Raw genomic sequence first — 72,089 nt, 5'->3', positions numbered from 1 at the left:
ACACAAAGCGCGGTAGGGACCAGCCTGAGTCATCCAAGGGCAGCCGTCCGTTCTGCGCCTTACACAACGTACACAGCCACAACACCAACGATTGCCAAGAGCTCAGAGCCATGCGCGACGGACGCTTCGTTCGATGCCCCGAGCGCAACGACCGAGGCTACGGCCGAGGAGGAGGATGCAGTGGAGGATGCTGGGACGACCGGGGCCCATGCCAGGAGTGGCGCGACCATCCTCGTGAGGACCGCTCGCAGGATCAACCTCACGAAGGTGCCTAGACAGATCAGCCTCGCTAGGACCGTCCTCAGGGCAATGATGGGCTTCCTCCACTACCGCCAGCAAGAAGGAACGACGACCACCACCAAGACGAGGGGGATGGGGGCTTCCAGGAGCCGCGTGCCATCGCCTGCATCTTTGGGCGGAGCTCAAGCTCTGATGTCTGCTACACAACCTTCTTCTTGTAGACGTTGTTGGGCCTCCAAGTGTAGAGGTTTGTAGGACAGTAGCAAATTTCCCACAATTGGATGACCTAAGGTTTATCAATCCGTAGGAGGCGTAGGATGAAGATGGTCTCTCTCAAGCAACCCTGCAACCAAATAACAAAGAGTCTCTTGTGTCCCCAACACACCCAATACAATGGTAAATTGTATAGGTGCACTAGTTCGGCGAAGAGATGGTGATACAAGTGGTATATGGATAGTAGATATGGGTATTTTTAATCTGAAAATATAAAAACATCAAGGTATCTAATGATAAAAGTGAGCACAAATGGTGTTGCAATGCTAGGAAACAAGGCCTAGGGTTCATACTTTCACTAGTGCAAGTTCTCTCAACAATAATAACATAATTGGATTACCTAACTATCCCTCAACATGCAACAAAGAGTCACTCCAAAGTCACTAATAGCGGAGAACAAACGAAGAGATTATGGTAGGGTACGAAACCACCTCAAAGTTATTCTTTCCAATCAATCTGTTGGGCTATTCCTATTAGTGTCACAAACAGCCCTAGAGTTCGTACTAGAATAACACCTCAAGACACAAATCAACCAAAACCCTAATGTCACCTAGATACTCCAATGTCACCTCAAGTATCCGTGGGTATGATTATATGATATGCATCACACAATCGCAGATTCATCTATTCAACCAACACAAAGTACTTCAAAGAGTGCCCCAAAGATTCTACCGGAGAGTCAAGATGAAAATGTGTGCCAACCCCTATGCATAGGTTCATGGGCGGAACCCACAAGTTGATCACGAAAACATACATCAAGTGGATCAATAGAATACCCCATTGTCACCACGGGTATCCCACGCAAGACATACATCAAGTGTTCTCAAATCCTTAAAGACTCAATCCGATAAGATAACTTCAAAGGGAAAACTCAATCCATTACAAGAGAGTAGAGGGGGAGAAACATCATAAGATCCAACTATAATAGCAAAGCTCACGATACATTAAGATCGTATCACCTCAAGAACATGAGAGAGAGAGAGATCAAACACATAGCTGCTGGTACATACCCTCAGCCCCGAGGGAGAACTACTCCCTCCTCGTCATGGAGAGCACCTGGATGATGAAGATGGCCACCGGAGAGAGGTTGCCCCCTCCGGCAGGGTGCCGGAGCGGGTCTAGATTGGTTTTCCATGGCTACAAAGGCTTCTAGCGGCGGAACACCCGATCTATTGTGCTCCCGGATGTTTTTAGGGTATATGGAGATATATAGGCGGAAGAAGTACGTCAGGGGAGCCACGAGGGGGGGCCCACAAGGGTGGAGGGTGCGCCCAGGGGGGTGGGCACGCCCCCTGCCTCGTGGCCTCCTCGCTGCTTCCCTTACGTGGACTCCAAGTCTCCCGGGTTGCTTTTCTTCCAATGATAAGTTCTGTGAAGTTTCAGGTCAATTGGACTCCATTTGATTTTCCTTTTCTGCGATACTCTAAAACAACGAAAAAACAGAAACCGGCACTGGGCTCTAGGTTAATAGGTTAGTCCCAAAAATAATATAAAAGTGTATAATAAAGCCATAACATCCAAGGTTGATAATATAATAGCATGGAACAATCAAAAATTATAGATACATTGGAGACATATCAACATCCCCAAGCTTAATTCCCGCTCGTCCTCGAGTAGATAAATGATAAAAACAGAATTTTTGATGTGGAATGATACCTAACATATTCGTCATGTATTTCTCTTTAGTGTAGCAAGAATATTCAGATCCATAAGATTCAAGACAAAAGTTTAATATTGACATAAAATAATAATACTTCAAGCATACTAACTAAGCAATTATGTCTTCTCAAAATAACATGGCCAAAGAAAGCTATCCCTACAAAATCATATAGTCTGTCTATGCTCCATCTTCACCACACAAAATATTTAAATCATGCACAACCCCGATGACAAGCCAAGCAATTGTTTCATACTTTTGATGTTCTCAAACTTTTTCAATCTTCACGCAATATATGAGCGTGAGCCATGGACATAGCACTCTAGGTGGAATAGAATGGTGGTTGTGGAGAAGACAAAAAGGAGAAGATAGTCTCACATCAACTAGGCGTATCAACGGGCTATGGAGATGCCCATCAATAGATATCAATGTGAGTGAGTAGGGATTGCCATGGAACGGATGCACTAGAGGTATAAGTGTATGAAAGCTCAAAAAGAAACTAAGTGGGTGTGCATCCAACTTGCTTGCTCACGAAGACCTAGGGCATTTTGAGGAAGCCCATCATTGGAATATACAAGCCAAGTTCTATAATGAAAGATTCCCACCAGTATATGAAAGTAACAACATAGGAGACTCTCTATCATGAAGATCATGGTGCTACTTTGAAGCACAAGTGTGGTAAAAGGATAGTAGCATTGCCCCTTCTCTCTTTCTCTCTCATTTTTTATTTTTTTTATTTGGGCCTTTTTTATGGCCTCTTTTTTTTCTTTTTTTATTTGGGCTTCTTTGGCCTCTTTTGTTTATTTATTTTCGTTTGGAGTCTCATCCCGACTTATGGGCGAATCATAGTCTCCATCATCCTTTCCTGACTGGGACAATGCTCTAATAATGATGATCATCACACTTTTATTTACTTACAACTCAAGAATTACAACTCGATACTTAGAACAAGATATGACTCTATATGAATGCCTCCGGCGGTGTACCCGGATGTGCAATGACTCATGAGTGACATGTATGAAAGAATTATGAACGGTAGCTTTGCCACAAATACGATGTCAACTACATGATCATGCAAAGCAATATGACAATGATGAAGCGTGTCATAATACACGGAACGGTGGAAAGTTGCATGGCAATATATCTCGGAATGGCTATGGAAATGCCATGATAGGTAGGTATGGTGGCTGTTTTGAGGAAGGTATATGGTGGGTTTATGGTACCGGCGAAAGTTGCGTGGTACTAGAGAGGCTAGCAATGGTGGAAGGGTGAGAGTGCGTATAATCCATGGACTCAACATTAGTCATAAAGAACTTACATACTTATTACAAAAATCTATTAGTTATCGAAACAAAGTATTACGAACATGCTCGTAGGGGGATAGATTGGTAGGAAAAGACCATCGCTCGTCCCCGACAACCACTCATAAGGAAGGCAATCAATAAATAAATCATGCTCCGACTTCATCAAATAACGGTTCACCATACGTGCATGCTACGGGAATCACAAACTTTAATACAAGTATTTCTCAAATTCACAACTACTCAACTAGCATGACTCTAATATTACCATCCTCATATCTCAAAACAATCATCAAGTATCAAACTTCCCATAGTATTCAATGCACTTTATATGAAAGTTTTTATTATATCCCTCTTGGATGCCCATCATATTATGACTAGTTTCATAACCAAAGCAAACTACCATGTTGTTCTAACGACTCTAAAAATAATATAAGTGAAGCACGAGAGTTCATCTATTTCTTCAAAATAAAACCACCACCGTGCTCTAAAAAGATATAAGTGAAGCACTAGAGCAACAACAAACTACTCCGAAAGATATAAGTGAAGATCAATGAGTAGTCGAATAATCATGCAACTAAGTGAAAACTCTCTAACATTTAAGAATTTAAGATCTTGGTATTTTATTCAAACAGCAAGCAAAACTAAATAAAATAAATTGACGCTGCAAGCAAAACACATATCATGTGGTAAATAAAAATATAGCTACAAGTAAAGTTACCGATGAACGAAGACGAAAGAGGGGATGCCTTCCGGGGCATCCCCAAGCTTAGGCTCTTGGTTGTCCTTGAACATTACCTTGGGGTTCCTTGGGCATCCCCAAGCTTTGGCTCTTTCCACTCCTTATTCCATAGTCCATCGAATCTTTACCCAAAACATGAAAACTTCACAACAAAAAACTAACAGAAAACTCTTAAAAGCTCCGTTAGTATAAGAAAATAAATCACTTCAAGGTACTGTAATGAACTCATTATTTATTTATATTAGTGTAATATCTACTTTATTCCAACTTCTCTATGGTTCATACCCTCCGATACTACTCATAGATTCATCAAAATAAGCAAACAACACATAGAAAACAGAATCTGTCAAAAACAGAACAGTCTGTAGTAATCTGGATCAAACGTATACTTCTGGAACCCCAAAAATTCTAAAATAAATAGCTGGACCTGAGTAATGTATATATTTATCATATGCAAAAATATTAACTGAATAGCACTTTCCAAATAAAAATGGCAGCAATTCTCATGAGCGCTAAAGTTTCTATTTTTTACAGCAAGATCAACAAGACTTTCCCCAAGTCTTCCCAACGGTTCTACTTGGCACAAAGACTAATTAAAACATAAAAAAATCAATCATAACAGAGGCTAAATAAATTATTTATTACTAAACAGGAGCAAAAAGCAAGGAACAAAAATAAAGTTGGGTTGCCTCCCAACAAGCGCTATCGTTTAACGCCCCTAGCTAGGCATGATGATTTCAATGATGCTCACATAAAAGATAAGAATTGTAACATAAAGAGAGCATCATGAAGAATATGACTAGCACATTTAAGTCTAACCCACTTCCTATGCATAGGGATTTTGTGAGCAAACAACTTATGGGAACAAGAATCAACTTGCATAGGAAAGCAAAACAAGCATAACTTCAAAACTTTAAGCACATAGAGAGGAAACTTGATATTATTGCAATTCCTACAAGCATTAGTTCCTCCCTCATAATAATTTTCAGTAGCATCATGAATAAATTCAACAATATAACCAGCACCTAAAGCATTCTTTTCATGATCTACAAGCATAGAAATTTTATTACTCTCCACATAAGCAAAATTCTTCTCATGAATAGTAGTGGGGGCAAACTCAACAAAGTAACTATCATGGGATTGGAAATTGAAATAAAGATGACAAGTTTCATTGTTATCATTATTCTTTAAAGCATAAGTGTCATCACAATAGTCATCATAGATAGGAGGCCTGCTTTTATCATAATAAATTTGTTCATCAAAACTTGGAGGACAAAAAATATCATCTTCATCAAACATAGCTTCCCCAAGCTTGTGGCTTTGCATATCATTAGCATTCAAATATTTAGTGCCAAACATTTTAATGCATTCCTCTTCTAACACTTTGGCACAATTTTCCTTTCCATCATACTCACGAAAGATATTAAAAAGATGAAGCGTATGAGGCAAACTCAATTCCATTTTTTTGTAGTTTTCTTTTATAAAATAAACTAGTGCTAAAACACGAAACTAAAATACTCGATTGCAAGATCTAAAGATATACCTTCAAGCACTCACCTCCCCGGCAACGGCGCCAGAAAAGAGCTTGATGTCTACTACACAAACTTCTTCTTGTAGACGTTGTTGGGCCTCCAAGTGCAGAGGTTTGTAGGACAGTAGCAAATTTCCCTCAAGTGGATGACCTAAGGTTTATCAATCCGTAGGAGGCGTAGGATGAAGATGGTCTCTCTCAAGCAACCCTGCAACCAAATAACAAAGAGTCTCTTGTGTCCCCAACACACCCAATACAATGGTAAATTGTATAGGTGCACTAGTTCGGCGAAGAGATGGTGATACAAGTGGTATATGGATAGTAGATATGGGTATTTGTAATCTAAAAATATAAAAACAACAAGGTAACTAATGATAAAAGTGAGCACAAACGGTATTGGAATGCTAGGAAACAAGGCCTAGGGTTCATACTTTCACTAGTGCAAGTTCTCTCAACAATAATAAAATAATTGGATTACATAACTATCCCTCAACATGCAACAAAGAGTCACTCCAAAGTCACTAATAGAGGAGAACAAACGAAGAGATTATGGTAGGGTACGAAACCACCTCAAAGTTATTCTTTCCAATCAATCTGTTGGTCTATTCCTATAAGTGTCACAAACAGCCCTAGAGTTCGTACTAGAATAACACCTCAAGACAAAAATCAACCAAAACCCTAATGTCACCTAGATACTCCAATGTCACCTCAAGTATCCGTGGGTATGATTATACGATATGCATCACACAATCTCAGATTCATCTATTCAACCAACACAAAGTACTTCAAAGAGTGCCCCAAAGATTCTACCGGGGAGTCAAGATGAAAATGTGTGCCAACCCCTATGCATAGGTTCATGGGCGGAACCCACAAGTTTATCACCAAAACATACATCAAGTGGATCAATAGAATACCCCATTGTCACCACGGGTATCCCACGCAAGACATACATCAAGTGTTCTCAAATCCTTAAAGACTCAATCTGATAAGATAACTTCAAAGGGAAAACTCAGTCCATTACAAGAGAGTAGAGAGGGAGAAACATCATATGATCCAACTATAATAGCAAAGCTCGCAATACATCAAGATCGTATCACCTCAAGAACACGAGAGAGAGAGAGATCAAACACATAGCTACTGGTACATACCCTCAGCCCCGAGGGAGAAATACTCCCTCCTCGTCATGGAGAGCACCTGGATGATGAAGATGGCCACCGGAGAGAGATTGCCCCCTCCGGCACGGTGCTGGAACGGGTCTAGATTGATTTTCGGTGGCTACAGAGGCTTCTGGCGGCGGAACTCCCGATCTATTGTGCTCCTGGATGTTTTTAGGGTATATGGAGATATATAGGCGGAGGAAGTACGTCAGGGGAGCCACGAGGGGCCCACAAGGGTGGAGGGCGCGCCCAGGGGGGTGGGCGCGCCCCCTGTCTCGTGGCCTCCTCGATGCTTCCCTTACATGGACTCCAAGTCTCCCGGGTTACTTTCCTTCCAAAAATAAGTTCCGTGAAGTTTCAGGTCAATTGGACTCCATTTGATTTTCCTTTTCTGCGATACTCTAAAACAAAGAAAAAACAGAAACTGGCACTGGGCTCTAGGTTAAGAGGTTAGTCCCAAAAAATATATAAAAGTGTATAATAAAGCCATATAAAACATCCAAGGTTGATAATATAATAGCATGGAACAATCAAAAATTATAGATACGTTGGAGACGTATCAGCATCCCCAAGCTTAATTCCTGCTCGTCCTCGAGTAGGTAACTGATAAAAACATAATTTTTGATGTGGAATGCTACCTAACATATTCATCATGTATTTCTCTTTACTGTAGCAAGAATATTCAGATCCATAAGATTCAAGACAAAGGTTTAATATTGACATAAAAATAATAATACTTCAAGCATACTAACTAAGCAATTATGTCTTCTCAAAATAACATGGCCAAAGAAAGCTATCCCTACAAAATCATATAGTATGGCTATGCTCCATCTTCACCACACAAAATATTTAAATCATGCACAACTCCGATGACAAGCCAAGCAATTGTTTCATACTTTTGATGTTCCCAAACTTTTTCAATTTTCACGCAATATATGAGCGTGAGCCATGGACATATCACTCTAGGTGGAATAGAATGGTGGTTGTGGAGAAGACAGAAAGGAGAAGATAGTCTCACATCAACTAGGCGTATCAACGGGCTATGGAGATGCCCATCAATAGATATCAATGTGAGTGAGTAGGGATTGCCATGCAATGGATGCACTAGAGGTATAAGTGTATGAAAGCTCAAAAAGAAACTAAGTGGGTGTGCATCCAACTTGCTTGCTCACGAAGACCTAAGGCATTTTGAGGAAGCCCATCATTGGAATATACAAGCCAAGTTCTATAATGAAAGATTCCCACCAGTATATGATAGTAACAACATAGGAGACTCTCTATCATAAAGATCATGGTGCTACTTTGAAGCACAAGTGTGGTAAAAGGATAGTAGCATTGCCCCTTCTCTCTTTTTCTCTCATTTTTTTATTTTTTTATTTGGGCCTTTTTTATGGCCTCTTTTTTTCTTTTTTTATTTGGGCTTCTTTGGCCTCTTTTATTTATTTCTTTTCGTCTGGAGTCTCATCCCGATTTACGGGGGAATCATAGTCTCCATCATCCTTTCCTCACTGGGACAATGCTCTAATAATGATGATCATCACACTTTTATTTACTTACAACTCAAGTATTACAACTCGATACTCAGAACAAGATATGACTCTATATGAATGCCTCCGGCGGTGTACCGGGATGTGCAATGACTCATGAGTGACACGTATGAAAGAATTATGAGCGGTAGCTTTGCCACAAATATGATGTCAACTACATGATCATGCAAAGCAATATGACAATGATGAAGCATGTCATAATAAACGGAATGGTGGAAAGTTGCATGGCAATATATCTCGGAATGGCTATGGAAATGCCATGATATGTAGGTATGGTGGCTGTTTTGAGGAAGGTATATGGTGGGTTTATGGTACCAGCGAAAGTTGCGCGGTACTAGAGAGGCTAGCAATGATGGAAGGGTGAGAGTGCGTATAATCCATGGACTCAACATTAGTCATAAAGAACTCACATACTTATTGCAAAAATCTATTAGTTATCGAAACAAAGTATTACGCGCATGCTCCTAGGGGGATAGATTGGTAGGAAAATACCATCGCTCGTCCCCGACCGCTACTCATAAAGAAGGCAATCAATAAATAAATCATGCTCCGACTTAATCAAATAACGGTTCACCATACGTGCATGCTACGGGAATCACAAACTTTAACACAAGTATTTCTCAAATTCACAACTACTCAACTAGCATGACTCTAATATTACCATCCTCATATCTCAAAACAATCATCAAATATCAAACTTCCCATAGTATTCAATGCACTTTATATGAAAGTTTTCATTATATCCCTCTTGGATGCCCATCATATTAGGACTAGTTTCATAACCAAAGAAAACTACCATGCTGTTCTAAAGACTCTCAAAATAATATAAGTGAAGCACGAGAGTTCATCTATTTCTTCAAAATAAAACCACCACCGTGCTGTAAAAAGATATAAGTGAAGCGCTAGAGCAACAACAAACTACTTCGAAAGATATAAGTGAAGATCAATGAGTAGTCGAATAATCATGCAACTAAGTGAAAACTCTCTAACATTTAAGAATTTAAGATCTTGGCATTTTATTCAAACAACAAGCAAAACTAAATAAAATAAATTGACACTCCAAGCAAAACACATATCATGTGGTAAATAAAAATATAGCTCCAAGTATAGATACCAATGAACGAAGACGAAAGAGGGGATGCCTTCCGGGGCATCCCCAAGCATAGGCTCTTTGTTGTCCTTGAATATTAACTTGGGGTGCCTTGGTAATCCCCAAGCTTAGGCTCTTTCCACTCCTTATTCCATAGTCCATTGAATCTTTACCCAAAACTTGAAAACTTCACAACACAAAACTAACAGAAAACTCGTAAGCTCCGTTAGTATAAGAAAATAAATCACTTCAAGGTACTGTAATGAACTCATTCTTTATTTATATTAGTGTAATATCTACTTTATTCCAACTTCTCTATGGTTCATGCCCTCCAATACTACTCATAGATTCATCAAAATAAGCAAACAACACATAGAAAACAGAATCTGTCAAAAACAGAACAGTCTGTAGTAATCTGGATCAAACGTATACTTCTGGAACCCCAAAAATTCTAAAATAAATTGCTGGACCTAAGGAATGTATATATTGATCATCTGCAAAAAAATTAACTAAATAGCACTTTCCAAATAAAAATGGCAGCAATTCTCATGAGCGCTAAAGTTTCTGTTTTTTACAGCAAGATCAACAAGACTTTCCCCAAGTCTTCCCAACGGTTCTACTTGGCACAAACACTAATTAAAACATAAAAACTCAATCATAACAGAGGATAAAAAAATTATTTATTACTAAACAGGAGCAAAAATCAAGGAACAAAAATAAAGTTGGGTTGCCTCCCAACAAGCGCTATCGTTTAACGCCCCAAGCTAGGCATGACGATTTCAATGATGCTCACATAAAAGATAAGAATTGTAACATAAAGAGAGCGTCATGAATAATATGACTAGCACATTTAAGTCTAACCCACTTCCTATGCATAGGGATTTTTTGAGCAAATAACTTATGGGAACAAGAATCAACTTGCATAGGAAAGCAAAACAAGCATAACTTCAAAACGTTAAGCACATAGAGAGGAAACTTGATATTATTGCAATTCCTACAAGCATAAGTTCCTCCCTCATAATAATTTTCAGTAGCATCATGAATTAATTCAACAATATAACCAGCACCTAAAGCATTCTTTTCATGATCTACAAGCATAGAAATTTTATTACTCTCCACATAAGCAAAATTCTTCTCATGAATAGTAGTGGGAGCAAACTCAACAAAGTAACTATCATGGGATTGAAAATTGAAATCAAGACGACAAGTTTCATTGTTATCATTATTCTTTAAAGCATACATATCATCACAATAGTCATCATAGATAGGAGGCATGCTTTCATCATAATAAATTTTCTCATCAAAACTTGGAGGACAAAAAATATCATCTTCATCATACATAGCTTCCCCAAGCTTGTGGCTTTGCATATCATTAGCATCATATATAGTCAAGGAATTCATACTAACAACATTACAATCATGCTCATCATTCAAATATTTAGTGCCAAACATTTTAATGCATTCCTCTTCTAACAGTTTGGCACAATTTCCTTTCCATCATACTCATGAAAGATATTAAAAAGATGAAGCGTATGAGGCAAACTCAATTCCATTTTTTGTAGTTTTCTTTTATAAACTAAACTAGTGCTAAAAAAAGAAACTAAAAGAGTCGATTGCAAGATCTAAAGTTATACCTTCAAGCACTCACCTCCCCAGCAACGGCACCAGAAAAGAGCTTGATGTCTACTACACAACCTTCTTCTTATAGACATTGTTGGGCCTCCAAGTGAAGAGGTTTGTAGGACAGTAGCAAATTTCCCTCAAGTGGATGATCTAAGGTTTATCAATCCGTAGGAGGTGTAGGATGAAGATGGTCTCTCTCAAGCAACCCTGCAACCAAATAACAAAGAGTCTCTTGTGTCCCCAACACACCCAATACAATGGTAAATTGTATAGGTGCACTAGTTCGGCGAAGAGATGGTGATACAAGTGGTATATGGATAGTAGATATGGGTATTTGTAATATGAAAATATAAAAACAGCAAGGTAACTAATGATAAAAGTGAGCACAAACGGTATTGCAATGCTAGGAAACAAGGCCTAGGGTTCATACTTTCACTAGTGCAAGTTCTCCCAACAATAATAACATAATTGGATTACATAACTATCCCTCAACATGCAACAAAGAGTCACTCCAAAGTCACTAATAGCGGAGAACAAACGAAGATATTATGGTAGGGTATGAAACCACGACAAAGTTATTCTTTCCAATCAATCCGTTGGCTATTCCTATAAGTGTCACAAACAGCCCTAGAGTTCGTACTAGAATAACACGTCAAGACACAAATCAACAAAAACCCTAATGTCACCTAGATACTCCAATGTCACCTCAAGTATCCGTGGGTATGATTATACGATATGCATCACACAATCTCAGATTCATCTATTCAACCAACACAGAGTACTTCAAAGAGTGCCCCAAAGATTCTACCGGGGAGTCAAGACGAAAACGTGTGCCAACCCCTATGCATAGGTTCATGGGCGGAACCCACAAGTTTATCGCCAAAACATACATGAAGTGGATCAATAGAATACCCCATTGTCACCACGGGTATCCCACGCAAGACATACATCAAGTGTTCTCAAATCCTTAAAGACTCAATCCGATAAGATAAATTCAAAGGGAAAACTCAGTCCATTACAAGAGAGTAGAGAGGGAGAAACATCATATGATCCAACTATAATAGCAAAGCTCGCAATACATCAAGATCGTATCACCTCAAGAACACGAGAGAGAGAGAGAGAGATCAAACACATAGCTACTGGTACATACCCTCAGCCCCGAGGGATAAATACTCCCTCCTCGTCATGGAGAGCACCTGGATGATGAAGATGGCCACCGGAGAGAGATTGCCCCCTCCGGCACGGTGCTGGAACGGGTCTAGATTGATTTTCGGTGGCTACAGAGGCTTCTGGCGGCGGAACTCCCAATCTATTGTGCTCCTGGATGTTTTTAGGGTATATGGAGATATATAGGCGGAGGAAGTACGTCAGGGGAGCCACGAGGGGCCGACAAGGGTGGAGGGCGCGCCCAGGGGGGTGGGCGCGCCCCCTGCCTCGTGGCCTCCTCGATGCTTCCCTTACATGGACTCCAAGTCTCCCGGGTTACTTTCCTTCCAAAAATAAGTTCCGTGAAGTTTCAGGTCAATTGAACTCCATTTGATTTTCCTTTTCTGCGATACTCTAAAACAAAGAAAAAACAGAAACTGGCACTGGGCTCTAGGTTAACAGGTTAGTCCCAAAAAAATATAAAAGTGTATAATAAAGCCATATAAAACATCCAAGTTGATAATATAATAGCATGGAACAATCAAAAATTATAGATACGTTGGAGACGTATCAGCATCCCCAAGCTTAATTCCTGCTCGTCCTCGATTAGGTAAATGATAAAAACATAATTTTTGATGTGGAATGCTACCTAACAAATTCATCATGTATTTCTCTTTACTATAGCAAGAATATTCAGATCCATAAGATTCAAGACAAAGGTTTAATATTGACATAAAAATAATAATACTTCAAGCATACTAACTAAGCAATTATGTCTTCTCAAAATAACATGGCCAAAGAAAGCTATCCCTACAAAATCATATAGTCTGGCTATGCTCCATCTTCACCACACAAAATATTTAAATCATGCACAACTCCGATGACAAGCCAAGCAATTGTTTCATACTTTTGATGTTCTCAAACTTTTTCAATTTTCACGCAATATATGAGCGTGAGCCATGGACATAGCACTCTAGGTGGAATAGAATGGTGGTTGTGGAGAAGACAGAAAGGAGAAGATAGTCTCACATCAACTAGGCGTATCGACGGGCTATGGAGATGCCCATCAATAGATATCAATGTGAGTGAGTAGGGATTGGCATGCAACGGATGCACTAGAGGTATAAGTGTATGAAAGCTCAAAAAGAAACTAAGTGGGTGTGCATCCAACTTGCTTGCTCACGAAGACCTAGGGCATTTTGAGGAAGCCCGTCATTGGAATATACAAGCCAAGTTCTGTAATGAAACATTCCCACCAATATATGATAGTAACAACATTGGAGACTCTCTATCATGAAGATCATGGTGCTACTTTGAAGCACAAGTGTGGTAAAAGGATAGTAGCATTGCCCCTTCTCTCTTTTTCTCTCATTTTTTTATTTTTTTATTTGGGCCTTTTTTATGGCCTCTTTTTTTTCTTTTTTTTTATTTGGGCTTCTTTGGCCTCTTTTATTTATTTCTTTTCGTTTGGAGTCTCATCCCGACTTATGGGCGAATCATAGTCTCCATCATCCTTTCCTGACCGGGACAATGCTCTAATAATGATGATCATCACACTTTTATTTACTTACAACTCAAGAATTACAACTCGATTCTTAGAACAAGATATGACTCTATATGAATGCCTCCGGCGGTGTACCTGGATGTGCAATGACTCATGAGTGACATGTATGAAAGAATTATGAACGGTAGCTTTGCCACAAATACGATGTCAACTACATGATCATGCAAAGCAATATGACAATGATGAAGCGTGTCATAAATAAACGGAATGGTGGAAAGTTGCATGGCAATATATCTCGGAATGGATATGGAAATGCCATGATATGTAGGTATGGTGGCTGTTTTGAGGAAGGTATATGGTGGGTTTATGGTACCAGCGAAAGTTGCATGGTACTAGAGAAGCTAGCAATGATGGAAGGGTGAGAGTGCGTATAATCCATGGACTCAACATTAGTCATGAAGAACTCACATACTTATTGCAAAAATCTATTAGTTATCGAAACAAAGTATTACGCACATGCTCCTAGGGGGATAGATTGGTAGGAAAATACCATCGCTCGTCCCCGACCGCTACTCATAAGGAAGGCAATCAATAAATAAATCATGCTCCGACTTAATCAAATAACGGTTCACCATACGTGCATGCTATGGGAATCACAAACTTTAACACAAGTATTTCTCAAATTCACAACTACTCAACTAGCATGACTCTAATATTACCATCCTCATATCTCAAAACAATCATCAAATATCAAACTTCACATAGTATTCAATGCACTTTATATGAAAGTTTTCATTATATCCCTCTTGGATGCCCATCATATTAGGACTAGTTTCATAACCAAACAAAACTACCATGCTGTTATAAAGACTCTCAAAATAATATAAGTGAAGCACGAGAGTTCATCTATTTCTTCAAAATAAAACCACCACCGTGCTCTAAAAAGATATAAGTGAAGCGCTAGAGCAACAACAAACTACTTCGAAAGATATAAGTGAAGATCAATGAGTAGTCGAATAATCATGCAATTAAGTGAAAACTCTCTAACATTTAAGAATTTAAGATCTTGGCATTTTATTCAAACAGCAAGCAAAACTAAATAAAATAAATTGACGCTCCAAGCAAAACACATATCATGTGGTAAATAAAAATATAGCTCCAAGTAAAGATATCGATGAACGAAGACGAAAGAGGGGATGCCTTCCGGGGCATCCCCAAGCATAGGCTCTTTGTTGTCCTTGAATATTAACTTGGGGTGCCTTGGGAGTCCCCAAGCTTAGGCTCTTTCCACTCCTTATTCCATAGTCCATCGAATCTTTACCCAAAACTTGAAAACTTCACAACACAAAACTAACAGAAAACTCGTAAGCTCCGTTAGTATAAGAAAATAAATCACTTCAAGGTACTATAATGAACTCATTCTTTATTTATATTAGTGTAATATCTACTTTATTCCAACTTCTCTATGGTTCATACCCTCCAATACTACTCATAGATTCATCAAAATAAGCAAACAACACATAGAAAACAGAATCTATCAAAAACAGAACAGTCTGTAGTAATCTGGATCAAACGTATACTTCTGGAACCCCAAAAATTCTAAAATAAATTGCTGGACCTAAGGAATGTATATATTGATCATCTGCAAAAAAATTAACTAAATAGCACTTTCCAAATAAAAATGGCAGCAATTCTCATGAGCGCTAAAGTTTCTGTTTTTTACAGCAAGATCAACAAGACTTTCCCCAAGTCTTCCCAACGGTTCTACTTGGCACAAACACTAATTAAAACATAAAAACTCAATCATAACAGAGGATAAATAAATTATTTATTACTAAACAGGAGCAAAAAGCAAGGAACAAAAATAAAGTTGGGTTGCCTCCCAACAAGCGCTATCGTTTAACGCCCCTAGCTAGGCATGACGATTTCAATGATGCTCACATAAAAGATAAGAATTGTAACATAAAGAGAGCGTCATGAAGAATATGACTAGCACATTTAAGTCTAACCCACTTCCTATGCATAGGGATTTTTTGAGCAAACAACTTATGGGAACAAGAATCAACTTGCATAGGAAAGCAAAACAAGCATAACTTCAAAACGTTAAGCACATAGAGAGGAAACTTGATATTATTGCAATTCCTACAAGCATAAGTTCCTCCCTCATAATAATTTTCAGTAGCATCATGAATGAATTCAACAATATAACCAGCACCTAAAGCATTCTTTTCATGATCTACAAGCATAGAAATTTTATTACTCTCCACATAAGCAAAATTCTTCTCATGAATAGTAGTGGGAGCAAACTCAACAAAGTAACTATCATGGGATTGAAAATTGAAATCAAGACGACAAGTTTCATTGTTATCATTATTCTTTAAAGCATACATGTCATCACAATAGTCATCATAGATAGGAGGCATGCTTTCATCATAATAAATTTTCTCATCAAAACTTGGAGGACAAAAAATATCATCTTCATCATACATAGCTTCCCCAAGCTTGTGGCTTTGCATATCATTAGCATCATATATAGTCAAGGAATTCATACTAACAACATTACAATCATGCTCATCATTCAAATATTTAGTGCCAAACATTTTAATGCATTCCTCTTCTAATAGTTTGGCACAATTTTCCTTTCCATCATACTCATGAAAGATATTAAAAAGATGAAGCGTATGAGGCAAAATCAATTCCATTTTTTGTAGTTTTCTTTTATAAACTAAACTAGTGCTAAAAAAAGAAACTAAAAGAGTCGATTACAAGATCTAAAGTTATACCTTCAAGCACTCACCTCCACAGCAACGGCACCAGAAAAGAGAGCTTGATGTCTACTACACAACCTTCTTCTTGTAGACGTTGTTGGGCCTCCAAGTGAAGAGGTTTGTAGGACAGTAGCAAATTTCCCTCAAGTGGATGATCTAAGGTTTATCAATCCGTAGGAGGTGTAGGATGAAGATGGTCTCTCTCAAGCAACCCTGCAACCAAATAACAAAGAGTCTCTTGTGTCCCCAACACACCCAATACAATGGTAAATTGTATAGGTGCACTAGTTCGGCGAAGAGATGGTGATACAAGTGGTATATGGATAGTAGATATGGGTATTTGTAATATGAAAATATAAAAACAGAAAGGTAACTAATGATAAAAGTGAGCACAAACGGTATTGCGATGCTAGGAAACAAGGCCTAGGGTTCATACTTTCACTAGTGCAAGTTCTCCCAACAATAATAACATAATTGGATTACATAACTATCCCTCAACATGCAACAAAGAGTCACTCCAAAGTCACTAATAGCGGAGAACAAATGAAGAGATTATGGTAGGGTATGAAACCACCACAAAGTTATTCTTTCCGATCAATCCGTTGGCTATTCCTATAAGTGTCACAAACAGCCCTAGAGTTCGTACTAGAATAACACGTCAAGAGACAAATCAACCAAAACCCTAATGTCACCTAGATACCCCAATGTCACCTCAAGTATCCGTGGGTATGATTATACGATATGCATCACACAATCTCAGATTCATCTATTCAACCAACACAGAGTACTTCAAAGAGTGCCCCAAAGATTCTACCGGAGAGTCAAGACGAAAACGTGTGCCAACCCCTATGCATAGGTTCATGGGCGGAACCCACAAGTCGACCACCAAAACATACATCAAGTGGATCAATAGAATACCCCATTGTCACCACGGGTATCCCACGCAAGACATACATCAAGTGTTCTCAAATCCTTAAAGACTCAATCCAATAAGGTAACTTCAAAGGGAAAACTCAATCCATTACAAGAGACTAGAGGGGGAGAAACATCATAAGATCCAACTATAATAGCAAAGTTCGCGATACATCAAGATCGTATCGCCTCAAGAACATGAGAGAGAGAGATCAAACACATAGCTACTGGTACATACCCTCAGTCCCGAGGGAGAACTACTCCCTCCTGGTCATGGAGAGCACCTGGATGATGAAGATGGCCACCGGAGAGAGATTGCCCCCTCCGGCAGGGTGCCGGAACGGGTCTAGATTGGTTTTCGGTGCCTACGGAGGCTTCTGGCGGCGGAACTCCCGATCTATTGTGCTCCCGGATGTTTTAGGGTATAAGGAGATATATAGGCGGAAGAAATACGTCAGGGGAGCCACGAGGGTCTCACGAGGGTGGAGGGAGCGCCTAGGGGGGTGGGCGCGCCCCCCTGCCTCGTGGCCTCCTCGCTCCTTCCCTTACGTGGACTCCAAGTCTCCCGGGTTGCTTTCTGTCGGGATAAAACCGGCGGATCTCGGGTAGGGGGTCCCGAACTATGCGTCTAGGATCGATGGTAACAGGAGACAGGGCCCAGGTTCGGGCCCTCTTGATGGAGGTAATACCCTACGTCCTGCTTGATTGATATTGATGATATGAGTATTACAAGAGTTGATCTACCACGAGATTGTAGAGGCTAGCCTATGGTATGATTGTTGTATTTGATCTATCGACTAGCCTGGCCTCGGTTTATATAATGCACTAGAGGCCTAGGATAACAAGAGTCCTAGCCGAATACGCCGGTGGGGAGGAGTCCTTGTCTTGATCACCAAGTCTTGCGGAATCTTCCATGTATGCGGCAGCTGTCTGAACTGGCCCATGAGTATATGGCCATGGGGGTCCTCGGCCCAATCTGATAGATCGGGAGATGATGCGGTGAGTACCCCCTAGTCCAGGACACCGTCAGTAGCCCCCTGAACTGGTCTTCAAGTTAGGGACGCTCCTCGATTCTTCCGAACTATTCTTCACCTCGGGTTTGAAGTTGTTCCCGGGAGGCAGTGTCCTCTTGCGTCCGAGATCTAACGCCGGGCTGCATTCGAGGTATCTTTTGCAGCTGAGCACCAATGCCGGACTGCTTCCGAGCTCTAACGCCAAAATGTATCCGATCTCCAATGCCATACTGTGTCCAAGCTCCAACGCCGGACTATATCCAAGATGTCATAGATCATCTTGGTCCAAAAAAGTTGAAGGAGTTTAGCCGAGCTTAATGCTGGAAATGCCCTCTATGGAGCCAGCCACTAGCACCTGAGCTTTATGCCGGACTGCTTCCGAGGTGGTGCACCACCCCAACTGTGGGCCAATTTTTTGTCAATATTTTTGATTGGTGCAATTTATTCTCTGCCGAGATATATAGCCAGTAACCCTCAACGTGTGTATCGGTTTAAAACCCGAGATGCACTTGAAGGATAATGTAAGACCACGGATCCCAGTAGCCGTTGAGACTCAGGTTGATTTGCAAAATCGGCCCGAGGATCAAGTCCTAGCTCGGCAGAATACTTCAGGATACAAAAAGCGGCGTGCTCAGTCCTCGAGACTCGGGTTGGGTGCGGCCGATCAACCTGAGGATCATAATCTCCTCGGAAACAGTATTGCACTTAAAATATTCTGCATTGGACATGCAATGCAGTAGCCCCTGAGACACTGGTCGGGTGGCAACACTAGATCAGGGGATCGATGTGCCCCTTTAATATTTGTAAATAATAAGCCCGAAGCCCAGTAGCCCCCGAGCCTTAATGCGGGCACGAGTGGCCGAATTGTGGATCGATATCCATAGTAAATCACAAATTATGTGTAATGACTCTATATATCCAAGTACTTTACATCCTTAATGCTCGGATCCGCATTGTACAAAACTTTGTTGACCGACCATCGGCTTCCACCTCCTCGGCTAGTAGCCGAGGAGTGTTTGTCCTACATTATAAAGCCTTTATGAGGGAAAAGATTTACGACAAACAAGGCAATCTGGCCATACGGTTTTATAAACAAAGGTACGTAGAGAGATATGTGATATTACTGTTTAACATTAGAAATGTCTTCCAAAGAAAATAGTCCCGCTATCGGTTCCTTTCTTTGTGTTGTCATGCTAAGCATGATCATGAAACCTCAGCTCTAATGTAAGAGCAAAATATCGAGGATTTAGTTTGGGAGGCCAGTTAATAGCCCCCGATAGTGTTCGGCGACAGTCGAGGTCAAGCCGTAAACACTTCGGCCCGTCATTTAACACCATCATCAGATTGCTGACCAGTTTACGCTTATTGTGACAGTCAGTTTTTGACTTTCTCCACTGAGGTGCTTAACCATGTGAGCTGGAAGCACAATCGCAGTGGTTCTCCCTTTGCACACCTAGCCGAACAAAGTAGAACGTAGGAGGCAAGCTTAGGAGCCGGGCAACCCAACTATTGACCGAAGACACAATTCGAAACCAATGCATATATAGTGAGATCCGAGAATGTTTTTGCTGAATCTATAAAGGTGTCCGGCATTGCACTGTGAGACTTGTGCTGGAAACACACAAATAGTTTAAAAGTGCCAAAAAGCTTGGAAAACCAAAAAACGTCAGTAAAAACATGACATCCGAACAAGATCAAGTGTTCAGTGCCAATCCAAAAATTGGAAGAGAAAGAAAAAATTGTGCTTCTGTCGTGTTTTGACAACGACCAAGAAGAAAACACATTTACATCTCATATATAAATTTTAAGAGCCCCCATGTGACTTGGGTAAGAATTTTATGTATAATGATTGTATGTACCGAAGTACTTATATCATATTTGTGTTCACCCGAACTTTAAACGCGTCTTAACCAACCGTCGGCTTCTCCCTCTTTGGCCAAGGGCCGAAAAGTGTCATGTACTCTGCATGTTGAGAGTATCGACGGTGTTTTTGATGACCAGGCAATCAGGCCATAAGGCTGTAACAGACAAAGCACGCTCAGGGAACTTATGCTATATAACTAACGAAGTGTAAGAAGCATCTTTGAAGAAAATAGTACCCCCATCGATACCTTTCTTCGGTGCTCATTATTACTATGAGACTTGTGCAATAGATTTTTTGTACTCATGAGTTCCGTTGTGTGCCGACCATGATTGAAAACAATAAGAGCGCTAGCTTTCGGCTTCACCCAGTCTGAGGTCAGAGCTCGGATGACCCGATCATGACAATCGCAGAGGTGCTCCCTTTACTCCCTAGCCGAACAATCGGGAACGTAGGGGTAAGCACAGGAGCCAGGCAACCCAGCTTGCAGATCGCTTAGGTCAATATGGTGCATATTGTGGCATAATACACGAACAAGGAACGAAGCCGTACAAGTATAATCATATGCATCAGGAAAAGCTCCATCAAGGGAGCCCCCAAGTAAACGGGGTATTTGAATTTGTGTGTTACAAACAAAGTTTTGACAAGGAGATTCTCTACAAGCAACTTTTTTTCAAAAAGGTATAATGCTTGGTCGAACCGAACAAAAGTTAGAAATTTAAAACTTTGAGCATGAAGGCAACTTAGCTGGTTAATGTGTTCGGTATTGATGACGCGGCCCGAACTTGATGCGGGACAAGGTTCCATCCCCCAAGCCGGTCCCAAGGTGGCGGAGCGAAGAGCTCGGCACTCCGAAGTGGTGACATAGCACGGTCAATGCGGGCTGGCAAAGTGATGCCGAAGTTCTTGGCATGGGGTAATGAAGTGTTGACGAAGCCCCCCATCCAGCCGAGGTGACGTGGTATGTCAGTACACCGAGTTGACGATACTGCCCAACCCGGATCATTTTCCTGTGCACAAAAAATAGTGCAAAACGGAGATAATAGTAATAATAATAATTAAATAAATCCTTGCATAATAAATAATTTATGCAAAGTGAGTAATAAAAGAAATATGTCCTGGCGCTGAAGTGAATGTTGATGCAGGGCGTCAGCGTGATGAGGTAAAGGCGTGGCAAAGCCTGAATTCATAGGTCGGTCCGAGTTCCGGATGCGGCGTTCACCAGAACATGTACAGAAACTGACCGACCCACCATGCGACCATTGTTAATGCGACCATCATTTGATAAACCTGTGTACATATGCTGAACAAACCAGAGTAATAATTCCATGGGAAAAAAGAACCCGAACAAGCAAAAAATACTAGGATTAATAGCACCTGGTTTATTTGTTGTAGCAATCCAAAGAAAGGTGATTCCAAAAATTGGGACTCGATTCGCACACCAATTTCCTGATGGGCGATAAAGCGACGGTATGGCGATACTGGCAAAGGTTGGCTCGCCGAGGCAAAGCCCTCGGTCCAGCTAACGTGACGGAGCTGGTCGGCTAGTGATGCTGAAGTCTCCAGAGTAGGTTGATGAAGAGATGGCGAAGCCCCCGGTCCAGCCGAGATGTTGAAGCCTCGATGTCAGCCGATGAGTCAAAGTAGGTCGGCGTGATGGATACCAACTTGAAGAAGCAATAGTGCGGCCCTTCCGATGCAGGTCGTGATGTGGTCGATGCCGGCTTGATGAAGTGACCATGCGGCGATGCCGGTATGCTCGCTCCGTGTAATCCGTGGGGCGGCGATGTTGGTGATGATTCATCCTTCGCGATGCCGGACTCTTGTTCGGCTTGCCGAGATGATGATCCGAAGAAGTAGAGCTCGGCTCAACAAAGTGACGACGTGTCTAGCGTAGGTCGGCAGCCTTGGAGCAATATTGCCGGACTGGTTTGACACCAGCATGATGATGAAGATGACCTCAGGGGAGGCTTAAAAATTTACGGGCACATGTTTAAAAACAACGCACAATACCCTAGAAGATAATTCCTCTAAAAATGTTGTCCAATTTACGGGCACATGTTTAAAAACAACGCATAAATAAACATGAATTCGGGACGGATCCGTATTCGCGTAGAAAACGGATCCGAAAATTGGTCCACTCATCGGAAGGTTCCCGGAGTTTGAACCATCAGATCGAGCTGAAATTCGGAGAGGTGTTAGATATGGGAATTCCGCAGTAGATGAACGGTTCGATCTTCCAAACGACCTCCCAGCTGGGATCTGGAGACCACGTGCTGAACTCGTCCAGATTCCCGTCCAGATTTGACAAGGCTCCGGTATATCGTAGATTGTCGAAGATTCCTCCATCGGAACTTGACGAAATTTTGCTTGGCTGTTGTAGACATAATTCCGCACTATGCCACCGAAGCAATCGTCAAACCGATGCTCAAGGAGGTGGTGACCGTGAATACAAGTTCGCTGTCCATGAAAACAGCACGGCCGCCCGAGGGCAATGTTGATGTTGAGCCCTGGAGCTCCATGGATGACTCCTCTATTATCATGATAGAGATTGGAGTTGATGTTGAAGAAGGCCCCAGTCCGAACATGACGATCGGAGATGGAGCACGATCCTCGGTCGAGCCAAATTGACCAGTCAAGCCGGCGACGAAGATGCCGGCGTCGCAGTTGACCTACGGGCGAGCCATTGATCCTTTTGCCGATCACACAACGGAACTCTCAATGAAAGCACCAATGTCGGTGTCAAAACCGGCGGATCTCGGGTAGGGGGTCCCGAACTGTGCGTCTAGGATCAATGGTAATAGGAGATAGGGCCCAGGTTCGGGCCCTCTTGATGGAGGTAATACCCTACATCCTGCTTGATTGATATTGATGATATGAGTATTACAAGAGTTGATGTACCACGAGATCGTAGAGGCTAAAACCCTAGAAGCTAGACTATGGTATGATTGTTGTATCTGATCTATCGACTAGCCTGGCCTCGGTTTATATAATGCACCAGAGGCCTAGGATAACAAGAGTCCTAGACGAATACGACAGTGGGGAGGAGTCCTTGTCTTGATCACCAAGTCTTGTGGAATCTTCCATGTATGCGGCAGCTGTCCGAACTGGCCCATGAGTATACGGCCATGTTGGTCCTCGGTCCAATCTAACAGATCGGGAGATGACGCGGTGTGTACCCCCTAGTCCAGGACACCGTCACGTTCCTTCCAAAAATAAGTTCCTTGAAGTTTCAAGTCAATTGGACTCCATTTGATTTTCCTTTTCTGCGATACACTAAAAGAAAGAAAAAACAGAAGCTGGTACTGGGCTCTAGGTTAATAGGTTAGTCCCAAAAATAATATAAAAGTGTATAATAAAGCCATATAAAACATCCAAGGTTGGTAATATAATAGCATGGAACAATCAAAAATTATAGATACGTTGGAGACGTATCAAGCCCCAGCCTCACAGCGTATCTTCAAGCAGTTTTCTCGCGAGGTGAACGCAGTACTTCCCAAGCGTGAGGCTACACGCCCGCTCAGGTGGTCCAAGTGCGCTAGCTATTACCTTCAGCTCAGCAGATCAGCTTAAGTGCGCGGCCATCGCTGGCGCTCTCCCAATGCTTTGTTCACCCGTCATCAACAACGTGCAAGTCACCAAGATCCTCATCGACGGTGCCGCAGGGCTCAACATCCTGTCCGTCGAGACGTTCGACAACCTTCAAGTGCCATACGATCAGCTTCAGCCTACCAAGCCTTTCTCAGGAGTGACCGACGGCTCCACCACGCCGATAGGTCAGGTCCGCCTCCTAGTCACCTTTGGAGAACACAACAACTACCGCACCAAGCTCATCGACTTCGACGTCGCCCACATTCGTCTGCCGTACAATGCCATCCTCAGGTATCCGGCCCTGGACAAGTTCATGGCAGTGACGCACCATGGCTACAACGTCCTCAAGATGCCAGGAAGCAGCGGGATCATCATAGTCCCCTGCGAAGAAAGAGATGCGTTGTGCTCCCTCGAGCGCGCCTTCTAAGCAGCGTCAATCAAAGACACTGGCAACAATGCAGCTCGGTACCCTCCTGAGGTCGTCCCCAAGAAGAAGAAGCAGCTACTCCGTGCCGGACCTCAGGAGGGCAGCGCCACAAATGGCACCTCATCAGGATCAGCGCCCGTACCCAGGGCGCCTTCCTTTGCTGCATAGGAAGGCGTGCCCGGTGCCCTCCTCGGGCAGGGCTCGGGGGATCTCTTTTGGAGGGCCTCAGACCTTGCCAACGTCATGAGGGAGGCACTCGGGCACCACTTGGAGGCGTGTATCGCGGAACGTCTCCCTCAGGAGGACACCGGGCAAGGAGCTCCTGGCGCTCAGGAGTTAATCAACAAGGTATCTCAGGCGCTTCAGGAAGCAAGAGCAATACGCGGCGACCGCCGCCCACCTGGCGTTGCTCCCCACCCAGGCGAGGGTGGTGAGCTGCATGTCTGTGTTGACATACCAGGGCTCAACCGAGCTGCATCTCAGGAGCGCTTCTGGCCTTCACGTGTTGGGCGCTGCGAAGGTCCACCTCACAGCTATGTTCGCATGCCGTTCGGCCTGCCGAGCGTGGCTGTTGCCTTCCAGTGCAACCTGTGGAGCGTCATGGCGGGTCAGGAGGTCAGGCATCACGTAGTCCTGGCGGAGATGGCGACGGTCCTCAAGGAACCGCCTGGACCCCTAGAGCCTCCCGAGGCTCATGGCCCCGGTGGCTCGTGAGGAACAACCCCTTCGCCACGTACCTTCAGCTGCCTGAACACCCCTTCATCAATGGAACCAGGTGACATTTTCCAAGTTTATTTAGCTGGGAGCGCCCAGGGGGCTGCATTATTCCTAGGCCGCGTGGGTCCATCCCTGTGGCCTGTATCCCTTCTTTCTTATGTCTTTAGCTTACCTTGCTGGGGGCGTCCCTCGGGCTGCATCATCCCCAAGCCGCTCGGGCCGGACCCAGTGGCGCGTATCGTTCATGCATTTACCTGAGCTAGTTTGCCTTCGATGCTTAATCTATCTATGATTATCACCTGCATGATTATCGCCCACCGCGGGAGCCGCACGCCGGTCGTCTTTCTTTAGTACCCTTCGCGTGAGAGGGTTAGGCACGGCGTCTGTGCTCGGGTCCGTCCCTGCAGCATCGATAAATCCAACGACTAAGCTCTGTCTGGCGGGCCGGCCCCGTTCACGTCACCTCCTGGGGCCGTTGGTGCTTGGCTTTCTCACACGATAACCTCAGAGATTCATTTGGCACAGGTTGTCTGACCACCTCATAGGACCAACATAGCGAACAAGAATCAAGAACAGGCACAACCCGCCTTGAGGTAGGGCGTCGTGTTTCCCGCTCTGGCTCACGAGTGCCCAGACACACCTCATCTAGCCCTACTGTGCAAGCCACGTGTCAGGGCGGGGCTTTACACGCCCCGGGGGCTCTCCGCAGCAGGGAGTCCCCTCCCATGTACCAGAGGCAGATCCGCAATCACCATGGCGATTGGTGCCCTTCCTCGCGCCAACTTGCAGGAACTTCCTGAAGGCTACAGCAGGCGGTATCGCAGACTCTCTCTCTTTTCCCATGCGATTCGCTTGCGTGTTAAAAGGGGGCACCTGAGCATCGCGACCCAGGAGCTCTTACTATCTCTCCAGCCCTCACCCCTGGCCTTGACCACGACATCGCAACCTGGCATACCAATGGCGGCTGAGCTCGCTCGAGGGCCGGGACCTGAGGACATAGAGCACCAGGAAGAACATGGAGAAGAGGGGGAGGCCCGCACGGGCCTTACCTAGCAACTCATCAGCGGTCGACGCCCAAGTCTGGCATCTCACGAAGGACCAACCATGGATTGCCAAGATAAGTTTCACGCTCGGGTCAACCAACTGCTACAGCGTAGAGTTCTCATTTGTGTTGCCCCGCTGCGGCGACGTAGTCTCCCTCTCTTACCTCTCCGTGGTCGCTTGCACGACAAAGGGGACCTCCTGAGCATCCCGTCTCAGGGGCTCTTACTGGACCTCGGCATCGCGACCTGGCATACCAGCGAAGGCTGAAGCCTTCCTGTGGACCGGGACCTGTCAGCATAGAGCACCACGCCATCGCAAGGTTGGAAAGGGGAAACAGAGCCGGAATGGAGCACACACATGCACATCTTCATAATAAGGATGATATCAACAAAGGACATTACAGACGCCTTACACGCCCTGCGGGGTCTGTTTCGATTCCTCACAAGGAACAAAAGGAATCCCTAGGAGCTCTATCTACACGCGTCGGACGATGCTGATGCTATCATCAACAGCGAGCCACGAGAGACCGATGCCAACCCCATCTAGATCATTGAAGGCAGCGGTCAGACGCTGCAGCCTTGCTCCGGGCGCGACGGGAGCTTGGGGCACGTAGCTATCGTCGCTCGTCTCCAGAGACTCCACGAGCTCGGGAGAGTCGCTGGACCACCAGGAGTCGCCGCTGTCGCTGGAGGAGTTGCAGGCGAGGCCTGAGGTAGGCCCGGCGCCCGCCGCTGCGCCGTCCTGGCGACCACCTTCAGGGCAGCACTCCATGCGGCAGCCTTCCTCGTCAAAGACCTTGAAGAGCATCATGGAGGCGCCGTCGTACTCGAAGTGGATCGCGAGGGCGCCCTCCGCGCGATAGACTCGGGTAATCTCGCCCCAGCCTCGGGTCATGAAGATCCCCCGGAGGCGACGGCTTCAATTTCTGCTCCAGTCCCCGGGGTGTCGCAATCGGCGTGCTGCAGCCAAAGCTCGAGGGGTCCCCTTGGCGGCCTCTCTGCAGAGAAGAAGGAAGGGAAGCGAATCCAAGTGCTCGGGGGCATCGCCGCCCACAGCACGAACTAGCCCGAAGAGTCCGCAACATGGACCCCTGGGCAATGGCGTGCACCTTAGCGGCACGGCGGCCTCGGCCCTGGCGCGGGTGGCGGCGCTCACCGCTCCTCCCTCCGGAATCATCGGCATGAGCATACAAGGGCAACGGGTAACCAGGAGGCGGCCTCTCGTACCACGGCCTTGACACCACCAGCCTCGCGACCATATCGCAACGATGGGACCTCCTCTTCTTCGGCGGGAGCAGCTCAGGCTCGTTGAGGGGAGCCTTGCCCTTCTCCGCGGCCGAGAACCTTCGAATCGGCGCCATGACTACACCAGTAAGGAGTAAAGCAAGGAAGGAGAAGAAGTAGGAGAGGCAGAGGAGAGACGGGTGATAGGGCTCCTCCCCCACCTCCCATTTATAGCAAAGGGAGGCCAACCGCTGGCCTCCATGATCTAAGGTAATAATGATGGTTTTTTGCATGCAACAGGGACTCGTCAAGTTGGCAGTTTCTGAGGCTGCGTGGTGAAGCGGAGACGCCCACATCCAATCAACCGCCATGCGTCACCCAAGGCTGCAGGCTATTGGGGCCCGCGGTGCTCCGCACTTGCCCCTTGGCTTCGCCTCGAAGCCAAGCCTGAGCGCGCCTTTGGCCCGGGGGCTACTATCGGTGTTCTGGGAATGGGGGTCCCCAGACTTGCCTGCCTGCGGCCCACGGCGTGGCTTTGCCAGCGGGCCCGTACGACCCATCTTCACCAACAAGAATTCAAGACCCTCGCAAGGGGCCAAGCCTCGCGAGGTGGACGACACAAGACCTCCTCAGGAGCGGCCTCACCAGGCTGGCTCGCAAGGGGCGGAGAGATCAAGGCCAGGCAAACCTCACGAGGTTCCAATGCCGTGAACCATGATAATCGAGACCAGGCGGGTGCCAGGCGGGCGCCAGCGCTCACAATGTCCTTGTTTCCTCTTTGGTGCTAAGGAAGCAAGCGCAGACGAAGACTACCAAGGCGTCAAGCAAAGGTTTCCATATCGGTGCAATGAGACCAAGACCAGCAGGACGGCAGGACGGAGGTCACCGTGGAGCCCAAGACGACATCACCACCAGAGCCTTTGGCCGGCGAAGACTGCTTTTGTCAGGATAACTTGTACTAGTTGTCCCCTTTCAAATTGGCTGATGTTGGCTCCCTTCCCGCTGAATATTTGGGGAGAGGACCAGGGCCTCTATAAATAGGATTAGCCACCCCAGAGGATGGAGGATCAAACTCATCTTAGGTCTGAGCCATTCCATCCTTAGCCACACCCAACCAAGCACAAGGGCACCTCACCTCAGGAGGCTGTTCTTCCCCTTGTACTGTTCATCATCAGCCCAAGAGGCAACCCACCACGCCACACTAGAGTAGGGTATTACACCGCAATGGTGGCTCGAACCAGTATAAATCTTGTGTCTCTTGTGTTGTGAGTTCGTCGAGCTAGCCTTTGAGATCGCGAAGTGCTTGAGGGCGTGATCGGTGAGGGAGAGATCTTCGCGCGCACCCAAGTGTTCGAACCTTAAGGGTTTTGTCGAAACACGAAATCCGACAAATGTGTCTTATGGGTAATTGACGTTGTAGGTATAAGTTGTAAGCTATGCAGATGCAATTCAACAAAATCAGAAGCAATACAAACTAGACATCATATGGAACACACAACCACATATAACAGTTCCAAGTTAGACCAAGCACCTGTGATGGTGGAGTAGGGGAGATGTGCTCATCATCTACACGTACGTTCTAGAAACAGGAACATGTGTCATATTCATAGGTATTATGTCTAAAGTAAGCAGATGCAATTCAACAAAGTTAGAAGCAGTACAATCTAGACATCATATGCAACATGCAACCACATATAATAGTGCCAAGTTAGAGCAAGCACCTGTGATGGTGGAGTAGGGGAGATGTGCTCATCATCTACACAGCTACGTTAACTGTCTAGCCTTGTCTTGTCTTGCGAATCTTGTTGGTAGGATGGCAGAGTAGAATCTATAGAGACCCTCTGTTCGAGTTGCTCCGAAGGACCACCATCATCCATTGCCAAACTAATTTCCTTCAGCTGTATTGATTTTACATTGTGAAGTCAAACCGATAAGAAAAAGGAATAAAATTCGCTCTTTAGAACTCATTCATGCATGATACTGATGAACACTACTCGGATGAAAGGCAAACACATGATAGGAGGATGGAATATGTACGAAAAATAGGACGACATGACATATTCACACCTATGATGTGGTAACTAAGCAGAAGGCATTTCCACAAATTAGAAGCATGGCAAGCTAGACACCGTATGAAAGGTGCAACCAATATCACTCTGCCAAGTTCAAGCTGTCTGGCATTTCAACAAATTAGAAGCAGTACATGCTAGAAATCATATGCAAGTCACAACCAATATCACAGTGGCGACTTAAAGGTGCCTTATCATAAGTGACTGATGCGGGATATGCAAGAACAATAGTCTGATGTAAGAACATGGTGTGATCAGATATAGTATGTTCTAGAAACAGGAACATGTGTCATATTCACAGGCATTATGTGTAAAGTAAGCAGATGCAATTCAACAAAGTTAGAAGCAATACAAGCTAGACGTCATACGCAACATGCAACCACATATAATAGTGCCAAGTTAGATCAAGCACTTGTGATGGTGGAGTAGGGGAGATGTGCTCATCATCTACACAGCTACGTTGACTATCTAGCCTTGCGTTGTCTTGAGAATCTTGTTGGGAGGATGGCGGAGTAGAATCTGTAGAGACCCTCCGTTTTAGTTGCTTGGAAGGACCACCATCATCCAATGCCTTACCAATTTCCTTCCGCTTTATTGATTTTGCATTGTGAGGTCAAACCGAGAAGACAAAGGAATAAAATTCGCTCTTCAGAACTCATTCATGCATGATACTGATGAACACTACTCTAATGAAAGGCAAAGTCATGATACGAGGATGGAATATGTACGACAAACTGGACGGCTTGACATATTCACATCTATGATGTGGTAAGTAAGCAGAAGGCACTTTAACAAATTAGAAGCACTACAAGCTAGACACCATATGGAAGGTGCAATCAATATCACTCTGCCAAGTTAAAACTGTCTCGTCATAGGCGGCGTTCATCAAACTAGAAGCAATACATGCTAGAAATCATATTCAAGATGCAAACCAATATCACATTGCCAACTTTAAGGTGTCCCATCATATGTGACTGACGCAGGATACACAAGAAGAGTAGTTTCATGTAAGAACATGGTGTGATAGATAGATATAGTATGTACCAAAAACAGGAAAGCGTCTCATATTCACATGTATCATGTGTAAGCTAAGCGGATGTAGTTTACACTAATTAGGAGCAATACAAGCTGGACACCATATGCAACATGCAACCATATATCACACTGCCAAGTTAGAGCAAGCACCTTGGATGGTGGTGTAGGGGAGCGGAGACTTGGAACTTGTAATGCACTAGCAGTACAAGGAGAATCCGTACAGATGCTCTATTTACGTTGATGCATAGGACCACCATCATCGCCTTTCTTACTATTTTCCTTCCTCTTTTTTGATTTTGCCTTGTCAAGTCAAACCCACAAGAAAAAGGAATAAAATTTGCTCTTCGGAACTCATTGATGCATGATACTGATGAGCACTACTTTCATGTAAGACAGCCGCATGATGGGAGGATGGAATATGTCGTGGGTTTGTCACGGCAGATGTCCTTGTAAAAGGACTTAGTCGTGGAGCCATCGCAACGGGTTAGCTTAAAGGGGTTAAACCGGACAAGGGGACACAGGGAGTTTTATACTAGTTCGGCCCCTTCAAGGAAGGTAAAAGCCTATGTCTAGTTGTGATTGGTATTGCTAGGGTTTCGAAGGCCAGGGAGCGAATCCGCTTTGTCTGGCTCTCGAGTTGTTGTCTCCCCCCTGAACCGCTGCCGGGTCGTCCCCTTATATACATGGGTGGCGCCCGTCGGTTTACAGAGTCCCGCAACCGGCTCATAAACGTGTCCGGTTCGGTCTCCACTCTTTCTATCTTACAATGCAAGTTACATACTAATTCTGGTTCACGGCTACAGGCCTTAAACCGGTTTCTGGGCCTTGGGCCTTTCCTCTTATGTCTACATGGGCTTCATGCATAATCCACTACGGATGAAGTTAACCCGGCCTTTCCTGGCCGGTTTACGCAATATCCCCAACATTAGGCCCCAGATTGATTTGAACAGGTTTCATGTCAATCTTCATCACTTAGAAAAATTCCTCCTTTGCATTTTTCCCTTGATCTTGTAAACCGCCGTGACGTCATGCTCCAGTTCCTTTAACAAACCACCCTGACGTCATCTATTCGTCGAAGCTGAAGATTACCTTCATTAATGCATATCCAGTCATCGAGGCGACGCCATTATTACTTATCCATTTTTTGAGCTCCTCGATTCCTACACTTGCCGTTGTATCGCTTTGCCTTATAAATAGGGGCAGGGGACCCTTTTCTTTTCTTTCCGCTACCCCTTCGTCCCTTCTTCTTCCTCGCGAGGTCTCCGCTCCTGAGTGTCGCCGCCATCGTCAAGCTTCACCTCCGCCTTATCGTCGGCCGCTGCATCACCCTGATCGAACCAGAAAACCGCGGCATCTCTCCGCCGTTCCTGTGACACTGGTAACCCTTCTTTACTTCCACCCTATATCTTGTCTTTTAGGGTTTCACTGTTCGTCAGAGTTCATCAAAAACCTCAGTGCTATTCTTCTCTTTTCTTCTCTGTAGCATCCAAGCCTAGGTTGGACCTGTTATTCTTGAGCGACCGTAGCCATAATCATATTCTCCTCATTAAACTCCCCCTTTATATCAAGAACAACTTATCTGAATCTGCTGAACTATTTAAATACCTGAAGCTTGAACCTGAATATATTCTAGATTCTGTCATACTTTAGATCTAAAATTTTCATATAACTCTGTGAAATTTGTTTCCCCTTACTTAGGTATTTTTAGATCTGTACTCCTCACACCAATATAGGCGGTTTAACTTTGCAAGAATGATAATCCGGTACACACCATTAGTCCCCTTGTTGAACCGCCAATGTACTTCCCCTTATAGCCTTTATTTAGTAAATTCTGGTATAGAATTGCCAACTCCGGTTTAGCAATATGATTATATCCTTGATATGACCTCGTCCTTCACTATTATATTAGTCTCCGGTTTACGCAATTTTATGTACCAGTATATGTTGATTTCATTACATCTTGCATGTCATCCTGAGTGATTTGTAAACTGGCCTTTCTTTTCCAGCCTTTTTGCTCAACAATGGCCAAGCAATTTACTGCTTGCAACTGGGCTCATTCCCGGGTCACCGAGGAACAATTGAACGATATGGTTAGCATTGGTACTTTGCCGAAGAAAACCAAAATTAAATGGCGAGTTCCAGGAGCAGAAAATCCTCCGACCCCAAGGCAGGGTGAGGTGGTGGTCTTTGTCGACCATATAGGCCGTGGCTTCAAACCGCCAGGGTCAAAGTTTTACCGAGATGTGCTTGCAAGTTTCCAACTTCATCCTCAAGACATCGGGCCCAACTCAGTATCCAATCTATGCAACTTCCAGGTCTTCTATGAAGTGTATTTACAGGAAGAACCAACCTAGGAGCTGTTCTGGGACTTCTTTCATCTGAACCGGCGCACAGAATTTGTAAATCGCCCCAACACTGAACTGGGTGGTGTCTCAATTCAGAAGCGGAAGGAAGTTGAATTTCCTCATGCCAAACTGCACAGCCACCCTAAGGAATGGAACCGGACTTGGTTTTACTGCAGAGATACTTCTCCTGAAGATAAGAATCCCCTCCCAGGCTTTCGTGATCACCGGCTTTCCAACACCCATCCAATGCCGCAACGCTTAAGTTCTGCAGAAAGGGCCAAATATGCCCCTCAACTCGCCAAACTCCGGTCTTTTATGGCCAACGGTTTAACAGGCATTGATTTCGTGCGCTGTTGGATATCTTGGAGCATCTTGCCGTTAAGCCGGCGCCCTGGTTTAATGTGTGAGTACACCGGTGATGTTGAAGACCCTCAATGCCATTGCAACATTCAGGTGACCGATAAAGAAGTCACCGAAGGTGTAAAGAAAATTTTGAATGAATCGGAATTAGTCTGTAGTCAAACCGGCTTGAACCCCTTCTATACTAAGAACAAACCGCCTGCTGTAAGCACTATACTTCCTTTTCATCTTTGATATTTTTAACTTGCTCAACTTGTAATCCTTCTTCTGTGTATGTCTGTATAGGGAGATGATCCCTTCTAGAAACGGAAATCCGTAGAGAAAGCAGTAAAGCCAACCGGGGATAAAGCGGTCAAACCATCTCACCCCAAAACCAAAGCTGTCAAGCGGAAGTCAAAACGGAAAATGGCTGACCGGATCAACATGGAACTTGATGACGATGCTGATGATCCGGAAGTTGAGGTAGAACTTGACTCACTTGGCTCCCTTTTCATGCACCTAATTAACAATCATCTTTATCAGGAGGACGTAGAAGGCAGCCAAGCTGATGACGTACAGGTAATTACCCTTTCCTCCGGTTCACACTCTATGCCAACACAAAAAACCTGTCAAGCAGTCCGGAAAGTAAGCTTTTCTCATCCTCTTGCTTACTTGGACCCAACATTTATTTTGAAGGCTCAGCAACATGAAGCTCGCCGGACAACCCGGCACAGTGGCCAACAGGTCACTTCGGCCGGTTTACTGACACCCCGGTTCAGAAACGCCGGTCTGAGGTCTCTCCCACTTCTGGCAATTCTTACCCCAAGGCAGGTTATTTCAGACAACCTGTTAATCCGTCCGAGTCAAATTATTAGGTGACACCTCCCTCATCCTCTGGCGAGTCGACAGCAACTCAACTCCCTCCTCTAAAAACTATGGCTGGGTAAGCTTTTAAAACCTTTCCTTTCAATGTGTTGTAAACCTTGAATAAGATGCTAAACCTCTTTTAATTTTGTCTGCAGAGCCAAAGCCAGACCTAGCAAGAAAGCTCGGGTCAACAATCCGCCCGAAGACCCAGCCACTTTTGAAGAAGAACCAAGAGGTGAACCGGACCAAACTTGTGAACCGGAGGGCCCTCATCCTGAAGCCGCCTCTGACGACCCGCCATTTCAAGGTCCAAACACTGATGAACCAACGAACGCTGAGCCTGCCGCGCCTGATACTGAACCGGCAGTGCCAAACAGGGCTAGTCCAGTGAGAGATGCTGAGACTCCATTATCACCAGCCAAAAACACTGAAGGCCAAGGAGACGATGTTATCATTACTGGAATGGGCCACAGCTCTCCTGTCCATCCCGTAGTCTTGGCTCGACATAGTGCCAAAGAAGAGCGGGCTGCTACGGAAAAAGGCAAATGGAGTAGTGATCTATCAAGTTATGCCCATCTCAACGCTGAAGAGCTTCACTCCAGTTTTTTAAACCGTTTGCACTCAAACCGTGACTATGAAGCCGGTTTGGTGAATTTTATGAAGGAACGATGTGAGGTATTTTCATCTCCCTTTGCTTGTTGATTCAAAGTTGAAATACTAACCCAAGTAGCCCCCAAGGGCCATTTTATGATGTTAATCATAAACCGGGTCTTTATGAACTTTAAGTCTGTCTTCATTGAACCTCAAAATGTCAAGTCTCTAATAAAAACCAAGATCCATCCTTTAGCAATTATAGAACTTTCCGCAGTGTAGCCCCCAAAGGCCGGTTTAACTTGGCAAGTTAATCCGGGTTTTAATCCATGCGTCCGTTTTGAACAGACGTACATTAGCCCCCAAGTGTCAAGGATAATGCTTGCATTATTCTGGAGACTAATATAAAATGTAGTGATTTAGAGCAAATAGGCATTAGCCCCCAAGTACAAAGCGCATAACTTGTTATACACTTTCTACTTTAGAACATATATATATATATATATATATCCTGTTGTTTGACATATCTTCAATGTTGCAGGCTGAACTGAGTAATAGAGATGCCCGAAACGCTGACTTGCAAGAGAATGTGAAGACACAACAAGCAGAAGCTGCGAAAGCCAAAGAGGAGCTGACCAAAGCCCTGGCCGCAATGGAAAAGCTGAAAGAATCTTTCAACAAAGATCGTGCTGACCGGGAAACCGAAAAATCCGGTTTAACAAAAAGAGCTGAAGACGCCAAGGCAGCCCTGAAACCAGTTGTAGATGAACTAGCTGGCTTGAAACGGCAAATCAACGCTATGACTTCTTCTATCTTTGGTAAGTGTCTCCTTATGTGTTTTGTGCAATTCATGGAACCTTATCATTGATCAGAATGCTGACGTTAAACCGTGACAGGCACTCGCATCGCTCATCGCGGCACCGATGTGCGAATGAAGCTTAAAGCGGCATATACTTTGATTGAACAGCTGTATTCTGGGTCGCAGCGGGCTATTTGCACAGCGGCCTATAATAAACCGGCGCCAACGCTGATAAAGGAAACTCTTGAGAAGCTGGGCATGTTACTAGCCCGAATTGCTGAATTGAAGAAAGCAGCCGCAAGAGCAGGCGCATTAACTGCACTAATCAGGGCGAGGGCATGGATTCCCGATCTTGAAGCAGAGGACATTATGAAAGGATACCCAGGTGTAAAGGAGGACGGTTCAAACTTCGACAATGATGACCTCCAAAGGCTGACCAAAGAAATGCAGGCAGTAGCCAGCAAACTGGCAGAGGACACAGACTTGTCTCATTTCCATCCGGCTTATGACGCTGAAGGGAAGAGACAGCCTGCCGAATTCCATGAAGTTGAAGAACTTGTACCTCCAATTCGTAAGCATACCTACGCTCCTGATATTAACCCTTCCAGCCTTATCCATGAAGAGGCTGTGTTTCAAGCGTTTAATGGAATCGATTGGTCGACGGTTGATTTCTCGCGTCCGGGGAGGGATGAAGAAGTGGTCGCACCAACTGACCCTCAACCATCAAACCCTCCAGACGAAGCATCTTAAACCGGCCGCCGGTTTACCAGCTATTGTGTGCCAATGCTTAAAAACACCTATTCAATTGGAACCGTTTGAAAGCTTCATGTAATAGGATAGCAGAAAACTCCTTTTATCTGTCATGCCATCGAGCATGTTTTGTGACACTTTGCTGATGTTGAAACTTGCTCTACCTTTTGGGATCGATTTATCCTTAACCCAGGAATAGTTTCGTTCCTGAATACAAAAACTTGCCAAGTGTCCTAGTGGTTTACCACTGGACGGGTTATGATGCTCAACATATATACAATACTTAGATGAATGATCAAAGTTGTTGTATAAAAAGTAATATGTGCAACATACCTCGTTGGTTGACCAACTATTTGGTAAAGGAGTTAACACGAATCCGGAGTATTAATAACTCCATCCTTATAGTGTTGGATTATGATAATAAACCATACCGGGATATAACAATCACCTCGTTTTCTTTATAGCATTGGCGATTTAGTCAAACCAGACTGGGGCAACGAACACCGGTTTATAACTGATCATGTACTGACAACTTGTAGTTGAAAGGCAAGCCGGGTCAAGGATGCCGGTTTATCAAAAGACATTTATGAACTTTTATAAAGTAAAAAACTTAACAAATAAGAGTCAAAAAAGGAAATATGCAAGGCTTTTTACGAGCTGCCAGGCTCCAAATCGAGGCTTTTCATGGGCTGGCAGGCCTCTGAGTTAAACCATTTAACAAAGCCTTTTAAGATGGGCCTCCAATTAACCAATCATCGTTTTAACTTTGACAAGTTCAGGGTCTGTAAAAGATTGACTTGTCAAACGTTCGGTGGGTCATACCAGGATTACCTGGACAGGAGTGGCTTACTTGATGAAGGCAGGTTAACCCGGGGTTTTAGGTGAATACACCAGGCTTCCAAGCCGTGGCTTGATAGCCAATTACAAGGGTCCTTTCAAACTCTTTGTTGCTTTGCAAAAAGAGCCCCCAAGTAACTTTGTGAGCTATGCTCAGTGGGTGCCCATGTTTGAGTTTGTGCTTTGTGCCACACTCTCTCCGGCCCCACATAATTTCCTTTGTGGCTTAAACGCCAACCAAGAGGTGTAGCTATGGTGCGATAACAACCAAGCCCCCTAGTGATATCCCTTTGTGGTTTCAAACCAATCAAGAGGTGTAGCTATGGTTTAGATATGACCAAGCCCCCTAGTGATTTTCTTTATATCTGTGCGGCTACAGAGACCGGATTAACAAAAAACTCCACTTTAGCAGCAGAAAACTCTTGTAATCACACACATGATGTAAAAAGAACAGATACCCCGCTTTAATGGAGGCTCCGGTTTATGATGTAATATATACATCATCATAAATATGTACATATGAAGAGCCTATGGCTCAAGTATAGTAAGGCCGAAGAAGAGCTATGTTCCATGGCCGCTTGGTCTCCTCCTCCGATTTACGTGAGTCTTGGTTCTCTCGAACATCAATGAGGTAGTATGACCCGTTGTGCAGATTCTTGCTGACCACAAAAGGTCCTTCCCAAGGTGGGGATAATTTGTGCATATCAGCTTGATCCTGAATGAGCCCGAGCACCAAATCGCCCTCTTGAAAGGTTCTGGTCTTAACCCGGCGGCTATGATATCGTCGGAGATCCTGTTGATAAATCACCGAACGTGCTACTGCAAGATCATGTTCTTCATCAAACGGGTCCAGAGAATCCTGACGTGCTGTCTCATTATCCGCTTCCACATAAGCTGCCACCCGGAGCGAATCGTGACGGATGTCACTAGGGAGAACCACCTCCGCTCCATAAACCATGAAGAAAGGTGTGTAACCCGTCGATCTGTTAGGTGTGGTGTTGATGATCCATAACACAGAAGGTAATTCCTCCACCCAACAACCCGGTGTCTGCTTCAAAGGAACCATAAGCCGGGGTTTAATACCTCCGAAAATTTCTTGATTTGCCCTTTCCGCTTGACCATTAGATTGGGGGTGAGCCACTGATGCTATATCAAGCCGGATGTGCTCACGTTGACAAAATTCCTCGGTCTCTCCCTTTGACAAATTAGTACCATTATCAGTTATAATGCTATGTGGAAAACCAAACCAGAATATCACGTTTTTGATGAATTGAACCGTCATGGCCGCATCACACTTACTGACTGCTCTGCTTCCACCCATTTGGTGAATTTATCAACTGCCACTAATAAGTGGGTCTTTTTGTCCTTGGATCGCTTGAAGGGTCCGACCATATCAAGCCCCCAAGTCGCAAACGTCCAAGTTATTGGAATCATCCTCAACTCCTAAGCCAGAACGTGAGCACGGCGTGCGAATTTTTCACAACCGTCACATCTCTTGACTAAATCCTCCGCATCAGCATGTGCTGTTAACCAGTAAAAACCGTGGTGAAAAGCTTTAGCAAACAAAGACTTTGAACCGGCATGGTGACCGCAATCCCCTTCATGGATTTCTCGCAAAATCTCACAACCCTCTTGAGGAGAAACACAACGCTGAATTGCTCCTGAAACGCTGTAACGATGTAACTCCCCGTTGAGTATGGTCATGGATTTGGAACGCCGGATTATCTGTCGGGCCAACGTTTCATCGTCTAGTAACTCGCCCCGGTTCATGTAAGCCAGATATGGGATTATCCAATCCGGTATGACATGCAAAGCTGCCACCAATTGAACCTCCGGATCAGGAATAGCCAACTCTTCTTCTGTTGGTACCTTGTCTGACGGATTATGCAATACGTCAAGAAAGACATTTGGTGGAACCGGTTTACGCTGAGAACCAAGATGACTTAAAGCGTCTGCCGCTTCATTCTTTCACCGGTCTACATGGTCCACCTGATAACCCTTGAAGTGACCAGCCACTGTATCCACCTCTCGCTGATATGCGGCCATGAGCGGGTCTTTAAAATCCCAAGTGCCAGACACCTGTTGAGCCACCAGGTCTGAATCGCCGAAGCACTTAACCCGGCTTAAATTCATCTCCTTAGCCATCCGAAGACCGTGGAGCAAAGCCTCATATTCAGCTGCATTGTTAGTACAAGGGAACATTAAATGGAGGACATAACAAAACTTGTCACCTCTTGGGGAAGTTAGTATGACTTCAGCCCCCGAGCCCTCCAACTGCCTGGATCCATCAAAATGAATAGTCCAATACGTATTATCTGGTTTCTCTTCTGGTGCCTGTAACTCCATCCAATCATTGATGAAGTCCACGATTGCCTGGGATTTGACCGCTGTGCGGGGTATATATTTGAGCCCATGAGGTCCAAGCTCAATAGCCCACTTGGCAATCCAGCTAGTTGCTTCTCTGTTTTGAATGATATCTCCCAGAGGGGCTGAACTGACCATTGTGATGGGATGGCCCTGAAAATAGTGTTTAAGCTTCCGGCTTGCCATAAACACTCCATACACCAGCTTCTGCCAATGTGGATACCTCTGCTTTGACTCAATGAGTACCTCACTGATATAATAAACCGGCCGTTGAACCGGATACTCCTTGCCAACTTCCTTGCGCTCCACCATGATAGCCACGCTAACAACTTGGGCATTAGCAGCCACATATAGCAATAACGGCTCCTTATCGATCGGTGCTGCAAGCACAGGCGGTTTAGCTAACTGCCTCTTCAGATCCTCAAACGCTTTATGAGCTACCTCGCTCCAGACAAAATTATCTGTTTTCTTGAGCATCTGATATAAAGGGATGGCCTTCTCCCCGAGACGACTGATAAAACGGCTCAAAGCTGTAATCCGGCCGGCCAGACGTTGAACGTCATTGATACACGCCGGTTTAGACAAAAATGCGATTGCTGAAATTTTTTCCGGATTAGCCTCAATGCCTCTGTTTGACACCAGGAAACCCAAGAGCTTGCCTGCCGGGACACCAAAGACACACTTCTCTGGATTGAGCATCTTCTTGTAAACCCGGAGGTTGTCAAAGGTTTCTCTCAAATCATCTGTCAATGTTTCCTCCTTTCTGGACTTTATCACAATATCATCCACGTATGCATGAACATTACGCCCAATCTGCTTATAAAGGCAATTCTGAACACAGCGCTGATAAGTTGCCTGGGCACTCTTGAGTCCAAAGGGCATGGAGACATAGAAGAAGGCTCCAAAGGGAGTTATGAAAGTTGTCTTCTCCTGGTCCTTAACCGCCATTTTGATCTGATGATAACCAGAATAAGCATCCAGAAAATACAAATGGTCACAACCTGCCGTAGCATCAATTATCTGATCAATATGAGGGAGAGCAAAGGGGTCTGCAGGGCAAGCCTTGTTTAAGTATGTGTAATCCACACACATACGCCATGAACACGTACCTAACCCCACGTAGAACTCTCACATAGACCATGGGTTAGTACACAAAGCACAATGGACAATGCTTACCAAACCATGGGATCACTTGATCCCTCTCGGTACATCTTCTACGCTTTGTGAGTTGATCAACTTGATTCACTCTTGACTTAGTCTTGATCAACCTTGAATCTTTCCAACTCTCTTCATTTGGATGGTGTCTTGAAGGAAAACATGAATGATCACACAATATTCTTCTTCAATACATGCTTGCAATAAGCTCAACTCTCACATGCCCAAGCTTTGGATAATTCCTTAATAGCACCTTGGTCAACACAAACTCTCCTTGAAACCAACACATGTACTCCAAGAAAAGTCTATGGACAAAACCTTCAAATATAACTCAAGGCAACCATTAGTCCATAGAGATTGTCATCAATTACCAAAACCAAACATGGGGGCACCGCATGTTCTTTCAAACAGTTTCTCCATCGGACGCCGGTCCGTCCTCGTATTCTGCTCCATGGATGACACCTATGAAAACATGCTTCGTCATGGGCTGAACCGGCGAAGAACTTGCACGCCGAGCCGTCTCGATGATGTCGGTGCAGCTGTCCGGCTCAGGGGCCGGTTCATCAATCTTGCCGATGAAGACGTGAATCCCACCAAAGGGGACCCGGTATCCATATTCAATTGAATCGACCTCGGGACCCCAACCTGCGTTGTCGATGTAGAGCTTGCCACGGTGACTCTTCGTCACCCGGCCCACAGCGTATCCCTTGAGTCCATCAAAGCTGCCCTTCAAGAACTCGAAACCACCATGCGATAGCCCCACGGTGGGCGCCAACTGTCGTGGGTTTGTCACGGCAGATGTCCTTGTAAAAGGACGTAGTCATGGAGCCATCGCAATGGGTTAGCTTAAAGGGGTTAAACCGGACAAGGGGACACGGGGAGTTTTATACTAGTTCGGCCCCTTCAACGAAGGTAAAAGCCTATGTCTAGTTGTGATTGGTATTGCTAGGGTTTCGAAGGCCAGGGAGCGAATTCGCTTTGTCTGGCTCTCGAGTTGTTGTCTCCCCCCTGAACCGCTGCCGGGTCATCCCCTCATATACATGGGTGGCGCCCGTCGGTTTACAGAGTCCCGCAACCGGCTCATAAACGTGTCCGGTTCGGTCTCCACTCCATCTATCTTACAATGCAAGTTACATACTAATTCCGGTTCACGGCTACAGGCCTTAAACCAGTTTCTGGGCCCTGGGCCTTTCCTCTTATGTCTACATGGGCTTCAAGCATAATCCACTACGGATGAAGTTAACCCGGCCTTTCCTGGCCGGTTTACGCCCAATAATATGTATGAAAAACAGGACGGCATGACATATTGACATGTATGATGTATAAAGTGTAAACTAAGCACAAGGTGTTTGAACTAGTTAGAAGCAATGCAAGCTAGAAACCATATGAAAGATGAAACCAATATCACTCTGCCAAATTAACAGGGTGGCCTAACAAATGTATTTGACCAAATTAGAAGCAATACATCGCAGCAGGCTGGAAATAATATGCAATATGCAACGATTAAAGGTGTCTCATCGTAAGTGAATGATGCAGGAAACAGAAGAGAGGTAGTTTCATGTAAGAACATGGTTAACACATAGATGTAGTGTGTACCAAAAATAGGAAGGCATGTCATATTCACAGGTATAATGTGTAAACTAAGCAGATGCCATTTACCCTAACTCGAAGCATTACAAGCTAGACACCGTATGCAACATGCAACCACATATCACACTGCGAAGTTAGAGCAAGCACCTGCGATGGTGGTGTAGGGGAAGTGCGGTCTTCAATTACAGAGCTATGTTCAATATCTTCAATTAGGCTTGTTGTTTCTTGAGAATCATGTGGAGAGGATGAAACTGCACTCTTTATAAGAGTAGCGCGTCTCATACTAACCCACGGCGTGACTGTCTCATCATATGCGATAGATGCAGGATACACAAGAACAATAGTTTGATGTAAGAACATGGTGTGATAGGCAGATGTAGTATGTACCAAAAACAGGAAGACATGTCATATTCACATGTATAGTGTGTAAGCTAAGGAGATGCAATTTAAAAAATTAGGAGCAATACAAGCTAGGCACCATATGCAACATGCAACCAGATATCACACTGTCATGTTAGAGAAAATACCTGGGTTATGGAGTAGGGGAGATGAGATTTGGAACTTGCACTGCAGTAGGACTAGCAGGAGAATCTATAGAGATCATCTGTTTTGGTTGCTCTAGAGGACCACCATCATTCTGTGCCTTCGTCCTTTTAGATTTTGCCTTGTCAAGTAAACACACAAGAAAAAGGAATCAAATTCGCACTTCCAAATTCGTTGATGCATGATACTGACAAACACAACTTTTATGTATGGCAACCACATTGTAGGAGGATGGAATATGTACGAAAAACGCTAAGCAGAAGGCATTTCAACAAATTGGAAGCAATGCATTTTAGACACCATATGAAAGATCCAACCAAAATCACTCTAGGCACCATATCATCAACTGCAGAGCTACGTTTAATGTCTCCATCTGCTGGCTCTGCACCCTTTAGAGCGCTGAGACGCTTAGTGCTTATCTTCAAATTACACTGGAGCGACTTTTATCTTTTCTTTTTTGTATTCATCAACATTGCGTCAGAGTCCGAAATACCCATGCATAAAAAAACAATAGTGTGAGTATGGGTGAAGTGTGTGCACAAGTAGTACAGTGTAAAGGTAGCAGATAGCAGGTCGGTGAGAAATAAATGACGGGAGATATATGATAGCTCTACAACATGCATGGCACACGAAATTACTAGATTCTAGAATTTTGAAATATGAGCAGAAGGATGGTTGGGAAATGCAGATGCTCCTCCAGCACACCACAAGGTGTGGTACTATGAAAATAACAGTCGACTAAAAACAAATAGGTCAGTCCATTTTTTTGCACCGTCCGATGTACAAAGAATGGCAGATCACCTTCATCTACCTCCAACCAGTTAGTGTTACGATCCTCAAAACGCAGCGACCACCGACCTAGTCCCCTGCCTCCTCCCTCCCCTTGACCTCACCGCACCGCCGTGCTTGGCACCGCCCTGACCATCCCTTCAAGCCCCACCGACCTCCAGATCGGCGCAAGCAGCTCCTGCACCCCACACCCCAATGATAGACACCGATGCGCCGCTTCCTCGGCGAACAGGCGGACTAGGTGCTCCGCGCGCCTAAGCAGGTGCTGCTTCTTTTAATTGCGATTCGACTGACCCTGAATTGAAATCCGGGCGGGCTACTGACCTCTAGAAAAGGTGAAATGGTAAATGGGAGGAAACCTTATGCATTTAGTGCCGCGAAGAAGATGGAGTACGAAGCTCTCAACTAGTTTCTTTCGTGGGATGAATACGGTGTGAGCGGAGATGTAAGATTTGCACGAATAAGGGAAGAGGAGTACCTCTTTCTGCTGGCAGTGCTGTGTCCTTGATACGTTCATTTTGCATCATGCTTTTATATCGATATTTATTGCATTATGGGCTGTTATTACACATTATGTCACAATACTTATGCCTATTCTCTCTTATTTTACAAGGTTTACATAAAGAGGGAGAATGCCGGCAGCTGGGATTCTGGGGTAGAAAAGGAGAAAATATTAGAGACCTATTTTGCACAGCTCCAAAAGTCCTGAAACTTCACGGAAGACATTTTCAGAATATATAAAAAATACTCAACGGAAGAAATTCACCAGGGGGCCACACCCTGCCCACGAGGGTGGGGGCGCGCCCCCCTACCTCGTGGGCCCCCTGGTGGCCCTCCGGTGGCCATCTTCTGTTATATGAAGTCTTTCGATGGGAAAAAATACCAAGCCATCTTCTCGGACGAAACTCCGACGCCACGAGGCGGAACCTTGGCGGAACCAATCTAGGGCTCTGGCGGAGCTGTTCTGCCAGGGAAACTTCCCTCCCGGAGGGGGAAATCATTGCCATCGTCATCACCAACGCCCCTCTCATCGGGAGAGGGAAATCTCCATCAACATGTTCATCAGCACCATCTCCTCTCAAAACCATAGTTCATCTCTTGTATCCAATTCTTGTCTCCATGTCCGGGATTGGTGCTAGTAGGTTGCTAGTAGTGTTAATTACTCCTTGTAGTTGATGCTAGATGGTTTATTTGGTGGAAGATCATATGTTCAGATCCTATATGCATATTAATATGCCTCTAATTATGAACATGTTTATGCTTTGTGAGTAGTTACTTTTGTTCCTGAGGACATGGGTGAAGTCTTGCTATTAGTAGTCATGTGAATTTGGTATTCATTCGATATTTTGATGAGATGTATGTTGTCTCTCCTCTAGTGGTGTTATGTGAACGTCGACTACATGACACTTCACCATTGTTTGGGCCTAGAGGAAGGCATTGGGGAGTAATAAGTAGATGATGGGTTGCTAGAGTGACAGAAGCTTAAACCCTAGTTTATGCGTTGCCTCGTAAGGGGCTGATTTGGATCCATATGTTTCATGCTATGGTTAGGTTTACCTTAATACTTTTGTTGTAGTTGCGGATGCTTGCAATAGAGGTTAATCATAAGTGGGATGCTTGTCCAAGTAAAGACAGTACCCAAGCACCGGTCCACCCACATACCAAATTATCAAAGTACCGAATGCGAATCATATGAGCGCGATGAAAACTAGCTTGACGATATTCCCATGTGTCCCCGAGAGCGCTTTTCTCTATATAAGAGTTTGTCCAGGCTTGTTGAGGGAGTCCTGGATTAGGGGGTGTTCGGGCAGCCGGACTATACCTTCAGTCGGACTCCTGGACTATGAAGATACAAGATTGAGGACTTCATCCCGTGTCCGGATGGGACTTTCCTTGGCGTGGAAGGCAAGCTTGGCGATGCAGATATTCGAGATCTCCTACCATTGTAACCGACTCTATGTAACCCTAACCCTATCCGGTGTCTATATAAACCGGAGGGTTGTAGTCTGTAGCCAATCAACTCCATATACAACAATCATACCATAGGCTAGCTTCTAGGGTTTAGCCTCCTTGATCTCGTGGTAGATCTACTCTTATACTACCCATATCATCAATATTAATCAAGCAGGACGTAGGGTTTTACCTCCATCAAGAGGGCCCGAACCTGGGTAAAACATCGTGTTCCCTGCCTCCTATTACCATCCGGCCTAGACGCACAGTTTGGGACCCACTACCCGAGATCCGCCGGTTTTGACACCGACATTGGTGCTTTCATTGAGAGTTCCTCTGTGTCGTCACCTTTAGGCCCGATGGCTCCTTTGATCATCAACAACGATACGGTCCAGGGTGAGACTTTTCTCCCCGGACAGATCTTCATCTTCGGCGGCTTCGCTCTACGGGCCAATTCGCTCAGCCACCTGGAGCAGAACGAAAGCTACACCCCTGGCCATCAAGTCAGGTTTGGAAGCTTAAACTACATGGCTGACATCCGCGGAGACTTGATCTTCGACGGGTTCGAGCCACGGCCAAGCGCGCCGCACTATCTTGAGGGGCATGATCTAGCTCTGCCTCCGGACAGTGTCCTGGAGGCCGCACACGCATCGGTTCCGACCCCTAACTCGGAGCCTATTGCGCCAATCGAGGATGAGCGGTTGGACATCACCTCAGGGGCCTCGATCTCAAAGGCGATCGAGCTGAACGCTAGCCCCGCACTCTGCATGATCCGTGACTCCGAGGATCCGGACTCCTTTCCGAACTCCGAACCCCCCGCGCCCCTGCCGATCGAATCCGATTAGGCACCGATAATAGAGTTCACCGCCGCAGACATCTTTCAGCACTCGCCTTGTGGCGATATCTTGAACTCTCTCAAGTCTCTCTCCTTATCAGGAGAGCCCTGGCCGAACTATGGTCAGCGAGGATGGGATATGGACGATGAAGAAATTCAAAGCCCACCCACCACCCACTTGGTAGCCACTGTCGACAATTTAAACGACGTGCTCAACTTCGACTCCGGAGACATCGGCAGCATGGATGACGATGCAGGAGATACCGACGAACCAACGCCCATAGGGCATTGGACAGCCACCTCATCTCATGATGTGTACACGGTAGATACCCCTAAAGGAAGCGACAACGAGGAAAAAGGGGATGGGACAGGAGATCGACCCCCCGAAAAGCAATCAAAGCATCGGCGTAAACGCCGACCCAAGCCCCGCCTCGACAAAAACCCATCCATAGAGCAGGACGAGCCGGTAGACGACGAGCAGGCCTTAGAGCAACCGTCCGAACAGGGAAACACGGATAGAGAAACCGAACATCCCTCCTCCGACGAAAACGGCATTCCGGACGACCTCACCCCGAATAAACCTATGGAGCAGAAGAATCTCCATGAGAGGCTCGTTGCAACTGCACACAACCTAAAAAAGCAGAAGCGGAAGCTAAAAACAGCGAAAAATGCACTCCAGATTAGATGGAGCAAAGTAATCAATACCACAGATAAGTACGGCGACAATCGCCGCACTAAAAGCTATCCGAAAAGAAAGCTACTGCCTGAATTCGACGAAGAGGCCCTAGAGCCCTCACATTCAAAAAACGAAAAAGCCACACGGTCGGATAGACGACCCCATAAAGCGGCAAGCGGCGCCGCACCTAAATCGGCATGCGACCCACTTAAGGATTCGCATCATGGCCCAGTCAGGTCCATTTATGGCCAAGAAAGCAAGCTCTCGTAAGCAACGCTATGAAGCCATCATCAGAATCCGGCACCCCCAAATACAGGGGCGCCGCACACCCTCTATGTTTCACCGATGAGGTCCTGGACTATGAATTCCCAGAGGGATTCAAACCCATAAACATAGAGGCATATGATGGAACAACAGACCCTGGAGTTTGGACCGAGGATTATATCCTCCACATACACATGGCTAGAGGAGATGATCTCCACGCCATAAAATATCTACCCCTTAAGCTTAAAGGGCCAGCCCAGCATTGGCTTAAAAGCCTTCCCAAAAACACAATTGGAAGCTGGGAAGAGCTCGAGGATGCTTTCCGAGCAAACTTTCGAGGGACCTATGTCCGCCCTCCGGATGCAGACGATCTTAGTCACATAACTCAACAACCCAGAGAATCAGCTCGACAGTTCTGGAATAGATTCCTCACTAAAAAGAATCAGATAGTTGACTGTCTGGACACCGAAGCCTTAGCAGCTTTCAGGCATAACGTCCGAGACGAATGGCTCGCCAGACACCTTGGCCAAGAAAAGCCAAGAACAATGGCCGCACTAACAAGCCTCATGACCCGCTTTTGTGTAGGGGAGGACAGCTGGTTGGCAAGGTGTAGCCACAGCGACCCAAGTACATCCGAAACTAGGGATGGAAACGGAAAACCGCGATGCAACAAGGACCGTCACTGGACTAAGGACAAAAGTCCGAAGAGCACGGCAGTCAATGCCGGATTCAAAGGCTCATGACAAAATCAGGAAAAATCGCCCCCCAGGATAACAGGGACGATCCATCCAACCTAAATAAAATCCTGGACAGGATATCAGATACACAGTACTCCCGGGAGCCCTGCTAACCATACCCACAGAGACTGTTGGGTTTTCAAACAATCCGGCAGACTCAATGCCGAACACAAGGGGCTCGACACACCAAGCGAAGACGAAGACGAACCCCAAAAGCAAAGCACCAGGAAACAAAAGAACTTCCCACAAGAAGTAAAAACAGTGAACTCACTTCACATAACAAAACGTGCGGTGCCCATAAAGGTACGCACCACACGGCCCATCCCCAAAGGGTCCTGCCACTGGTTGTCAAAACTGATCATCTTCGATCAGCTAGATTATTCTAGGAATATCAAGAATGTAGGCTGGACTGCCTCGATACTCGATCCAATAATTGGCGGACTCTAGTTTTCAAATGTCCTTATGGACGGCGGCAGTGGACTAAACTTGATATATCAGGATACAATTCAGCACATGGGGATAAACCCAGCAAGAATCCGCCGCAGCAAAACCTCATTTCAAGGGGTAATACCTGGTCCGGACACCCATTGTATGGGTTTTCTCCGGCTCGAAGTCATATTCGGCTCTGCCGATAACCTCCGCCGCGAAAAGCTGACCTTCCATATCGTCCCATTCTCATGTCGCTATCAAGCACTACTGGGACGCGAAGCTTTCGCTCGCTTTAACGCAATACCGCATTATGCATCTCTTACGCTTAAGATGCCCGGTCCATGAGGCATCATCTCTTTGAAGGGGAAGCACTAAAGTGCGCCTCCCCAAGCGGAGGACTGTGCGGACGCTCTGACAGCCCCACAGCAAAATGGCCTCACCGGCGAAAAAACTTCAAAATAGGTCATTCAAGACCACGAATGCGAATAGACGAGTTCGGTACAAAATCATCATTGATGCAGGCCTAAAAGCCATATACCCCCGCACGAGGGGCTCCATGCATATACAATAAGAGACAATAAAGCTCAATCTTATATATCTTACTTTATACTTTGCTTATTTTAAAAAAATTTGGCACGACCCTTTTTCAACTCAGTTCCTCTCTTTTACAGATGAACGTCGTGCGACGCCCGTCCAGGATACGGCACAACGGAGACACAGGCGCAGACGTGCAGTAGGGACCCGTCCTAAAGGATTCTTTTTAGATTAAGACCCTGCGTAAACCTTTTTTACTGTCTCTTGTTGCTACACATCCCCTGGTTTTTTCTTTCTGATATAACCAAGGAGGAGGCTGGCGTCTTGGCATGTGGCCACGTCAGAATTTTTGAACGTACCTGGACACTAGGGGCTTTTTTAATAAAGAGTGTTGTTTCGCCCGTACTCATATAGACCGAACACCTTAGGGTCGCGAGTTTTGGCATTATATGCATCAGCTCCGAATCATGTCTTTGGTCAAATGTTGGGTTGCCCGGCTCCTAAGTTCGGCTACCTTACGTTCCGCTCTATCGGCTAAGGTAGCACCAGGAGAACTACTGCGATTGTGTCCCAGTTCATCCGGGCGAGCACCTTAGTAGAGAAAGCCGAAAACTGACTGTCATGATGTAGCGTGAGACTGGTCAGCCACTCGATGACCTATCAGAATCTATTGGATTCCTCCGCTTTAACGAAGGGCCGCTTCTCGGTCAGGCACATACGCGCCCCGAACTCGGACGAGTGCAGTTGCCACCAAGGGGCTACCTAAATAGTCTCACTATCAAACTCCTATGGCTAAGTGAAAGTGTTAAAGCATTATAGTCCGGTTGCCTGGCCCGCTGCGCTATCACCTCCTTTGTAGGACCAAGACATTGGGTTAAGTGTGAAAATGCGTCTTCTGCGAGCACCCCCGCACTATGTGCGTGGGGGCTGAAGCCAACGACTGCCATCTTTCAGATTATATATATATATATATATATATATATATATATATATATATATATATATATATATATATATATATATATATATCTTAAAACGGCCGCACAGGAGGTGTTACCAATACTTGGAGGCACAAGTATAAAAAAGGCCACTACATTTATCAAAATATTACTTTATAATTACATATGCTATCATAAAATAGCATCTTTCGGGCACTGCGTCTCTATTAGACGAGCGCCTTCAAGAACTTCCTGAAAATAGTGCTCGGAGGGTACTCGGCTTTTGTCCGAATCTCGGGACGCAACAACGATGGTCTCCATCTCTTCCCAGTATGTCTTAACATGGGCAAGAGCCATCCTAGCGCCCTCTATGCATGCTGACCTCTTCATTGCATTTATACGCGGCACCACGCCAAGGAATTGCTGCACCAAGCTGAAATAACTCTTTGGCTCCGATCTCCCCGGCCACAGGTGACCCATGACGTACTTCATGGCAAGTCCAGACAACCTATTCAGTTTGGCCCATTGAGCCAAACGATCATCCACTGCCAGTGGACGCTTTGGATTGTGAAACTGCGACCAGAAAAGCTTTTCCACTTCGCGATCTTTCTGATCTCGAAAGTGTTCGGTCGCATCAGCAGCACTCGCTGCCAAGTCCAGATAGGTATCCTCCACACTCCACATCCGGTCCAACGGAGCAAACTTCGAATCACAAAATTTCCTTCGCAGCATAAAGGGCTTTCCAGCCGCAATCTGTTCGGCCTGATGCAGCTCCTCCTTCGCAGCTCTCATCGCAGAGCGCGCGTCCTTGGCATTGGCAACGGCCTTCTCTAAGTCCGTCTGTTTCGCCTGGTCTTCTTTTTCAAGAAGTCTGCAACATTCTGTAGCGCTTTTTAACTATTCGGCCATCTCGGCCATCTCTTCCTTGCTTCGGCAATGAGCAGCCTGTTCGGCTCTCAGCTCTTCAAGGGCTTTCCTGGTGGCCGCATCACTTTCGCTGGCTTGTTCTTTAGCTCGGGCAAGTTCTGCTCTAAGACTCTCCACGGCGGCCGCACCATCTGCGTCAAGCACACACATCGTAAGACACAGGCATAAAACTGTTCTTACCTGATGCCGCCCGAGGAATTACATACCTTGAGCCTCATCAAGCCGCTTATTGACAAGCGTGATGTCGGCATCTGCACGTCCAGTTGCCGCTTTAGTTTGACAAAATCGTCAGTTCGGCTCGATTCCAGACACCCTGCCGCCTACATTCAAAGGCGACATCTTAGACCTGGGATTATGATCCTCCGCGTGCCGTCATTTCTTGACAACACGCAGAGTCTCAGGGGCTACTATCTACACAGGGCGCATCTTACTCATGCGCAACTGACAAAAGTATAGATTATCTAATGTACCTCGAAACCCATTAGTAAACTTTTGACGGCCTCATACAATCCGCTCTATACGGATGAAATCCTTTCAATCACCGTGCCCATCAATGCGCGGTGCTCCTCTGAGATAGAAGCTCGCCCCAGCAGAATCTTTAGCTCCTCCGGCCGAGCACCAGACGGTGCCGGGCTCGTCCCATGACCTCTTTCGAAGGCCGGACGCGGAGAACCTCGGGGGGCCGCATAGCCACCTTCCGCCCCTGCCGGATTTGGAGAAACCCTCTGTGACGACACCTCAGGGTTGCCCGCCTCGCTAGGCGGCACGGCAGGGGGAGGCGTCCCGCTCTCCATCATCTCCGGAAGGAGATCCCCCGAAGACGAGCTCTGCTGAGAAGGGCTGAGGTCCGAGCTACAAGATAAAGGTTTGGTTAATCTTCTCAGATATAAATCAAGGAATTCCCTCATCCCTCAAAAGGAAAATCTTTTCTCCACTTACGGCTCGCTAGAGGGCTGATCCCCTTGAGGGCGTAGTCCGGCCGAGGAACTCCCCGGCGTCGGACCCTCTGACGAGGATTTTCTCCCCCGTTTCGAGGCCATGGTTTCCGGGTCGTCAGAGGCGGCTCTCTTCTTCCCCTTAGGGGAGGAATTGTCGGTTCCTCCCTTCGGAGCAGCCTCCTTCGAGGAGGCCATAGCTTCCTTGTCCTCCCCCTCCAAAGGCATTATCTCCATCATCCTGACCAGCACGGGATCTGGCCTGGTTTTAGGAAGCGGAGCCGGACACCTGATCAGCTTTGCCTTCGCTATCCACTCCTGTTTAAAAGGACGGCTCTTTTAGGGGCAAGTTTATGACAATTATACGGATAGAAGGTCCGGGCACAAGGTTCCTTACTTGAGTATCCGGGCGATTGCAGCTTAGGCCTGCGTCCTCGGTTAAATCCGGACACATCTCTTGTGATCCGAAGAACAGTCTATACATCTCCGCGGGCGTTGCGCCCATAAAATTCTAGAGAGCTCGCGGTCCCTCTGGATTAAACTCCCACAGGCGAAGGGGGCGACGTTTTCCGAGCAATATTCGGCGAATCAGCATGACCTGCTTATAACAGCGCCTCCGCACTCTGCGTGCCGTCCCTTGATCATCTTCGGCTCCACTTTGAAAGTCTTGAGCCATAATCCAAAGTGAGGGGTAACATGGAGGAACGCTTCGCATACAACGATAAACAAGGAGATATGGAGGATGGACTCCGGAGCTAAGTCATGGAATTCCAGCCCGTAATAAAACAACAGTCCCCTCACAAAGGGGTCAATCGGGAAGCCTCACCCCCGAAGGAAGTGAGACACGAACACTATGCTCTCACCGGGCTGGGGACTGGGGATAGCCTGCCTTTGAGCAGGCAACCTGTGCGAAATTTCGGCGGTCAAGAACTTAGCCTCTCTCAACTTTAGCACGTCCTCCTCCGTGATGGAGGAGGGCATCCATCAGCCTTGAAGGTCGGAACCGGACATTGTCGAAGGTCTGAGGCACCCAGAATCTGGAGCCTAGGGTGTTGGAACTCGAGGCGACGGGTGAACTTGTTTTGGGATTGGAGAAAAGGAGTAAGGCCCTGGTCTCTTTATAAGAGGTTGAATACCAGGAGCCCTCCCCGTGACCGTTTGGGACTCGCCTTTAATCGAGAAAACATGCTAACGGGCACGATTGGGTTACCCACGTCCGTATTAATGAGAATCCCGTAAAAGGGGGGCGCACAATCTCTGCTTTGACAAGACGTGCCAAGGAAACCGCCTCGCAAAACACGCTGAGGTGGAAAAGTGAAAACGATTTGAGTGAAGGACTTGGCTGTAGTGTGATGACGCACTGCGGAATACGTTAGCAGATTTGATTTGTGTTAATATTATTCTCTCTATGGCAATATGTGGAAGCTTATTTTGCAGAACCGGACACTACTCTTGGTGTTTACAATCTTCTATGAAGGACTTGGAGGAGGAACCCACCTTGCAATGCCGAAGACAATTTGTGCACCGGACTCGTCGTCATTGAAGCCTGGTTCAGGGGCTACTGAGGGAGTCCTGGATTAGGGGGTGTTCGGGCAGCCAGACTATACCTTCAGCCGGACTCCTGGACTATGAAGATACAAGATTGAGGACTTTGTCCCGTGTCCGGATGGGACTTTCCTTGGCGTGGAAGGCAAGCTTGGCGATGCGGATATTCGAGATCTCCTACCATTGTAACCGACTCTATGTAACCCTAACCCTATCCGGTGTCTATATAAACCGGAGGGTTGTAGTCCCTAGGCAATCAACTCCATATACAACAATCATACCATAGGCTAGCTTCTAGGGTTTAGCCTCCTTGATCTCGTGGTAGATCTACTCTTGTACTACCCATATCATCAATATTAATCAAGCAGGACATAGGGTTTTACCTCCATCAAGAGGGCCCGAACCTGGGTAAAACATCATGTTCCCTGCCTCCTGTTACCATCCGGCCTAGACGCACAATTCGGGACCCACTACCCGAGATCCGCAGGTTTTGACACCGACAGTTGTCCTTTGCTACAAAAATGATTGGGCCACCTTGCTGCACTTTATTTACTTTTGTTACTTGTTGCTCGTTACAAATTATCCTATCACAAAACTATCTGTTACCACCTATTTTAGTACTTGCAGAGAATACCTTGCTGGAAACCGCTTATCATTTCCTTTTGCTCCTCATTGGGTTCGACACTCTTACTTATCGAAAAGACTAAGATAGATCCCCTATACTTGTGGGTCATCAAGACTCTTTTCTGGCGCCGTTGCAGGGGAGTGAAGCGCCTTTGGTAGGTGGAATTTGGTAAGGAAAAATTTATATAGTGTGCTGAAATTTACTGTCACTTGTTACTATGGAAAGTAATCCTCTAGGGGCTTGTTCCGGGTATCTTCACCCCGACTAGTAGAGCAAAGAGTTTCTCCTCAACCTACTGAACCTACTGAAAATGAAAATGAAAATGAAAATGTCTGCTTTGAAATTCCTTCGGGTATGATAGGAAAACTGCTAGCTAATCCCTTTTTAGGAGATGGAACAGAACATCCTGATGAGCATCTGATATATGTGGATGAAGTTTGTGGATTATTTCAGCTTGAAGGTGTACCCGGAGATGTTGTTAAGAAGAAGGTCTTCCCTTTATCTTTGAAGGGAGATGCATCGACATGGTATAGGCTATGTGATGATATGGGGTCCTGGAATTACAAACGATTGAAATTGGAATTTCATCAGAAGTTTTATCCTATGCATCTTGTTCATCGTGATCGCAATTATATATATAATTTTTGGCCTTGCGAAGGAGAAAGCATCGCTCAAGCTTGGGGGAGGTTAAATCAATGTTATATTCATGCCCCAATCATGAGCTCTCAAGAGAAATGATTATTCAAAAAATTTATGCTCGGCTTTCTGATAACAATCGCACCATGCTTGATACTTCTTGTGCTGGCTCTTTTATGATGAAGACTATTGAATTCAAATGGGATTTATTGGAAAGAATTAAATGCAACTCTGAAGATTGGGACCTCGACAAAGGTAAGGAGTCAGGTATGACACCTAGTTTTGATTGTGTTAAGTCTTTTATGGATACTGATATTTTTCATAAATTTAGCACTAAATATGGACTTGACTCTGATATAGTAGCTTCTTTCTATGAATCTTTTGCTACTTATGTTGATCTCCGTAAGGAGAAGTGGTTTAAATATCATCCTCCCATAGAAGTAAAAGTAGATGCACCTGTTAAAGTTGAAGAAAAGACTGTCACTTATAATGATCCTATCGTTCACTACTAGGAAAAACCTTATACACAGAATCTTACCAGTAGCACGTGTTAAAATGAGGCGCTACTTCTAGTTAGCAGTAGCGCATGGTTAGAAAGGGCGCTACTGCTATCCACTTAGCAGTAGCGCAGCAGGAATAAAACATGCTACTACTATAATTCCCACACCGTTGCCGACATGCTAGGTATAGTAGTAGCGCCCTTAGACAAACCGCGCTACTGCTATCAAATTAGTAGTAGCGCGCTTTTAGGGTAGGGTGCTACTGCTAAGTTTCAACTTGTCCACAGGACAGACCCAGCTTAGCACTAGCGAGTTTGTGAGGAGCGCGCTACTGCTACGGATTTTAGCAGCAGCGTGTTTTCTTTTCCCATGCTACTGCTAAACCTATTTTGACATAACCCCCATGTGGGCTTCCCTCCTCTGCTTTCTCCCCCAATTCCCCACTCTCTCTTCTCCCCTCGTCGCCTCCGCCGTAGCCCCTGCCCTCGCCCTCGCCGGAGCCCCTGTCCTCGCTCTTCGTCGGAGTCTGCCCTCGATGTCGCTATGCGCCTGTGCTCCTCCCCTCTACCTCGACCTTGCCGGAGCCCCTGCCCTCGCTCTCCGCCACCGTCTCCCTCGATCCCGCCTCGCCGCCGCCTCCCGCAACCCTGCCTCGCCGTCGTCTCCCCCGACCCTGCCTCACTGCCGTCTTCGCCGACTCCTTCTCGCCGCGCCTCGGTGCCGTCGTCTCCCCCGACCCATCTCTCTATCCGCCCTCTATAAGCACTCTCCCCTCCCCTCTTCTCTGCTCTGCTCTGTCTCTCTCTCTCTCTCTCTCTCTGTTAGTATGAACCCTAGCTATTTAGTGCTAGTTAGTATGAACCCTAGGCTATTTTTAGTGCTAGTTAGTTAATTACAATTAGTATGAACCCTAGTTAAAAAAACCTAGGACAGATTATTGGCTATTTTTAGTGGTACTTAGTATGAACCCTAGGTTTCAAACTATTGCTATTTTTTAATTAAAGCAATTGTTGCTATTTATTATTTTTTAGTTAAAGCAATTGTTGCTATTTAAAAAACTTCTTGCATTTTTCTTCAAGTTCTATATTTTTCTTCCTGCTATATGCAAATTTGAAGTGGACATGTGATTTGGACATGTCACATTTGGAATTTGGACATGTCATATTTGTACATGTGATGTTTTGGACATGTTATATTCGGAAAATGATGATCATGTGCAGGGTAAATGATCTGAGCGGTTCTCGGGTGCCAGCCATAAATGGTTCAAAAGCATACATGAAGCAGAAGCTAGTTACTTGAGGTTCACGCTAACGCGAGAGAGGACTCATAACCGCCGCCTCAGGTACTGCATAGTTCCGCTGTCACTCATAGTGATAGCTCTTCTTGTCTATATCATTGTTTAGATGGATGATGATGTAGTTGCAAGTATTTGAGGCATCTCATAACTTGTATCGCTATTTCGAGAGAGACGTCATTTTGTGTTGGATGATGATTATGGTGATGACATAATCGATTTGATGAGGCTATTTGTATGTGTATGATATGATCAGATTTGTATGTGTATGATATGCTAGAGACTATTGTATAAAACACTAAACAATCCGGCAGACTCAATGCCGAACGCAAGGGGCTCGACACACCAAGCGAAGACGAAGGCGAACCCCAAAAGCAGAGCACCAGGAAACAAAAGAACTTCCCACAAGAAGTAAAAACAGTGAACTCAGTTCACATAACAAAACATGCGGTGGCCATAAAGGTACGCACCACACGTCCCATCCCCAAAGGGTCCTGCCACTGGTTGTCAAAACTGATCATCTTCGATCAGCTAGATTATTCTAGGAATATCAAGAATGTAGGCTGGACTGCCTTGATACTCGATCCAATAATTGGCGGACTCTAGTTTTCAAATGTCCTTATGGACGGCGGCAGTGGACTAAACTTGATATATCAGGATACAATTCAGCACATGGGGATAAACCCAGCAAGAATCCGCCGCAGCAAAACCTCAGTTCAAGGGGTAATACCTGGTCCGGACACCCATTGTATGGGTTTTCTCCGGCTCGAAGTCATATTCGGCTCTGCCGATAACCTCCGCCGCGAAAAGCTGACCTTCCATATCGTCCCGTTCTCAAGTCGCTATCAAGCACTACTGGGACGCGAAGCTTTCGCTCGCTTTAACGCAATACCGCATTATGCATCTCTTACGCTTAAGATGCCCGGTCCATGAGGCATCATCTCTTTGAAGGGGAAGCACTAAAGTGCGCCTCCCCAAGCGGAGGACTGTGCGGCCGCTTTGACAGCCCCACAGCAAAGTGGCCTCACCGGCCAAAAAACTTCAAAATAGGTCATTCAAGACCACGAACGCGGATAGACGAGTTCGGTACAAAATCATCATTGATGCAGGCCTAGAAGCCATATACCCCCGCACGAGGGGCTCCATGCATATACAATAAGAGACAATAAAGCTCAATCTTATGTATCTTACTTTATACTTTGCTTATTTTAAAAAAAAATTGGCACGACCCTTTTTCAACTCAGTTCCTCTCTTTTACAGATGAACGTCGTGCGACGCCCGTCCAGGATACGGCACAACGGAGACACAGGCGCAGACGTGCAGTAGGGACCCGTCCTAAAGGATTCTTTTTAGATTAAGACCCTGCGTAAACCTTTTTTACTGTCTCTTGTTGCTACACATCCCCTGGTTTTTTCTTTCTGATATAACCAAGGAGGAGGCTGGCGTCTTGGCATGTGGCCACGTCAGAATTTTTGAACGTACCTGGACACTAGGGGCTTTTTTTTAATAAAGAGTGTTGTTTCGCCCGCACTCATATAGACCGAACACCTTAGGGAGTGTTCGGCGTCGCAAGTTTTGGCATTATATGCATCAGCTCCGAATCATGTCTTTGGTCAAATGTTGGGTTGCCCGGCTCCTATGTTCGGCTACCTTACGTTCCGCTCTATCGGCTAAGGTAGCACCAGGAGAACTACTGCGATTGTGCCCGAGTTCAGCCGGGCGAGCACCTTAGTAGAGAAAGCCGAAAACTGACTGTCATGATGTAGCGTGAGACTGGTCAGCCACTCGATGACCTATCAGAATCTATTGATTCCTCCGCTTTAACGAAGGGCCGCTTCCCGGTCAGGCACATACGCGCCCCGAACTCGGACGAGCGCAGTTGCCACCAAGGGGCTACCTAAATAGTCTCACTATCAAACTCCTATGGCTAAGTGAAAGTGTTAAAGCATTATAGTCCGGTTGCCTGGCCCGCTGCGCTATCACCTCCTTTGTAGGACCAAGACATTGGGTTAAGTGTGAAAATGCGTCTTCTGCGAGCACCCCCGCACTATGTGCGTGGGGGCTGAAGCCAACGACTGCCATCTTTCAGATTCTATATATATATATATATATATATATATATATATATATATATATATATATATATATATATATATATATATATATATATCTTAAAACGGCCGCACAGGAGGTGTTACCAATACTTGGAGGCACAAGTATAAAAAAGGCCACTACATTTATCAAAATATTACTTTATAATTACATATGCTATCATAAAATAGCATCTTTCGGGCACTGCGTCTCTATTACACGAGCGCCTTCAAGAACTTCCTGAAAATAGTGCTCGGAGGGTACTCGGCTTTTGTCCGAATCTCGGGACGCAACAACGGTGGTCTCCATCTCTGCCCAGTATGTCTTAACATGGGCAAGAGCCATCCTAGCGCCCTCTATGCATGCTGACCTCTTCATTGCATTTATACGCGGCACCACATCAAGGAATTGTTGCACCAAGCTGAAATAACTCTTCGGCTCCGATCTCCCCGGCCACAGGTGACCCATGACGTACTTCATGGCAAGTCCAGACAACCTATTCAGTTCGGCCCATTGAGCCAAACGATCATCCACTGCCAGTGGACGCTCTGGATTGTGAAACTGCGACCAGAAAAGCTTTTCCACTTCGCGATCTTTCTGATCTCGAAAGTGTTCGGTCGCATCAGCAGCACTCGCTGCCAAGTCCAGATAGGTATCCTCCACACTCCACATCCGGTCCAACGGAGCAAACTTCGGATCACAAAATTTCCTTCGCAACATAAAGGGCTTTCTAGCCGCAATCTGTTCGGCCTGATGCAGCTCCTCCTTCGCAGCTCTCATTGCAGAGCGCGCGTCCTTGGCATTGGCAACGGCCTTCTCTAAGTCCGTCTGTTTCGCCTGGTCTTCTTTTTCAAGAAGTCTGCAACGGTGTGTAGCGCTTTTTAACTATTCAGCCATCTCGGCCATCTCTTCCTTGCTTCGGCAATGAGCAGCCTGTTCGGCTCTCAGCTCTTCAAGGGCTTTCCTGGTGGCCGCATCACTTTCGCTGGCTTGTTCTTTAGCTCGGGCAAGTTCTGCCCTAAGACTCTCCACGGCGGCCGCACCATCTGCGTCAAGCACACACATCGTAAGACACAGGCATAAAACTGTTCTTACCTGATGCCGCCCGAGGAATTACATACCTTGAGCCTCATCAAGCCGCTTATTGACAAGCGTGATGTCAGCATCTGCACGTCCAGTTGCCGCTTTAGTTTGACAAAATCGTCAGTTCGGCTCGATTCTAGACACCCTGCCGCCTACATTCAAAGGCGACATCTTAGACCTGGGATTATGATCCTCCGCGTGCCGTCATTTCTTGACAACGCGCAAAGTCTCAGGGGCTACTATCTACACAGGGCGCATCTTACTCATGCGCAACTGACAAAAGTATACATTATCTAATGTACCTCGAAACCCATTAGTAAACTTTTGACGGCCTCATACAATCCGCTCTATACGGATGAAATCCTTTCAATCACCGTGCCCATCAATGCGCGGTGCTCCTCTGAGATAGAAGCTCGCCCCAGCAGAATCTTTAGCTCCTCCGGCCGAGCACTAGACGGTGCCGGGCTCGTCCCATGACCTCTTTCGAAGGCCGGACGCGGAGAACCTCGGGGGGCCGCATAGCCACCTTCCGCCCCTGCCGGATTTGGAGAAACCCTCCATGACGACACCTCAGGGTTGCCCGCCTCGCTAGGCGGCACGGCAGGGGGAGGCGTCCCGCTCTCCATCATCTCCGGAAGGAGATCCCCCGAATACGAGCTCTGCTGAGAAGGGCTGAGGTCCGAGCTACAAGATAAAGGTTTGGTTAATCTTCTCAGATATAAATCAAGGACTTCCCTCATCCCTCAAAAGGAAAAATCTTTTCTCCACTTACGGCTCGCTAGAGGGCTGATCCCCTTGAGGGCGTAGTCCGGCCGAGGAACTCCCCGGCGTCGGACCCTCTGACGAGGATTTTCTCCCCCGTTTCGAGGCCATGGTTTTCGGGTCGTCAAAGGCGGCTCTCTTCTTCCCCTTAGGAGAGGAATTGTCGGTTCCTCCCTTCGGAGCAGCCTCCTTCGAGGAGGCCATAGCTTCCTTGTCCTCCCCCTCCAAAGGCATTATCTCCAGCATCCTGACCAGCACGGGATCTGGCCTGGTTTCAGGAAGGGGAGCCGGACACCTGATCAGCTTTGCCTTCGCTATCCACTCCTGTTTAAAAGGACGGCTCTTTTAGGGGCAAGTTTATGACAATTATACGGATAGAAGGTCCGGGCACAAGGTTGCTTACTTGAGTATCCGGGCGATTGTAGCTTAGGCCTGCGTCCTCGGTTAAATCCGGACACATCTCTTGTGATCCGAAGAACAGTCTATACATCTCCGTGGGCGTTGCGCCCATAAAATTCTAGAGAGCTCGCGGTCCCTCTGGATTAAACTCCCACAGGCGAAGGGGGCGACGTTTTCCGAGCAATATTCGGTGAATCAGCATGACCTCCGTCACCTTGACCAAGCTGAGGTCTCCTTCCAAGAGATCCTTAATTTGGCCCTATAACAGGGGCACGTCTTTGGGCAAACCCCAATCTAACCCTCTGTTAACCCATGACGCTAGCCGTGGTGGGGGACCCGAGCGAAAGGCAGGAAGCGCAACCCACTTGGTGCTCCGGGAAGCGGTGATATAAAACCACTCTCGTTGCCACAAGCCTAGATCCTCTTGAAAAGAGCCCTCGGGCCAGGGAGCATCAGCATTTTTGCTTATAACAGCGCCTCCGCACTCTGCGTGCCGTCCCTTGATCATCTTCGGCTCCAGTTTGAAAGTCTTGAGCCATAATCCAAAGTGAGGGGTAACATGGAGGAACGCTTCGCATACAACGATAAACAAGGTGATATGGAGGATGGACTCCGGAGCTAAGTCGTGGAATTCCAGCCCGTAATAAAACAACAGTCCCCTCACAAAGGGGTCAATCGGGAAGCCTCACCCCCGAAGGAAGTGAGACACAAACACTATGCTCTCACCGGGCTGGGGACTGGGGATAGCCTGCCTTTGAGCAGGCAACCTGTGCGAAATTTCGGCGGTCAAGAACTTAGCCTCTCTCAACTTTAGCACGTCCTCCTCCATGACGGAGGAGGGCATCCATCGGCCTTGAAGGTCGGAACCGGACATTGTCGAAGGTCTGAGGCACCCAGAATCTGGAGCCTAGGGTGTTCGAACTCGAGGCGACGGGCGAACTTGTTTTGGGATTGGAGAAAAGGAGTAAGGCCCTGGTCTCTTTATAAGAGGTTGAATACCAGGAGCCCTCCCCATGACCGTTTGGGACTCGCCTTTAATCGAGAAAACATGCTAACGGGCACGATTGGGTTACCCACGTCCATATTGATGAGAATCCCGTAAAAGGGGGGCGCACAATCTCTGCTTTTAACAAGACGTGCCAAGGAAACCGCCTCGCAAAACACGCTGAGGTGGAAAAGTGAAAACGATTTGAGTGAAGGACTTGGCTGTAGTGTGATGACGCACTGCGGAATGCGTTAGCAGATTTGATTTGTGTTAATATTATTCTCTCTATGGCAATATGTGGAAGCTTATTTTGCAGAACCGGACACTACTCTTGGTGTTTACAATCTTCTATGAAGGACTTGGAGGAGGAACCCACCTTGCAATGCCGAAGACAATTTGTGCGCCGGACTCGTCGTCATTGAAGCCTGGTTCAGGGGCTACTGAGGGAGTCCTGGATTAGGGGGTGTTCGGGCAGCCGGACTATACCTTCAGCCGGACTCCTGGACTATGAAGATACAAGATTGAGGACTTTGTCCCGTGTCCGGATGGGACTTTCCTTGGCGTGGAAGGCAAGCTTGGCGATGCGGATATTCGAGATCTCCTACCATTGTAACCGACTCTATGTAACCCTAACCCTATCCGGTGTCTATATAAACTGGAGGGTTGTAGTCCGTAGGCAATCAACTCCATATACAACAATCATACCATAGGCTAGCTTCTAGGGTTTAGCCTCCTTGATCTCGTGGTAGATCTACTCTTGTACTACCCATATCATCAATATTAATCAAGCAGGACATAGGGTTTTACCTCCATCAAGAGGGCCCGAACCTGGGTAAAACATCATGTTCCCTGCCTCCTGTTACCATCCGGCCTAGACGCATAGTTCGGGACCCACTACCCGAGATCCGCAGGTTTTGACACCGACACTTGTCCTTTGCTACAAAAATGATTGGGCCACCTTGCTGTACTTTATTTACTTTTGTTACTTGTTGCTCGTTACAAATTATCCTATCACAAAACTATCTGTTACCACCTATTTCAGTACTTGCAGAGAATACCTTGCTGGAAACCGCTTATCATTTCCTTTTGCTCCTCGTTGGGTTCGACACTCTTACTTATTGAAAGGACTAAGATAGATCCCCTATACTTGTGGGTCATCAAGACTCTTTTCTGGCGCCATTGCAGGGGAGTGAAGCGCCTTTGGTAGGTGGAATTTGGTAAGGAAAAATTTATATAGTGTGCTGAAATTTACTATCACTTGTTACTATGGAAAGTAATCCTCTAGGGGCTTGTTCGGGGTATCTTCACCCCGACTAGTAGAGCAAAGAGTTTCTCCTCAACCTACTGAACCTACTGAAAATGAAAATGAAAATGAAAATGTCTGCTTTGAAATTCCTTCGGGTATGGAAAACTGCTAGCTAATCCCTTTTTAGGAGATGGAACAGAACATCCTGATGAGCATCTGATATATGTGGATGAAGTTTGTGGATTATTTAAGCTTGAAGGTGTACCCGGAGATGTTGTTAAGAAGAAGGTCTTCCCTTTATCTTTGAAGGGAGATGCATCGACATGGTATAGGCTATGTGATGATATGGGGTCCTGGAATTACAAACGATTGAAATTGGAATTTCATCAGAAGTTTTATCCTATGCATCTTGTTCATCGTGATCGCAATTATATATATAATTTTTGGCCTTGCGAAGGAGAAAGCATCGCTCAAGCTTGGGGGAGGTTAAATCAATGTTATATTCATGCCCCAATCATGAGCTCTCAAGAGAAATGATTATTCAAAAAATTTATGCTCGGCTTTCTGATAACAATCGCACCATGCTTGATACTTCTTGTGCTGGCTCTTTTATGATGAAGACTATTGAATTCAAATGGGATTTATTGGAAAGAATTAAATGCAACTCTGAAGATTGGGACCTCGACAAAGGTAAGGAGTCAGGTATGACACCTAGTTTTGATTGTGTTAAATCTTTTATGGATACCGATATTTTTCGTAAATTTAGCACTAAATATGGACTTGACTCTGATATAGTAGCTTCTTTCTGTGAATCTTTTGCTACTTATGTTGATCTCCCTAAGGAGAAGTGGTTTAAATATCATCCTCCCATAGAAGTAAAAGTAGATGCACCTATTAAAGTTGAAGAAAAGATTGTCACTTATAATGATCCTATCGTTCACTACTAGGAAAAACCTTATACACAGAATCTTACCAGTAGCGCGTGTTAAAATGAGGCGCTACTTCTAGTTAGCAGTAGCGCGTGGTCAGAAAGGGCGCTACTGCTATCCACTTAGCAGTAGCACAGCAGGAATAAAACACGCTACTACTATAATTCCCACACCGTTGCCGACATGCTAGGTATAGTAGTAGCGCCCTTAGACAAACCGCGCTACTGCTATCAAATTAGTAGTAGCGCGCTTTTAGGGTAGGGTCTACTGCTAAGTTTCAACTTGTCCACAGGACAGACCCAGCTTAGCACTAGCGAGTTTGTGAGGAGCGCGCTACTGCTACGGATTTTAGCAGCAGCGTGTTTTCTTTTCCCATGCTACTGCTAAACCTATTTTGACATAACCCCCATGCGGGCTTCCCTCCTCTGCTTTCTCCCCCAATTCCCCACTCTCTCTTCTCCCCTCGTCGCCTCCGCCGTAGCCCCTGCACTCGCCCTCGCCGGAGCCCCTGTCCTCGCTCTTCGTCGGAGTCTGCCCTCGATGTCGCTGTGCGCCTGTGCTCCTCCCCTCTACCTCGACCTTGCCGGAGCCCCTGCCCTCGCTCTCCGCCGCCGTCTCCCTCGACCCCGCCTCGCCGCCGTCTCCCGCAACCCTGCCTCGCCGTCGTCTCCCCCGAACCTGCCTCATTGCCGTCTTCGCCGACTCCTTCTCGTCGCGCCTCGGTGCCGTCGTCTCCCCCGACCCATCTCTCTATCCGCCCTCTATAAGCACTCTCCCCTCCCCTCTTCTCTGCTCTGCTCTCTCTCTCTCTCTCTCTCTCTCTCTCTGTTAGTATGAACCCTAGCTATTTAGTGCTAGTTAGTATGAACCCTAGGCTATTTTTAGTGCTAGTTAGTTAATTACAATTAGTATGAACCCTAGTTAAAAAAACCTAGGACAGATTATTGGCTATTTTTAGTGGTACTTAGTATGAACCCTAGGTTTCAAACTATTGCTATTTTTTAATTAAAGCAATTGTTGCTATTTATTATTATTTTAGTTAAAGCAATTGTTGCTATTTAAAAAAACATCTTGCATTTTTCTTCGAGTTCTATATTTTTCTTCTTGCTATATGCAAATTTGAAGTGGACATGTGATTTGGACATGTCACATTTGGAATTTGGACATGTCATATTTGTACATGTGATGTTTTGGACATGTTATATTCGGAAAATGATGATTATGTGCAGGGTAAATGATCTGAGCGGTTCTCGGGTGCCAGCCATAAATGGTTCAAAAGCATACATGAAGCAGAAGCTAGTTGCTTGAGGTTCACGCTAACGCGAGAGAGGACTCATAACCGCCGCCTCAGGTACTGCATAGTTCTGCTGTCACTCATAGTGATAGCTCTTCTTGTCTATATCATTGTTTAGATGGATGATGATGTAGTTGCAAGTATTTGAGGCATCTCATAACTTGTATTGCTATTTCGAGAGAGACGTCATTTTGTGTTGGATGATGATTATGGTGATGACATAATCGATTTGATGAGGCTATTTGTATGTGTATGATATGATTAGATTTGTATGTGTATGATATGCTAGAGACTATTGTATAAAACACTAAACAAAATTCAGTAGCACAAAATATGGAGCAGGAAAAAAATTCAGAAACTAATAACAGTAGCGCGGGGTATGGCTTTAGTAGCAGCGAGGTCTTAGCAGTAGCGCTTTTTATACTAGGGCGCTATAGATATTAGTAGCAGCGCGTTTTTACGACGACCGTTGCTGCTATCCCTAGATAGCAGTAGCGCGGATCAGCACGCGCTACTGCTAAGCGTTAGCTGTAGCGCCGTATCAGTAGCGCAGCTGCCCGCGCTACTGATAAGCATTTTACCCGCGCTACTGCTAGGCTTTTCCCTAGTAGTGGTTCCTACTGCTTATGTTGAGAAACCACCTTTTCCTGTTAGGATAAAGGATCATGTTAAAGCTTCAACTATGGTTCGTAAAAGCAATATAAAAACATATACACCTCCTGAGCAAGTTAAAGTTGAACCTAATATTGCTATTGTTAAAGATCTCTTGTCTGATAATATTGATGGGCATGTTATTTATTTCTATGATGAAACTGCTAGAATTGCTAAACCCTGTGCTAAAGATAAACCTAGACCTATGGTAGGCATGCCTGTTATTTCTGTTAAAATAGGAGATCATTGTTATCATGTCTTATGTGACATGGGTGCTAGTGCTAGCGCAATACCTCATTCCTTATACAAAGAAATTGTGCATGATATTGCACCTGCTCAGATAGAAGATATTGATGTCACAATTAAACTTGTGAATAGAGATACTATTTCACCAATGGGAATTGTTAGAGATGTTGAAGTCTTGTGTGGGAAAACTAAATATCCTGCTGATTTTCTTGTTCTTGGTTCCCCAAAAGATAGCTTTCATCCCATTATATTTCGTAGGCCCTTCCTGAACACTGTTAATGCTACCATAGATTGCAAAAGGGATGCTGTTACTATAGGTTTAGATGATATGACTCATGAATTTAATTTTTTCTAAATTTAGTAGACAACACCGTGAAGAAGAATTACCTAGTAAGGATGAAATTATTGGTCTTGCTTCTATTGCCGTACCTCCTAGTGATCCTTTAGAACAATATTTGCTAGACCATGAAAATGACATGTTTATGAATGAAAGAAGGGAAATAGATGAAGTATTCTTTAAACAGGAACCTATTTTGAAACACAACTTGCCTGTTGAAATCCTAGGGGATCCTCCTCCACCCAAGGGTGATCCCGTGTTTGAGCTTAAATCGTTACCTGATACTCTTAAATATGCTTATCTTGATGAGAAAAAGATATATCCTGTTATTATTAGTGCTAACTCTGTCGGCGTCCTGGGAAGGGGGGTCCCCAGACTTGCCTGCCTGCGGCTTGCGGCGTGGCTCAAAAGGGGGCCCAGCGCGGCCCATCTTCACCAACACAAACCCAAGACCCTCGCGAGGGGCCAAGCCTCGTGGGGCGGTCGACATGGAGCCTCCTCAGGCACGGTCTCGTCAGGCTGGCTCACGAGGAGGCGGAGAGACCAAGGCGGGGTACCTCACGAGGTGCCCATGACGCAAGCCATGACGACCAAGGGCGCTAGGCGGGTGCCAGCCCGCGCAGTGTCCTTTCCTCTTTGGTGCAAAGGGGGCAAGCGCAGCCGCGGAGTACCGAGGCATCAAGCAAAGGTTGCCATTTTGGTGCAACGAGACCAAGACCAGGAGGACTACGAGATGGAGGTCACCATGGAGCCCAAGACGGTGTCATCACCAGAGCTTTGTGCAGGCGAAGACTACTTTTGTCAGGATAGCTAGTACTAGCTGTCCCCCTTCAAATTAGCCCGCCATTGTTGGCTCCCTTCCCGCTCGATATTTCGGAAGAGGACCAGGGCCCCTATAAATAGGACCAGCTACCCGCTAGACAGAAGGGAGAGGACGGACAGAGAAAGAGAGAGAGAGAGAGAGGAGACTGAGCTCCTCCCAGCAGTTCATCGCCCCAGCCAAGAACAGAACCTCGCGAGGCTGTTCTTCCTTGTATTGTTCATCATCATCAGCCCAAGAGGCAATCCACCACACCACACAATGGAGTAGGGTATTACACCACAACGGTGGCCCGAACCAGTATAAACCCTGTGTCTCTTGTGTTGTTCTTTCCTTAGTTTAGATCCTAGCAAGGCGGAGGGGTGCAGGTAGGTAGGAGACGAAAGCTCCGCGTGCACCCCAGTGTTCGAACCTCAAGGGTCTGCCGGAACCCGAAATCCGACATTTGGCGCGCCAGGTAGGGGTGCGCCGGAGTCCACCTTCTACCGCTTCGCGCCCCGTCGCGTCGTCATCACCATGTCCGGCGACCAGGCGGGCAACCCAGATCCATGGGCGGCGTGGCCCGCCTGCGCAGAGCCGCTTGCCTCGGGCGACCCCGTGCCCCAGGCAGCTCGCGGTCCGCAGGGCACTGCGGGCCGCGGGCGACGCGGACAGGCTTCGACAGCTCTCACGCTGCGGCAGGTGCGGTTGGCAGCAAGGGCCTCCAATCATGCCGCGACCACGACGTCGTACACTTGCAGGGAGCAGGCGAACTCGAGGTCCGCGCTCACAGTGGCCCGAGAGCTGCTGCAGTGCAAGCTGCTGGAGGGCGGCCATGACGTGCTGCTGGAGCGAGTGGCAGAGCTCCTGGGCTTCGCCCCCTCGGGGGCTCACCCCTTCTCCACCCAGCCCAGGGTGGCCCGCGCGGGGGCTCCGCGCGAGCCTGTGGGCTCCAAGGCTACTCCGATGCCAGCGAAGCTGTCAGCGCCGGACCGGCGGTGGCGCTGCCCCCGCTCCCATTCCGTGAAGAAGAAGGACTCGACGCGACCCGTGGCCCCAGTGGGCGGCCGCGCTGCCACCCCATGGTGGGCGCGTCAGGCAGGACCGCGTGGCATGCGGGGCATTATGGCGTGGCATTCGGGATGACGGCGCCGGAGGAATACGTGCCCCTCATTATGGACTAAGGACACCCACACAAGAGCGAACAAGGCTCGCTCCTCAGCCCAGGCTGGGGGGACGAGGCGCCAGAAGTTGAGCCTTTCTAGGAGCCCCGGGACGGTCCTACTGGCCGCGCTGGGGGCAACAATTATTGGGTACCACTAATTCTTCAGGAGCAGGTATACGCTAACCATGGATCACAGGAGGTGCAGGTCGCCACAGCGAGTAGCTGCCCCACTCCCATAGTCTCCTGCCCCTCGGGAGGAGGGCACAGGGGGCTGCAGGAGAGGGGCCGGGATCCGACATCACCACCGCGGCGTTCGGAGCAAGGTGTTCTCACGAGGTAGGCCCTCGGCTTGGGAGGTGCCTCAGAGCCTGCCCCCGGCGGAGGACCCGTGGTCGTTGGGGAACCGCTGGCGACCGCTCTACCCCATCGGCAGCGTCCTGGTTTCCGGTCGTTGTTGATGGCACTAGAGTGTGGCGCAAGGCGGGGCCCTCATCTGGCGATACGAAGCAAGGCCAGTACCTGTGAAGAAGGCCCAGTGCCTGTGAAGCTCGCTGCCCCGTGACACTCTCACGTAATAATGAGTGGGGATGTACATGCCCCGGAGTCTCAGGGGTGCCGGCCTCAGGCCCTGGGGCTTCCTCCCACGCCCAGTAGCAGCACTTAGCTCCGCGCTGGTGAGAAGACGTCCAAGACTAGACTAGGTGCCGGACGCGACCTTTTGTTTGCTTTCGTTGCTCTTCCCTTTGGTTGTTGCTTTCCCCCGCTGGATTCAAGTTGGATTCGAATTTGAGATTTGCTTGTGTTCGGGGAAGGGGTGCTTAGTCTCATTCGAGCAATTTCTCGCGTTTTGGTTACCGCTTCGCCTCAGCTGCCTCCCCTCGCGAGCCCCTCGCGAGCCGGGACGGGCCTAGCTTGCGCGCAGCCCAAACTGCCGCAGACGTGACCTCTCAGGAGGGTGTTTTACTGCAGATCCTATGAACCCAGTCAGGGAACACTCAAGACACCACAACCTCCCACAGGCTGCCTCAGGGCTAGCACGGGACAAAGGTAAACTAGCCGACCAGCGCATCGCTTGGGCCAACCACTTGGCGCGGGCGCATGGGCAATGTCGCATCTACTAATACGATGAACACAAGTTTTACATAAGGGGCCCCCCCTTCAAAATGCTCTCACTTCAATCAGGCCGAAACCTGAGTTCTATTCATGCAGGGTAAGGAAGTAGGAGCGATGCACAATCAGTTAGATGAATCCCCCAATGCGTTCTCAGGAGCTCCACCCGAGCCGTTGCTGGCGTGGCTGAACCCGCCATCACTATCCGCGTCGCCGTCAGCGGCGTCAGGGCCGTTCACCACGCCGCCCTCGACGGCCGCCACGATCGCGCCGTCGTTGTCCGAAGCGAAGGCCCTGATAAGAGCCTCCACATTTTTTTCCACCCAGTGCGCCAGGTCGCCTCGGACGGCCTAGGGGACTGGGGCGATGGCGGCGTCAAAATCAAAGTGGGGATCCATGTTCCAGAGGTGGCTGAAGATGCGAGAAAAGGCGCGCCCAAGCAGGGCGCGGCTCCTCTCCTCCACCAACTTGTCAGCCCTGACCGACCGTGCCTCCAGCTGCGTCACCACGTCAGTGAAGAACTGAAGATTGCTAGCATAGTTGACTGCGTGCAGCTCGCCAACAGCCGCCTCGCAGATGTTGCCCAAGGCTGCGTTGGCTCTCTCCCGGAGCGTGGCAAGCATGGGGCCGTGCTCATGCTCCAGGATCCGCCGCTGACGGATCTCGTCTGCATTCTGGCCCGCGACGACCTCAGCCTCCTTCACCCGATGGCGGAGAAGGAGCACCTCGGCCTGGGAGGCGGTTAACTCACCTTGCGACACCTCAAGAGTGGCCCGGAAAGCGTTGGCCCGCCGTGTCGCCTCCTCCATCTTGGCCCTCAAGGCAGCAGTCCTGCCTTCAGCTTCAGCCCGGATCAACCCCAGCTTCTCCTCGAACTCGTGCTCGAGATTCAAATGCGCCATCGCCACTCGACGTCCGACCTCCTCCAGGACGCGGGCTTCCTGTGCAGCGACATCATCCTCCGCCTGCGTCACCAAGCGCTCCCTCGTCTCCAGGCGCTCGTACTCACGGGTATGTTCGGTGGCTTCCAGCGTCAGCGCCACCTCACGCTTCTGGAGCTCTGCTGAGTCACCATAGGCCACCTTCATCGACGCGAGGGCTGCCTCGCGTAGCTCCACCTACTCCTCCAGCGAGTGGCACCAGGCCATGAGCTCCCGAGCCCTCTCCTCTGCCGTTGTTCTCCGCCGGTCAGCCTCCCGAGCCTCCTCAGCGGCCCAAGATCGGGCATCCCGAGAGGCCACCAGCGATGCCTTGGCCTCTGCATCATCAAGATCGTGCTGACGGCGCGCGAGGGCGATGGCGCCCTCCAGCTCGCGCCTCTCTGCAGCCAGGCGCAGGCCCTCGGCCTCAAGGCGCGCGTCTTCATCGGCAAGCTCCTCTCCAAGCAGGCTTACCGCGTCAGCCGCCCTCCGAAGGAATCCTTGGTTAAGGGCGCGACGCTCCCGAGCGCGCTCAAGCACGTCTTCCACACCACCATCTGCCCCAAGCAAGCGCCGGGGGCCGCGAGTCAGCACTCCCCCTCTGGGCTGGGGGCTGGCACCCTCGTGACGGCCGGGCATGCCGCGTTAGAAGCCTGGCCTGGGGCCAGCCCGTCCCCAAGTGAAGAGCGCAGGAAGCGCCTCAGCCAATCGCAGTCCACGACCAAGCGAGAAGCCCACGGTAGGCTGGTTATGCCACGAGAAGGCCCATGAAGGATCACGAGGCGCGCGGGGCCACAATACACCTCGGGACGGCTCGCCTCGTTGATCGCCCTCACCACAAGGGCTCCACTGTTTGGAGCGCTTGAGGACGGAAGAGGGGGCGAGGCCAATGGGGACGGCTCCTCAGCCGTCTCCGCAAGCTCGGCTGGAAGGGGCCTGTAGAGCAATGGGTAGTAAGAGCAATAGAAGGACCGGGGGCTGGGAAAGGAGAAGGCTTACTCGTCAGTGGCGAAGTACTTCCTACGCTTCAGCAGGCGACAAGGGTAATCTTCGCCCAGGGCCTCCCTTCTCTTGCGGAGGGCCTCAAAGTCCACGCGGAAGCGGCCTAAGAGTCGGGTGCAGGGATCAACCAGCGACGAAGATGGAGTGTCAAGGCAATCTGCGTCAGGGGCGCCTGCCTGACGTGCGCCGCCAATCGCCTCGCCAAGAGAAGCCGCCGGAGCCTCAGTGGCCTTGATCGTAGGCGCGAAGGGCAGCTGCTTGTCACCCTTAGCCTCGGCGGCACGGGCCCCGATAACTGCTTCCTCATGAGCCTCGCCCAGGGCTGTCACCCCGTCGGGAGCCCCCTTGGCCTCTGGCACCTTGTGCCTCCCTGCTCTGCCGCTTGAGGAAGAGTCGCCTTGGCCGACTGGAAGGGCAGTCACCACCACTGGGTTCTCGCGAGGCCCCTGAAGGCCGGCGGGGCACGACCCCCACTCATCGAAGATAGGCATCCGCCTCACGAAATCGCCCCCGCTTTGGCAGAGGTACAACAAGGCCCCTCCCTGCTGGATACTGCCAGGGTTGGGGTCTCCCGTCAGGGTCAAGAGCGCCGTCCTAGCACTTCAGGCGTCAGGTCCTCTTCCTGGAGCCTCATACAATCATCGCGCCCGCTGAAGGCCCACATCCGGTGGGAGTAACGCTGGAGAGGAGCAACGCGGCGTAGCAGGAACTCCTTCACCACCTTGGGCGCTGTCGCGCCAAACGACCTCAAGAATGCGAAGCGGTGCCAGACGAAGACGAGCCGGGGGCTCTCAAGCGTCTCATG

This window comes from Triticum dicoccoides, chromosome 4A, assembly GCF_002162155.2.
Source record: "Triticum dicoccoides isolate Atlit2015 ecotype Zavitan chromosome 4A, WEW_v2.0, whole genome shotgun sequence".
Lineage (NCBI taxonomy): Eukaryota > Viridiplantae > Streptophyta > Magnoliopsida > Poales > Poaceae > Triticum > Triticum dicoccoides.
This window is presented reverse-complemented; position numbering follows the sequence as displayed.